This window comes from Nansenia antarctica, assembly GCF_963989245.1.
Source record: "Nansenia antarctica genome assembly, chromosome: 2".
In the NCBI taxonomy this organism is placed as follows: Eukaryota; Metazoa; Chordata; class Actinopteri; order Argentiniformes; family Microstomatidae; genus Nansenia; species Nansenia antarctica.
In genome coordinates this window covers 76,333,228-76,405,316 of record NC_137675.1, presented here as the reverse complement: position 1 = coordinate 76,405,316, position 72,089 = coordinate 76,333,228, and the positions used below count along the sequence as shown (strand labels likewise).

The 72,089-nt window shown below is 44.1% G+C and overlaps 2 protein-coding genes and 1 pseudogene across 3 annotated transcripts in view; all 3 read left to right on the top strand.

Moving 5' to 3' along the window:
* LOC308150636 (choline transporter-like protein 2) overlaps positions 1 to 5,386 on the top strand; it is a gene marked incomplete at its 5' end in the record, with an annotated part of 21,601 nt that extends 16,215 nt beyond the window's left edge. Inside the window, 3 exons of the mRNA XM_080523445.1 lie at positions 749 to 837; positions 1,257 to 1,341; positions 4,327 to 5,386. Of these exons, the coding sequence (XP_080379571.1) occupies positions 749 to 837; positions 1,257 to 1,341; positions 4,327 to 4,433 (281 nt within the window). The 3' untranslated portion in view covers positions 4,434 to 5,386. The remainder of the gene's footprint in view (positions 1 to 748; positions 838 to 1,256; positions 1,342 to 4,326) is intronic.
* Positions 5,387 to 13,477: 8,091 nt separating this feature from the next.
* LOC308151580 (ral guanine nucleotide dissociation stimulator-like 1) lies at positions 13,478 to 31,277 on the top strand (the record flags this gene model as incomplete). Its single annotated transcript, XM_080524474.1, has 17 exons — positions 13,478 to 13,501; positions 17,525 to 17,802; positions 19,040 to 19,084; positions 19,429 to 19,598; positions 19,795 to 19,949; positions 20,300 to 20,548; positions 21,463 to 21,566; positions 21,832 to 21,916; positions 23,211 to 23,282; positions 24,110 to 24,196; positions 24,486 to 24,518; positions 25,188 to 25,309; positions 26,442 to 26,534; positions 27,363 to 27,492; positions 28,691 to 28,978; positions 29,677 to 29,791; positions 31,147 to 31,277. 17 exons carry the CDS (start codon positions 13,478 to 13,480, stop codon positions 31,275 to 31,277), a joined length of 2,181 nt encoding a protein of 726 aa, XP_080380600.1.
* A 9,767-nt stretch (positions 31,278 to 41,044) lies between these two features.
* LOC308150635 (ATPase MORC2-like) lies at positions 41,045 to 61,151 on the top strand (annotated as a pseudogene). The gene is made up of 23 exons: positions 41,045 to 41,112; positions 43,126 to 43,179; positions 43,353 to 43,387; positions 43,526 to 43,594; positions 51,499 to 51,610; positions 51,829 to 51,954; positions 52,055 to 52,134; positions 52,236 to 52,318; positions 52,465 to 52,550; positions 52,914 to 53,054; positions 53,181 to 53,335; positions 53,472 to 53,600; positions 53,678 to 53,783; positions 54,049 to 54,181; positions 54,379 to 54,465; positions 54,557 to 54,826; positions 55,784 to 56,038; positions 57,787 to 57,844; positions 57,999 to 58,137; positions 58,225 to 58,369; positions 59,220 to 59,313; positions 59,755 to 59,928; positions 61,083 to 61,151. The product of its transcript is annotated as an ATPase MORC2-like (transcript).
* The last annotated feature ends 10,938 nt before the right edge of the window (positions 61,152 to 72,089 follow it).

Here is a 72,089-nt window from a genome sequence, read left to right as displayed (position 1 = left end):
ACGATGTTTGGCATATCAGGCAGAATGGCTTTCCATTGCACTCCACAAAGAAATATTCACTCTCCCACTCGGCTAAAAACTTCCTGTGCTCATCTCCATACTTGCGTTTAGCTGTACATTTCTTCCCTGACATTTTTATTTTGTTGTTGTTATCCGTAATTTGTCAATAAATGAACGGTCAAAAAGCCGTGTTACGTGACAGCTTCTCCTCAGAACGGACAATTAGGGAACAGTGTTGCCTGATTTGGCCGATTCCAGCCCAATCGAGCTACTTATGATCACTCTGGGTGGGTTTTTAGACTCTGATTGGGCTGAAAAATCAATCCAATCTGGCAACACTGTTAGTGACTCGAGATGATCCTTGAAAAAAAAAGTATCGGGTTACAGCAGCGTGCAGCAAGACAGAGGCCGCGTTCGTAAATTCGCTCTGAGAACGTTGGTGCCTCCACGTCTCTTGTCCAATCAAATTACTTGGTTCCATTATGACGTTAAACCCAGTGTGCGCTCCGGCGAATTTACGAACGCGGCCTGTCAGAGAGAGCGCTACACCAACACTTTTAATGAATGGATTGAAGAGCCGCACACAGACAGCCAAAGAGCCGCCGCGGGTTGGCCACCCCTGATCTACAGGGAAAGTCTCAAAGATCGACGGGTTGGTGACCACTACTCTAGAATAATGTCATCTGCTGATGTAAAACAATGCACTACATGAGTGTCTGACAGCAGTCTTCTCTCCTCTGTTTCCCAGGAATATTTGCTTTCTTCTTCTTCTCTGGGAGGGTGAAGGCCTTCGAGGACACGGCCCCTAGTCTCAACTACTACTGGGTTCCTATCCTGGTGAGTCTCAGGGTTCTGTTGCTGTACAGGGCTGAGTTCCTGGAAACAGTATTTCAAAACTTTTAATCTGGATCAGAATTAATGATTTTTTTTGGGCTATCCAAGATCAGGTCGAGCTGTCTGATTTCGCCTATATCAAAATCTGCCAGATAGTTGTAGATCTGATCATGTTTCGCCAAAAGTAATCCAGATCATTCTGATCAATATTAAAGTTTTTAAATGCTCGGCCCTGAACCCAGAAATACCTAATCCTAGGCCAAAATGCATCCTCATTTTCTGACATGTTTTTTTACATATTATGTTATCCATGGACTTAATCTGTGTCAGAGAAACCAGCCCCATAAAGCTTTTGTTGACAGCCCGACTATAGATCATGGAGCATGTTGTCATGTTGCGTGTGTATTGTTTCTATCTGTTAGACGGTGGTGGTTGGTTCTTACCTCATCGCTCACGGCTTCTTCAGCGTCTACGCCATGTGTGTGGACACACTCTTCCTCTGCTTCTGTAAGTACCAGTACTAGTACTAGAACACCCTGTCTCTGGCCTTAGGCCTAGACACCCTCATACTGTCGAGATGCGTCACATGAACAAGGAATGAAGAATATCAAGTGCTGTTTTGCTCGTGCAAATCTAATCTATGGTGCAGTCATATGGTGTGTTCAGATGCCTGTCGATGCCTGTATAATGCTGACAACTCAAACTCTTAACTCATGCCATTAACTTAATGGTAAGTTTGGTGAAGTCAAAATGAACACCAGTGTGTGGGCATCATGCCATCGACGCAGTTCGTGTACTGAAACACACCTCTCCTCTCCCTTCAGTCATTCTGTTACTGCTTACGGTGTTGGGCTGCCACTAATTAGGGATTGCATGATAGGTTATTCTTCTTCTTAGCAAATTCATTGTTCTTAACCTGGCTATGTATGGTTAATGTTAACCTGCTGATTGGAGGCATCTGGAAAGTTTGGGTGTTGATCTATTAACTTGCAAGATCTAAAATGCCTGTGGGTGCTTTTGCTTGCTATTTTAACGTTTTCTTTCTTTCTCTCTCTCTCTCTCCATTTCTCTTTCATTCTTTCTTTCTTTCTTTGTTTCTTACTTCCTCCAATTCACTATTCTCATATATTCCTCCATGTCCCTTCCTACTGGCTCTCTGACCTTCATTTGCCTGTTTAAACCAAACCATGTTTTATTTGCCAATCAATAATTGGGTTTATCCATTTATCAACACACACACGTACATATACACACGTACATATACACACACTCACATATACACACACACACACTCCAGGCGAGGACCTGGAGCGAAACGACGGCTCAGCAGAGAGGCCGTACTTCATGTCATTGGCGCTCCATGACATCCTGTTGGAGAACAATGACATGGAGGAGCCAGCACAACCTCCACCTCACCTGCCCCAGGGCGATGAAGACGTCGAGCTGAAACAACAACAACAGCATCAGATGCAGGAGGAGGAAGATTAGAAGTAGACTAGTTAGCAAAGACACTCATGACGAGATCTCTAACTCCCAGTCCCCCTTCAGATCTGTCTTATTCTGTACATATGGGCTTCTTATAATGTTTGATTTAAATCAGAGCCTGATTTTTGAATGGTTCTCTCCTTCTTTAAGTTAACCAAGATCTAACTGAAGCGATGACATTTACAAAGAGAAGCTAACTAACTTAAATGGAGAAGCTAAGAGTTACACTTGAAAAATATCTCAGTGAAGTTAACAACAGTGTCTCTGCTCCTCCCAATAGAAAGCTGTGTATATAGTGTCTTAGACTGTGGAATTGTGCTCTGAATGTTTTAGGTTGGCAAATGGTAGATAGTTTCGGGAAAGACTGAACTCGTATACCCTCACCAAACACGTTATTAGGTACACCTGTCAACTGTCCAAGCTGGTGGAGGTGGTGTAATGGTGTAGGGAATGGTTTCATCATGAACCAGAATCTCAAAGGAATGTTTCCGACATCTTGTGGTGGTCCTCATGTTGGGATCTGATGTAATGATCCGATTTTTTTTTAGAAAAATGCATTCCGCTAGTCAACTAACATAGCTTGTTTTTTGAGCCTGCTAACAATGTAAAGTAGTGTTATAGTTAACTAGGTAGCAGTGGGGATTACTCACCAAATCCATTGCCTTGCAGTATTTTGGCTTGACTAGCGAGTTTGTGTTGTGATTCTCAACAGCGTTGAAACGTAGTTCCGTGTTTCCCCCAAAAAAGTCAGAACATTTTTATTGGTTGCCGACATGCGGACCAAATGATCAGATTGTCACAAATGGAGGCCCTACCCAGTATTAGTATAGTGTTCCTAATAAAGTGTTCGGTGAATGTACATGAAGAAACCCAGACATAATCTAAACTGAAGTTCTTCTGCTGACTTGCTGTTGGTCAAAGGTCAAGCTGACCCCTAGAAGGCGTGTTCTCGTTGCTATTTACACTGTGTTCCTAACACTGCCACTGGCCATAGCAAACTTGAAACCAGTCATGTGCCTAGTTTACAAACTGTCAGTTTTGATCCAATGTTACTTCCTCAACTTTTGAAGTACAGAACCCCTATAGATGTACAGCAAGATATTATTTACAGTTCAAGCACTCCTTATATGGTGCTTATCAATGCTACTATTGTCAGTAGTACTACTACCACCATGTCAGTGCGCTATTTTATTTCCTAATGCCTATTCACTGTTATTACTAAAGCCATACAGTATGTACTTTTTTATGTACCATGTACTTCATAGGGATACTTGTGAAGGAAGCACGCAGCTCCAATGCGTGGGCCTATTTACTGCAGAGAAATGCAATCGGACACCTCTTTGCCTTGAAATGTCTGGCTGTCAGCATGGGCTGTTTGTCCCACAGCTCTGCAGTCTGTTAGATGCTTACGGCTGGTTTCCTGGACCTAGATAAAGCCTAGTCCTGGACTAAAAAGCATCTTCAATAGAGGTTTTCCTAGTTTAGGACTAGGCTTAATCTCTGTCTGCAAAAACCACCCCATATGCTGTATGCAGTGGTGGTCTAACTGTGCGGAGTGCTGCTGTACTGTCAATCTCTTTCTCTTGCCGTCTTCTATAATTCTTCCTGCATGTGGGTAGAGGGTCCTCGGCTATTGATTAAAGCTACCAGTGTTTCTGTTATGTGCCTCTTTCCCCTTGTTGTCTTTTTGCATTCTATTGATGTGGATGATGGTGAGAAGCGAGCCAAGGTAACTTCCTCCTTTCATCCCACTGGTTTTAGCCAATAGAAAACCGTCACCAACTGTGACAAACCTCATGTCGACATGTGACTGACTGACTGTAGTAGTGATGTTAGTCGACTCAAAGCTGCTACTGTACTATGATACACTTTGAAAGCCTTGCTAATAATGCGTTGCAAGTTGCCTCCGGTCTTCTCCCAGTGTAGAGACTTACAGTAGCCTACTGACACTGATGTTGTAATTGTTGAAACTGTGTTTGTCTCATGACGTTTTCCTCTACCTCATAGTGGAAGACCTGGAGATGAACGATGGCAGTGCGGAACGCCCTTACCTGATGTCTGATAAACTCCTCAAAGTCCTGAACAAGAAGAACAAGGCAGAACCTGCCAGCTAGAGCGCCCCCTCGTAGTGTGGAGGAAGGTATGCATGAGGGGGAAGGCTCTGCTGATGTCCATTGCCATGAGTGCTTGTATATAGTGCAGTATGCCTTTAAAGACATGATTGGCCAAGCACCTTGTGGTGCCATATCCAGGTCACTTCCATGATCCAGTGCCCATAATGAGGATCAGTTGTGTCAGAAGTCCAAAACACCAGTCAAGTGCCGTCCCTTCTTGATTCAGTCAGGTGTCAAAATCACCAAATGGGATTTTAATGCTGCAAGCCTCTGCTTAATATGAGCGAGGCAACGTTCATGTTTAATTTCAGGGTTATTTTTAAAATAAAGTCATAGTTAGATTTTTGGTTGTTTTTAAGTTGTATTTTGATAACCACATCTCCTTTTGAAAATTGTAAATTCCGTTCCCATTGAATAGAGTTTTAGGTTGCTTATTGAAGTTCGGCTGCAAGCCAATATTTAAATTATGCGCATGTTGTTTTTTATTTTGAGTATTTTGTTGGAGTGCGTTACATGAATATGAGCATAGAACTAATCTATTTGGTAAAGGCTTTTATATATATTATGTATTTACGAACAGTAGATGTTTTCTAGTTGTCATTTGTTTGAAATGTGTAACCTTATGCAAGCTATGCAATTATTTGAATAAATATCAATACTTGTATTTCCAAACATGTCTGTGAGTATAATGTCGACATGGCAATGTTGAATTTTTGCAATATTTTCTCACTGGTAACTGTTACCAAAGCCATTGATACTATAGTATGTAACCCACTTCAAACACTGTTGATCAAGCCATCAGCCATCTTCATTCTTATATTTTTAAAAAACAATGATTGGTTTTACAACACATCCGAAATCCTCTTTCTCATGGACATGGAGAAATTAGACTTTTTTGCCAGGGAATGAGTGTGGGACGTACAGTCTATCTACATGGATCTGTCTATTTTAAATGCCTGTGGAGTTGGATTCAGCATGTCAGTGTGGTCTCTGAAGCTGGAATAAAACTAGTTTTCTACATACTGTGTGTCCTGTGTGTTCTTAAACGACATGCTCAAAAGTGTATGAAACTAGGTTTGAAGGATCAACTGTGGCCCCTAGACACCAGTCATTCTGACCGCAATCCATATCACTTGTTCAGGGAGGCTGGTGGAAGTACTGTAGAAATTGTAGGACAGGCTCATTGTAATGCATGGAACGAAATGAAGACTTTGATACCAATCCTCATTCTGTTCCATGCATTACAAACCCATCCTCGGATTTATACTTCCACCAGCCTCCCCTGCTCTAGTTAAACATCTCCCACAGAGTTTGTGGGGAATCTGGATGACCATTGCAGAGCCATATCAATAACATTATGCCTGCGTTCTACAATTTTCACCACAAGGTGGAGCTCTCAAGCCAATGCACTGACCACCAATCTCTGGATTTGTATGGAAGCAAGAGTTATACAGTTGTGTGTTGTGACTTGTTGTTTTTAGTCCAGGATGAGAATGCGTTGTTGTACCAGGGCAGGGTCATGAGTCAGCCTGTTACCAGGGTAACCTGGATAAATAATGATGAACGAAAGGGTTGAATAAAGGGTCGTTGTTTACCAGGGTAGTGCCTGTAGTATAGAAGAGAGCAGTAGAGGTTAGTGGAGGTAGAAATTGGAGGACAGAGTTTAACGTAACGCATGGAACGTTCTCCGATTTCTGCTTGTGGTCCCCAGGTCTTTTCCCACATCCAGTAGAGATGGGCAGGCGGTCACCAGACTCCTGACTTGCTCAAGTAGCAGAACTGGTTTGAAATCACACTCTCCTGATAAAGTAGCCCTGCCTGAGACATGTCAACTCAAATGCCACCCTCAGGCCTTGAGGATGTCCTCTTGGCCTAATGGTGGAGGCTTGGGTCTTCCATGTGGGAGACCCAGGTTCAGCCCCCTGGCCGCTACTCCCACATCTGGCCTTCTACTGCGATAGAGCAGCTCAGCCTGGTTCATTCTACTGATGGCTGGGTAAGATAAGGCATCTTCATACCTGGACTGGTCTAAATGCTGGTTCTGCGTCAGCAGCACATACTGGCTCTGTGTCAGCAGCATTTCAATGTGCTGATCTGTGGAATCACAGCACAGGATGACATCTGTGGAATCCAGGGGAGGCTGGTGGAGGCTGTAATCTGAGGACAGGCTCGTTATGCTCACGCGTGTGTGTGTGTGTGTGTGTGTGTGTGTTTGTGCTCATTGTGCTCACAATGTGTTTGATTTTGTTTTGCAATGAACCTCCGATTTCTACTTCCACCAGCATCCTCTGGTGGAATCACAGCCCAGGATCACATCAAGGTGCTCGTTCACCTCTGGCACTCTTCTTTCTAGAAACCAGTCTTATCTGTGACTTAGGGGTGGGCATCGACGATCGATAATTGATCGATAAGGATCTTGGTCGATCACAAAATAAAACATTTGGTCGATCACAAAAAAAAAAAAAAATAATCCTTATCGATCAATTATCGATCGTCGATGCCCACCCCTACGCTGTGTGACTCACAACGTGGGACATCCATCATTGATGACACTTGCATGACTTTGACTTTATCTTGGCTGTGTTCTAGATGTTCCTTGAATGAATGTTACATAAACCATGTACAGTATAACATGGTCTAGAGAGAGAGTCACTTTCAACAGTGAGTTGATCAATAATTTACGTAATTACGTAAGACACGTGTGCTCGCCACCGTAGAAAGTTAAAATGCATCTTTGGACACAGTGTTCAAAATGTCATTCGTGTTTAAACAAGAACATACAAGATGTGTGCTTTATCGAGGTTTTAGCATGGCTGTGCTGCAGTCTAAGGCACGAGGTGCAGCATATCATATTATTTTGATAACACGTACACAGCAATGGCATTAGACCTCTGTGCGGAAAACAATATGGAGTCATTTCTGGTCTGTAGTTACTGTGATGCAGTAGTGTACACTTTGGAGTGTCTCAAGCCCTTGTGATGTCTGGTTTATGTATGTTTCATCCAACAAGGACTCTAGCAGTGGCAGCTGGTGGAGGCAGAAATCAGAGGACGGGCTCTGTCATGCATGGAATGGAATGAGGAATGGTATCAAACACATCCATGTGGTTCATCAATGTTTCATCCATGGAGATGTGTTGAAAATGAGAAGGTCAGAGCATCAATGAGGCACACTCTTACAGTTAACCCAGACGGGCCTCTCAACAGATCAGGCAGGCCTCTCAACAGACCAGGCAGGCCTCTAAACACACCAGGCAGGCCTCTAAACAGACCAGGCAGGCCTCTCAACTCATTCAATTCAGGACCTACCCTGATTGTTGAAATATACATGCATACATGCTCAACAGAATAGGGCTCCAAATGAATTTGGGTGAAAGTTAGAGCTCAAATTAGATTCACGCCTGTAAATGTATTGACTGTATTGTGCAACAGTTGTGTAACTTATCCTGCAGTGCAATATCATCCATTTCAGTCTGTATTTCCAAACGGAGTTATAAACTGAGTTATAACAGTTTCTCTCAAAGAAAAGAGCATTATCTCATCATCACGGGAGCCAACCCTTTTGTTATTTAGAACGTCTCTTGGGGCTAATCATGAGATTGTGTTTTCCTCTGGTGCACTGGTACGTCACCCAGGACAATAACCGGGCCGATCTGTGATGCGTAAGGAGAGGACACCCAAACCTTCCCCAGAAGGTCAGCTCATTAATTTCAGCTTCAAATTTCGTCATTGTAATATGAGAAAATAGGTGTGCTACCGTATTGTCCTCTCCCAGCCCCTGCCTACTGTATACTGGGACGTCATCGTATTGTACTGGTTGTATTAGCATGAGTCTCCTCATGCTATCATGGTGTTTCTTTTTTGTGATGTTACTTCTGTCTGTCTCTTTTGTTTGGAATCAAACTGGGTGATAATAACAAGAGGATTAGAGGAGGAGAGATGCAGGTCATTGAGCGCTCGCTGCTCCTGAGGTTGTGATTGGTCGATGGTGTCATCCATTCGTCCTTGTCTCCCAGTGGGATGATAGAACCATGTGATGTACCGAGTGTAATGAGGGAACATGGTGGTTAGTTGACTCTACCTTTGTTATTAAAGAAGGCTATAAAAACACATCAAAATAGTATTATAGGCATGGGTGGTTAGTGTTATGAGGGGGGAGTACAGTCCTTGAGACTGTCTGTCTGGCATGCAATGAACGTGGATGGTGGTGGAGGGCTCATCGTCTAGATCAGATCCTTGATGCCACTTCTACAAGGATAGGCAATCATTCCATGCAAAATGTAGTTATGTAAAAAGTATTTGCTCTCGTATGCAGATAAGTGATACGTCCATGGAGGAGTATGTCTGGAGTGATAGGCTTCGTTATCAACTGTCAGGCCACGTCGGTGGCGTAGTTGACCAATGACCACACTGACACAGGGTGATCAACAGGGAGGAGAGAGAGAGAAGAGATGGACTCTCTCTGTAGTCAGGAAGAATGCTCAGACCGGTATTCAGCAGACAGACAGCATGACTCCAACAAGCGTGCCACGACAACAAGCGTGCCACGACTTAGACGGAAGGAGGAATGTGTCCAAGACACTTTCAGTTGTCAATGTCACGGTGTAGACGAAGGACAAAACACGTCAATCAGGAGGCTGGCGGAGGCAGGAACCATTCCTCATTCCATTCCATGCATTACAATGAGCCTGTCCTGTGATTTCTACCCCTCGTCCTCTGATGGGGGGGGGCGACGGGGCGACTGAGAACACCTCCAGTAGAGTAACAAACAAATAAATCTGAAGTTGAAAAAGAGTGAATTATGCCTTTAGGACTTAAAATTCCAGTTCTGGCTAATGGTCCCATTTCGGAGAATTCATAATCAAATAACTCCAGCACACAACATGACCTCTGCACGAATGTGTTGGGTTGATGTTTCAGCCAGAGACTTTTTTTAATGACAATGGAAACTTCACAATGATGGTTTGCCTCACAATGATCATTGTGGACTGTTACATAACAGTGAAAGTCAATGGTTCACCATCCAATCATGCTATTCTCCTTCACGAATATCACTATTTGCACTTCTGGTTAGATGCTAAACTGTATTTCATTCTATAGTACTTGTACTCTGCAATGACCAAAAAGTTGAATCCAATCATCTAATCTAATCTAATGAGGGGGATCAACATGTGGGTTGGAGCTCTGCCAAGACTGAGTCCAAGTCCACCAGCAGGATACCAGGGGACGATGGTTGATACCGTTCCTCATTCCATTTAATTCATTACAATGAACCCATACTCCAATGTTAGAATGTTAATGCTGTAGAAACAAAGACCTGAGTCCTGAGTCCTGAGAGCAAGATGCCTGTAGAGTCTGGCACTTAGTCCACATACAACAGGGGAGGCTAGTGTAGCCACCATGTCATCAGCCATACAGGTTGGTGGTGTGCAGGTGTGATTGGACTGTCTTTCTCTCTACCAGCAGGAATGTGTATTTCTTGGGCGCCAACGTAGCTCAGCCGGTAGAGCTGGCGTCTAATGATTGCAAAGGTCGGCAGCTCGCAGTGGTTCAAATCACGGACACGTGTTGAAGTGGCCCTGAGCAAGGCTCTGAACCCCTTATTGCTCCAGGGTCGCCATCTATGGCTGACCCCTTGCCTAGAGCTTAAAATACCAAATGGGACACAGTCTGATGGTCCGCATGTCGGCAACTGCAAATGTTCAGAGTTTTGTGTTCAGAGTTTTCTTTTGAAACACGGAACTACATTTCAACTTTGTTGAGAATCACAACACAAACTGACTCGCTAGTCAAGCCAAAATGCTGCACTGCAATATATTGGTTTGAGTAATCCCCACTGCTACCTAGTTAACTATATCACTACTTTACATTGTTAGCAGGCTCACAAAACAAGCTGTGTTAGTTGTCTACCGAGTGTGTCATTGATTTTCAATGTTCAGATACTTTACTGACATTCTACACAATAGCTGTAGCCTTCATAGTTTGACCTGGTCTTCTAGAATCAATGGTCTACATTCTAAGAGAAGAAGACATTTCAAGATTCCATCACATGGTTGACTGCTATGGGGCTCTGCTGGATGGGTGATGTGGGGGTGATGTTGCCATGGGAGATATCCATCATTCTAGACACGCAAACTGTCTTTTATCTTCTATAACATCTGTCTACTACCATTATCTGATATCAAATGTTCATTGAACATCTGACTGATAGGAGAACAAATTAGGTTAGAGTTGATGACTATGAAGGCGGGGTTAATGTCGTCAGTGTTCCGCCCATGTTTGTGTGCATCATATTTGAGAGTATGATCACTGATTGGAATTTGACCTGCAGAAGGCAAACCTTTCAAGGTCTTTGACCTTTCAAGAGGCTTGAAAACAGGAGTGTAACTAGGGCTGTGCCTTACATAATCAGCTTAGTGAGACACCGTTGTGGAATCTAGGTGTGGAAGACCAACTGAGGAGTTATCATCCTTCAGAGTCAGATACAATGTTGATATATTGAAATATCTGCCATGAACAGATTTCATAAAACGCTCTGGAGTTGTCCTCAAATGACCAAGGCACCAAGCAAGAGACATAACTCCACCCAGAACACTAACTCTGCCCCTCACCTGACCGTATCACACCCAGACTGGGAGATGCCTCTTTAATACCAGGTACAGGTGAGGTTCTGACGTATACAGCCCCTGCTCTTGGCCCTGGGTTAATATATGGAATGAGGAATGGAATGAGCCTGTCCTCCTATTTCACCCCAGTAAACTCACATCCCACACATATTTGTGTGGTAGGTAAAGTCCTGGTTTGTGAACTTGTGTGCTTGCGAACTTCTGTGTCCTGTCTGTGTCTGTTTGGAGGGAGGGGGGCCAGAGGGTGTCTGTTTATGCTTAGGTGTCATGCACAAACAGATGTTGGTGAATTTGGGTCACCCTTTAGGCAAATGACCCATATCGACTTCAAACACCACATAAAAACCAAATATCCAAATTCAAGGAAATGCACCATAGGTAATTCAATCCTCTGATATGGTGGATATTACTAAAGATAGATTCACTTCACTTTTTCCAGAAAAGAAAAAAAGCTGAATGACTGAAAAATGATTTCAAATTTCAAAACAATTGAATCTGTGACAGTTTCCACGACTCTCTCTTTGCAATTGAATCATTGGTAGGAGAAGGTGACCACTAGACCATGACTTCCTTAGTAGCTGGGTTTTGGCTATACAGATGCTCTCAGACTGAGTTGATTGATTTGGATTCCATCTCTCGTAAGGAGTAGCCCTGCCTGATTTTACGCCTGGGTCAGCCCTGGTTCAAATCCCGCCATTGACATCAGCCCTGGATGATGACCTGGATGAGGGCAGGTGTCAGGGGCTGACATTATCCATCCAGTTTTGTTTTTGTCCAAAAACAAACAAATCGATACAGGATTACTATTGGGATAAGCTGTGTGTGTGAGTGTGTGTGTGTGTGTGTGTGTGTGTGTGGGTGAGCGTGTTTGTTTGTTTGTGCGCATCTCTATGTGAGTGTGTGTGTGTGTGTGTGTGTGTGTGCGTGCGCGTGTTCATTTGTTTGTGCGCATCTCTATGTGAGTGTGTGTGTGTGTGTGTATGTGTGTGTGTATGTGTGTGTGTGAGAGGCAGAGCTAGACAAGAGTATCGAGTGCTAACGAACCATTGTGCTCATTCTGTCACATTTGTTTATCATGCACAGTTAGAGAGGAGGTGGTGACACCACACCGCCCAAAATGTTACATCAACCTCGTATTAAGCACTTGACATCATAAACAACTTTGCTGACAGGCTTATTAGACAGTGAGTTTCCTTTGCTGCTTACGTAGATGAAAAAGCTCACTGACAAACCCCATTGACAGCATTGCACAGAAGACAAGCTGTCCCACTTATGATTGTCCCTGGTGACTTGCATCACTCTGATGTCACTAGAACGTCATGCATGTTCTGGTGGAATGTTCAGCTGCCTCACTGACATCTACCAGCCATACCGGTTCCGCGGCCCCTGCACTATTATGTCCCTGGTGACTTGTATCACTCTGATGTCACTAGAGCGTCATGCATGTTCTGGTGGAATGTTCAGCTGACTCACTGACATCTTCGCCCTCAGGTGCAGACATGTTTGTTTATTTGTTTATTCGTTTATTTGACAGGGACAATGCACAATACATATATTTTTCATCTGTAGTCCCTGGGGGAAGGGTAACAAGACAATAGGGAAACAGGATATACTAATACAAATGACTAAGATACAATACAGTTCTAATCAACAATGGAATAATAATAATAATAATTTAAAATAATAATGATGATATAAAAAATGATGTTGATAATAAAAATAAAGAAGTTAAGACACACACATAGGATAGGAATGCAATTACAGAGGTGTGCGATTCTTAATTAAAATAGACTCATAGTCTAGACTTTAAATAGACTTCATTAGTAAATACGTTTTACGCACTTCTGCTGTACATATTGAAAATGTTAAAACTCCCATCTTTATCTGCAAGTTGATGGATTTGCAGGGAGAGCGCAGTGCACACCCCTTTCACAGAGCGCCCTCCTCTCATCCTCCCACAGCAGAGTCGCCACCCACTTCATTGTGAAGTTCAGGTGAGGTTGGCAAGTGGCTAGGATTCTTCTTGAGAAGATGTTTTAACACCGAGACAGGTGCCGTTGCTTGGTTGCGAGTCCTGGAGAACTTTGGCTCGTGGAAATAGTGTGCTAAACTGATTTTTGTTTTTTTTACTGTTCAACTATGCCTGGTAGCTCTTGACTAATAGACTCGCCTACTATCTTTATGCGGACGCAGAATGTGACGAGTAATTCGCCGTTTAAAAAGTTACCTTGTATTTTAATGACTTACATTTATGTAGTTTTAAGAAAACCTTTGTAAAGTATTTATCATATTATATACACCATGCAGCCATAAGCCTCAGCTCCAGCGAAGTGGATGTTTAATTTCAGCTTCATCAATATCACTGAATAACATGGAGATGACCGCACCATAAACTTCCAGACCAGCGGTATTTGACGAGATGGGAAAATGGGAGATAACAATGGTAATGGAATCTAATAATAACTTAACATCATATTATTGTGACAGGAGAGTGTCTAGAGAGAATTGCAACACTGAATGCCATGCTTGAAATGACAGCTTTTGAAAGTAATACATTAATGACGTTAAAAGAGAGTAATCCATTCATTATTCTACATGCATAATAGTTTACATAAAGCATTAAAGCATGAATTGCATATTAAGTTTAGGCTTAAGAGATAAGCATGCCTTTTCTCACACCTGTTGGTCATAAATCAGTAAGAGATATCTTGTCAGAGGGCTATATCTGTGCTGCATGAATATGTTTCCAGCAGCAATATTATGCAACATAGTGTGTAGGCCCAGCATCAAACTGTCGTGCACGTTGCACTGTACTAAACTATGCGTCCTTGTATTAACCTGTGTGCTTGCACTGATTGTTGTGTGTAAGAGAGAGATTGATTGTGTGTGTGTGTGTGTGTGCGTGTGCGTGTGTGTGCGTGCGTGCGCATGCGTGCGTGTGCGTGTTGTGAGAACCAGATGCACGCCTCAAGGTCTATTTATTCATGAAACTGTATAAACAACAGTTATGCCTTGTTTTCAACAATAGCCCACTTATTCTGATGTCTTGATTCTAAGGCTATGGTGGTGTCACATGGTTGTGTTTATGCTGATATGTAGGCCAGCTCTCCCCTGTTTGAATATCTTGTTTAGTGTAGCTGGCCGCTCATAGTATTGTGACACAGACACAGACTATAAAGTCTATAAATTACAATATGTCATATCCATGGATAGAGAATGCCATCCATAAAGGACAATTGTCTGTGATTGGTCAGCATTGTATCTGCCCCCGCCACACCGCCACACGGTAAATAATGGCTGGTCCTCTCGGCCTGTCCTGTTTCAGGGGTCAGGTGTATATAATTAGGCGGTGACGCACAGCCAGTCGGCCCTGCGGCTCAGTCACCCTCCTGTAATTTAGGAGCAGGATAATGGATGTCATGGGGCCTGAGTCCTGACTGCACACTGCCCACAGCGCCCAGCCTATCCACCTGGCACATCTGCATGGCTCACTGACATGGATAGGGAGTATCGGAGAGACACTGGAGAGGTGTTCCAACTTCCAAAGGTCTTAAACCCCTCCATAAAATGAGGAGGAAACACTAGGAGACACAAGGTGTTTCAAATATCCTAACCCCCCCCCATAAAACACTGAGCGAATATGGAAGAGGCACAAGGCATTTAAATGTCTTAACCCCCCCCCCCCCCCCCCTCTCCTCCTGCCTATAAAATGCAGAAGGAACATTGAGAGACACCAGAGCATTTAAAATGCCGAAATGCCGTTTCTTGTTATTTAGGAACTGGATATTTGCTCTCCATATGCGTGATATCTCACCACATGACAATATTCCATATCTGTGATAGTGTGTTTATTTTTTAAGAGGAACTGCTGTCATGGTTACTGCAAGGCAAGCACAAAAAGTGAAATCCACAAAGTTCCTTTGTAGTTGATGTCCGCTGGCTTTAGTTCTCTATCCGATGTAATTAATCCTGTTTCTATGGTTGCCAGCCTTAAGAGTTCTTGCGTTCAACTTTTGAATGTGAAACCTGATGGTTGTGATCTGCCGTGTCTATGATGATACAGGGATGATATCAAATCCCCTGCTAGGAACCAAACCAGCCTGTTCAGTGACGATAATGGACAGGCCAGGGTGGAGAGAGGGAATCCACATAATGATGGAAGTGATAGTAGAGGAAAGAGTTGGGTGGTTTTTGTTGATTAGGTGAGAGGGAGAGGGAGAGATGGATGGAAAGAGAGAGGGAGAGAGGGAGAGAGAGAGAGGGAGAAATGGAAACGTGGGTAAGGGAGAGAGGTGAGTGCAGTGAAGGGGGGGGGGGCACCGAAATGGGCATCGATCAGGGAACAGTGATGTGGTAGATGGTTACTACTAGGCTATTGAGTTCTGGAATGGAAAGGGAGTTGTTTGGGAGGGGGCAGGGGGTGTTGGGTGGAAGAGAGGGACGTTTGTTGGGGTGAGAGAAGGACTGGGTGCAGTGAGGGGGTGTCTCCTATAGAGGGATCGATTGGGGCACAATGATGAGTGGAATTTATAGTGTAAAAGGACATTTAGGAGAGGGTTGGGTGGAAGGCATATGGAGGAGTCATGTATATGACTCATGATAATATCGATGGTCCTCCTGTTGCTAGAAACCAAAACCTGTTTTGCTCTGAGAATGAAAAGGACAGGCCATGGAGAAAGCCCACATTATGTTGGGATGGACAGGGGATAGAGATGGATAGAGAGAGAGATGGGAGATGGGGGGGGAGAGGGATAGGGTGAGAGAGGAAGATATCGATGGGGTCAGATAGGGAGAAATGGATGTGGGGTGAGAGAGGGAGACATGGATTGGGTGAGTGAAGGAGACATGGAAGGGGTGAGAGAGGGAGAGATTTACGTAGATAGAGTCAGATATTGATGAGAGAGAGAGATGTGGGTACAGATGGAGGCGGGGGGGGGGGGTGCATTTGAAACAGAAGGATCAATTTGGCACAGAGATGAGAGGTACATGAAGTGTTACCTGTGTAAATCTGTTATCCGCAATCTGTTTTTCCCAGCTCTGTGGAAAAACTGATTTAAAAATGTATTTATGCTGATTTATTGATGAGCTCGTCCCGGCTTCTCGCCGAATTTCATTGTTCTGCCCTTTTAATTACACAACCCAGGTGCTGCCTCTATTTAGTATCACATTGCTCTCATACTTGATGGACAAGCTGTGCTTCTTTTCATCTGTATCTGTACAAAGGTACTTCAGCCTACATTAACGTCATACACACTCTGTTCCTTATGAATCGGGCCATCCATTATACTGTATGTACAAGGTGGTGATGAATAGGTTTCCTCCTCTGTTGAGATCAGAAGAGCTTATCTGCCCTCCATCCCTGGTTCTTTGTGTTTAGAGTCACCATACAAGGCAACTGCCTCATGCTCCACCCTGCATTGCCAGTGATGTGGTTAGGTCTTATGTGTACAGATGCAAATATACTGTATTGCAATGAGCCTGTCCTCCGATTTCTACCTCCACCGGCCCACCCTGGTGGACAGATGCAAACATATCACGCTACTTTGCATCAGTCAGCTCAGCTGTGAAATGATGATAGGAGAAGATACCCAAATTACTCCCTGTTTAACAAAGACATTAAAGTTGAAGAGTTTACTCTTCTGCTGGCTAGGCAGTGTGAGCAAGCCCTATGGACCATCAGCATCAATGTGGTCTTCTACACCGTGTTATTATGGACTTAAGGGTCTTCGGTCTAGTGTAGTTAAGAAGCTATTGTGTTTATGTGGTCCTTATGTGTTCATCACAGACCTGCAAAAAATGTCTCACACACCACTGTTATTTTCAGTGTAGATAAACTTCAGATAAACATTCTCTAATTCTCAGTGTTCCTGGCATACCTCGAAGGTCTCTGAGACCTAAATGTTGCTGTTAGGAGTATTTTGCTGAAAAATAAATCCTTTATTTCATACTTTACCAACCTCGTTGTGTGTGTGTGTGTGTGTGTGTGTGTACGTGTGTGTACGTGTGTGTATGTCTGTGTATGTCTGTGTATGTCTGTGTATGTCTGTGTATGTGTGTGTATGTGTGTGTATGTGTGTGTATGTGTGTGTATGTGTGTGTGTATGTGTGTGTATGTGTGTGTACGTGTGTGTACGTGTGTGTACGTGTGTGTACGTGTGTGTGTGTGTACGTGTGTGTGTGTGTGTGTGTGTGTGTGTGTACGTGTGTACGTGCTGAGGTTTGACCTAGCTTGTTTGTTGTTGGTCACCTATCGCCATTCTTACTGTGTGTACGTGCTCTAATGACCCACCTTCACACCCAAGTGTTAGTCCAAAAACATAAGAGTGTTGGTTGTGGTCACTGGTCACTGGTCACTGGTCACGTATCTATGCTAGAGCAATGGAGCCTCCTCAATGTCCCCAACTCTCTGTGCGCGTCCCTCTTTGTAACCCTCCACGTCTCTCGTTCTCCATCTTCACCCCCCCAGAACCCAGTGCAGGAGTGGGGCGAGGAGTTCGAGGAGGGGGCTGTGTACGGGGTCACCCTGCGCCGGGAGCCCGTTCAGACTTCCCCCAACCCGACAACCCAAACCTTTGTCCAGTACCGGACCTGCAAGGTCCGTCGCCTGAAGGCCGCCACCCTGGACCGGCTGGTGTCTCACCTCTTGGACCCGTGCAGCCAGGAAGTGGACTACAGCCGCATATTCCTGTCTACCTACCGGACCTTCACCACTACCTCAACCCTCATAGACCTGCTCTTCCAGAGGTGGGTCATGACATTGTGTTACACAACACAACCCGACCCTTCAGGGCTGTTATATGTTTGACCTGTTTAAACCAGCAGCCACAACTGTGTTATATTCTCAACCTGTTATGCAGGAACGATTCATCCGAAAAGTACTCGGCGTTCATAACTCTGCCCTTCTAGAGGTGTACTCATAAATCCGTTTATAGTTTCTCTCAGGGTGACATATACAGTATACCATCTCATTTTATCCATAAAGGCTGTTATGTATACGCACATTCACCAGCCACACGTCTATGACATTGTACACCTGTATGTGTGAAAGGTTCTGAGGGCACAAGGTTAAGGTTGTTTGACCTATTTATGTGTTGTGAAATCACCTTGACATTCTACTTTTGCTATTTATTGTTAAAACCATTTTTCTCTACTGAGTTAATGTTTACTGGAGAGTTTTGTAATGACCCCCTTCTAGTGCAATACATAACTAGAACGGGCACACTTGACATTCTCTTTCTCTCATTTTCTCTCTCTCTCTCTCTCACTCTTTCTTTCTCTCTTTCTTTTTGTGTCTCTGGCTTTTTATCTCTCTCTCTCTCCCTCTCTCTCTCTCTCTCTCTCTCTCTCTCTCTCTCTCTCTCTCTCTCTCTCTCTCTCTCAAGTGTGCTCTTTCTCTCTCTCTCTCTCTCTCTCTCTCTCTCAAGAACAGTGCTTGGTGGCTTTTGTGTGTTCATTTATTTTCTCCTCATCGCCTCCTCCTCTTCTCTACCCGTCTTTTAGCATACACACCTCTGTAGATACATTCCTTATAATCAGTGAACCAAATTAGCTTTAGAATGCTGTGCTGGGCACCGATTAAAGGGTTTCTCCTCTCGCTGTCCATCTAAAGTCCCCATGTTGCGTCAGGGCTTTTTTGTGTGTATTATTTCCATGACAAAGTGGTTATCTCAGCATCTTTGATGTAATGATAATAAGCACCCAGTAGGTACGTAGCTATTACCGGTTTTTCCAACAACAACAATTATACGGAATTATGAGTTGCCCCAGCTCATGGTTGCAGTGAGTTCACTGTCAAGATAACAGAGCTTTGGAACTAAACAAAGGACAGAGCCTTTCTTTGAAAGAAAACAGCTTTTTGAGGTTAAATGACGCGCACACACAACGACTACAAAAATAACTTAATGAATGTGACCACCAACAACACAGTGGTCTTTTCACATGTTTGCCAAATCTGACTCTGCGTCCCTGCTTGCTTCCACAGGGACAATGTTTCGTCAGATGTGGACAATTGTGAATGTCCCCGAAGGTGAGTACAAGATACAAGATGTTTATTTGTCAAATATCGTCAAATAAGTGCAATCGTGTGAGATGCTTCCGCTGGGGAGGGGCTCCATTTAGGGTGCATATTTTGTTATTATATAGAATATAATAACAAAATACGTATAAGAGGCAAAAAAATAAATAATAATAATAATAATAATGCTAAAAATATCGAATTATATACATTTAAAGCAAGAAAATGTATTATTCAAAGGTCAAAGTCAAATATGGTGATATATTGAACACTGATGACATCTTTATCTTGACAATGGGAATTATGTTTTATGATATCTAATTGTGTTGTTGTTGTTATTATTGTTGTCTCCCCAGTCTTCTGTTGGCTCTGATCCAGACCTGGCTGGAGGAGTACAGTGAGGACTTCCGGGACGCCCCCCAGCACCCCTCCCTCAGGCTGTTGTTGGACCACCTGCGTGGCCAGCCCTCCTACTGCCCCCTGGCCCAGCGCGCTGAAGCACTACTCAGCACGTTCCAGACGCAAGGTAGCTACAGTGTACAGTCTTCACTGTCTTCTGTCACCTAACTTACGTATTTTATGGATTGTACTTGGTTTATTATTACTTTGAGTATAACAGATACAAACACATTGATACACATCGATTCCTTCATTTATTCATTGTTGACCCCTCCCTCTCGTCGTCCTTCCCTCCCTCCCTCCCTCTCTCCCTCCCTCCTCAGAAGTGGGGACTAGTGGGTGTTGTGCCCAGGTGGAGCAGGAAGAGGAAGGCTCCGGGGAGGAAGGCCTAGCAGAGTGGGAGAACTCTCTGGATCAGGGAGATATCCTTGACTTCTCCGTCACAGGCATCGCTGAACAGCTCACCCGACTGGACTCTGTGAGTGTCCGTCTAGGGTGTCATTGTAATTGCTTACTATGGAATTAGATTACATTCAAGTTTATTTGATACCCACACAGCATCTTTTACAAACGAAAACAACTGAAATAAACTGAATAATACTGTAGGACCTATCACTACAGGAGCAGATCAGTAATAATACATCTCTCTCTCTCTCTCTCTTTCTCTCTCTCTCTCCCTCTCTTTCTATCTCTATCTCTCCCTCTCTTTCTATCTCTATCTCTATCTCTCCCTCTCTTTCTATCTGTATCTCTATCTCTCCCTCTCTTTCTATCTCTATCTCTATCTCTCCCTCTCTTTCTCTCTCTATCTCTATCTCTGTGTCTCAGGGTCTGTTTGTGAAGGTGGTGCCCTACCAGTGTCTGGGATGTGTCTGGTCCCAGAGAGACAAGAAGGAGAACCCGTCCCCCACTATCCGCGCCACCATCGCCCAGTTCAACGCCGTCACCAACCGGGTCATCACCTCTCTGCTGTGCCGCCCCGGCTCCAACACGTCGAGCCCCACCTCGGGCCGCAGGGCGCCCTCCTCCCCAGCACAGAGGGCCCGGGTCATAGAGAGGTGGATCAGGGTAACACAGGTGAGTCAAGAAGCTGGCATCTATTACATAATAGTTACATTTGAGTGAAGGCATTACACATATCAAATGCTTTCCAGGGCCCCAGGCAAGTCATTTACATGAACATTTTAAACATTCAGCAGAAGCGACTTATAACATGTACATTTGTCTTATGTAAGTGAATCATCTATTCACTACTAATGTTGTAGATTAATAATGAGACTCAAGATAGGAACTTGCTTTAAATCTAGGTATAATATTTATTAAAGAAAATGGTCTTTCACAACTCGAGTTGGACCCAGCCCACTGAAGGTAGACTGAAGTGCCCCCTCATACACAACACATCTCTGATATAGTGTAAACATAGAGATAGGAGATAGGAGTCCGCATTCCATAAATGTTATGGCATGAACATTGGAACAATAACAGGAGCCCCAGACTCCCATCAATGCCATACATGTGAAAAATCCATTACAACATGAACCACCAGACTCCCAACAATGCCACACATGTGAAAAATCCTTTACAATAAACATCAGTCATCATAAGAAAAACAAATCTATGCTAGGACCAGGGGACATTGGCAGTCACAATGCTTTTTATTTTATTTATTTTTTTACAGTAGAGGATCTGTAGTGTAGGGGAATGTCAACGGCCTGGTATAGTTAAATCCTACTGCAGCCTTTCCAAAGCTTCATAACTTCAGTCAGAACCTTTCAGCGGAAGGCCAAAACATTTTTGTGCAGGCATAAAACATATAAAATCTCAGTCAATCAGTGCTTTCCATGGCCTAAAGTGCATTATAACCAGGGAAGTCAACTGGATTGCAAATCCCCATTCATTCATTCTGCAGAGTTTAACCTGAGTTTAACCTGAGTTTAACCTGAGTTTAACCTGAGTTTAACCTGAGTTTGACTGTGTTTTTTCATCTGCAGGAGTGTCGTCTGCTGAAGAACTTCTCCTCTATGAAGGCCATTCTGTCAGCTCTTCAGTCCAATGCAGTCTACAGGCTGAGGAAGACCTGGGCCGCTGTGTGTAGGTACGGACTGGAAGGACAGAGTCGTGTAGTTAAACTGCCAATCATTTAAACTGTACATGACAGTAATTCTTTAACAAGGGTGTTTGACCTCATCTCTAAGAATTCAGTCTATGTAAGCAAATGATTCACTTCTAGATGACCGAGTGTATGCAACTATAACCATAACATTGTCATGTTTCGTATGCTGTAAAAATGTCTTCTGTGTATATGTTTGTTAGTTTTTTTTAACGATTTGTTACGTTATTGATGCTTTGGTGGTTTGTAGGGAGAGCGTGGCGACATTTGACAACCTGTGTGAGATGTTCCCTGATGAGAACTGTGTGTTGGCCAACAGGGAGATCCTTGTGGAGGTGAGAATGCAATTAAAAAGACTTATCAAAGATGGTGAAAATGCTCTGAAAATGCTGTTATGGTTAACCTTCAACCATGCACCCAGCATAATGTATAGGCTACTGTATGGGTTATCTTGGATAAAAATGCTGAAGATATTACACTGTTACAAATCTTATGTTATGTGTCAACTCCTGTTATGTACAGTATATGTCTTTTTAAAAATTGTGATAGAGAGAGTAGAGATATGACAGGAAGGATGGGTGAGAGAGAGAGAATGACATGCATGATATGTCCGCGGCCGGAATCGAACCGGGAACCCTGCGCCTGCGGTTCCATGGTCAACGCTTAGTCTGCTACTCCACCAAGGCGCCCCGCGTATATGTCTTATGAGAGCGGTTTGTTTTGACCTCTGCTTTAGTTTTCAATGCACCTCCTCCTCCACACTCTACTTTGACTACTGATTGAAAACTGTCCGTCCGTCCGTCGAGTAAATGTTTAGTGAAGTGACCTAACAGTGTGTTAACGGTACAACATTGTTCCTAAATACACAGAGAGGATGTTCCATTTCTTAGCCAGCCTCAGGTGTTTGCGTCATGGGTGCTTTAGGTCTGACTCCAGTGAAAGGCCTCTTCAGTTAGTTAGTCACCACTTCTACACTTACGTATGTTGTAGAATATCCAAGCGACCTTGCTAACATTGTCAATACTGCACAAAGTACTTGATTTTCCCATGGGTTTCTATGGAAACGACTTTTTGCATCTCACACCTTTATTTCTGCTCATTGTGTTGGTGTTGGTCCACCCGACAGACTCTATTCAGTCTCCCAGTGAATCAGCCACAGGCGTTCCCTGTATAAAGAAACCCTTTTTATAAAGGTGTAAACTGCTTTTCACGTATTCACACTTTTGATGCCAGTGTGTCCTTATCGCTAGACTCCGTTAGCAACAATAGCGCTATTGTTCCAACCGTACTCAATCGCTCCTTTTTGCTTGGATAATGAATAAATTCAACATTGTAATCTTCTCTTATCTGTACGAAGAACAATCATAGTTGGTACTGTGTTTATTTAATTAGATGATGAATACTGATTTACCAGAGACGGTGCAATGCAGCTTGTATAAAGTATTGCATCTAAAACAACATTTCAGCAGTATCAGTTGTGGTTAACTGACCCGCTCCTGCACACCGAGCAATGAAGAATTATAGGCAATAAAACATGATTGCATAATGCATTGCAGATGGATAGGTCGACAATGGAACATGTGGCCATAAACTGAATATAGCTCCTATCTATTCTGACCCCTTTTGCAGGATGGGAGCCAACCAGCCATGGATGACATTTCTCCCAAGATATCCAAGCGCTGTGCTCTTGCCAGGCAGATGGTAAGCGATGTATATTGGGATCCACTGTTGCTCAATGAGTTTGAGGTCAGCCATCGAGTGTAGCCTTCAAAGTGTGTCCTTCAATACACAAAGGTACTGGAGCGAATGAATGCAGAAGTGTTAGAAAGAGCCCTGTTATTCTGAGAGCAAAAACAAATAGGTTTATTATAATCCTGTATCTTAGGAGGAAAAGGGAAGGAGCAAGCGTTTTATTGTCCACTCAGTATTTCTCACTGGTAGTTTCTCTTTCTTGAGAAGTCCCCTCCACCCACCCCCTCCCCTTCAGCTGCAAAACCACACACGGCTTACAGTGAATCCCCTGATGTGGAAAGAGAGGACAACCCTATCTTTAGCCACAGACGTTTCTGACAAGTTTCAAATGGCCACAGATGACTAGCCTAGCAGAGGGCCGTAATAATAGATCAGGACAGGCTGTTTGTGTATCCTATGCACATGCTCCATCATAGGTTGTAATGCTATATCATAGGTTGTACACCATTCTAAGTTTGCAAACATCCAAGGTTCTCTAGTCTAAGTTTAACCCAAACACATTAATAAATCACATACCATAAATAAAAACATATTGGTACACAAACACCTTGACGTGGCAAATAGAGAAAGGCAGTGGGGAGGGGGAGTTGCTAAGGGCAACGGTATGCAGCTCTAAACAGGTGGGGTATGCAGCTCTAAACAAAGTGCTTTACTGTCACTGACCCCCCCACCCCCCCATCAAGTCCCTTCTAGATTGTACAATATTCTATTATTCTAATTAGAATCCCCTGCTGACATTCTCTTCTTCTCTTCTGTCTCTGTCTCTGTGCTTCCAGAGCATCTCCAGTGGGGTGGTCCCCTACCTGGGCACCTACCTGACTGTCCTCACCATGCTGGACACGGCTCTCATAGACACTGTGGATGTAAGCACTGTCACATACTGACCCTACAGGTCACATGACTGAGAAGACTATAGAATCAGAATTCAGAATGAATAAAGTTAAACTCTTAATTCATTCATTCTATGGACCGGACTGTAGAGCCAATGGCATTCCTGGTGCCACTTTGATGTCCAGCACCAGTATTGAGAGCCACTTTACATAGGAGGAGTTTAATCCACGTTTACATTCAAGTGAATGTCAACTCTGTGTTTGATATTGACAGTATAACACAGACATGAATCAATGGAACGCTGTTCTATTTTCTTGACAGGGGGACCTCATAAACTTTGAAAAGAGGAGAAGGGTAAGTTGTTCCTTTTTTTTTCTTCCTGTTTTCTTTTCTTCCATCTCTCACCCTTCAGTGAACGTGTTCTTACTTAAAATCGTAGAAGGGAGCAAAAAAGCACAGAGGTAGTTCCCAAGAACTATTCTACCTGTGCTATCTCCTCATGCCTCTCCTGGCCTCTTGAGTGGCAGGGTGTGCTAGCTAGTGTTGACTGAGTACACAGAGTTGGCTATACTGTACTATACTGTAGTACGTCATCCAATATGACATCCTTTGTTTTTGCAGACATGCCGAGAGAGAGAGAGAGAGAGAGAGAGAGAGAGAGAGAGAGAGAGAGAGAGAGAGAGAGAGAGAGAGAGAGAGAGAGAGAGAGAGAGAGAGAGAGAGAGAGAGAGAGAGAGAGAGAGAGAGAGAGAGAGAGAGAGAGACAGAGAGAGACACACCTTTGTGCTGTAGGATGTTTGCTCTGCTCTCCAACGACTCTCCCTCTTTAAGGAGGCTTTATGACAATATGACTGGTCGAGCAGTATCGCCAGGTGTTTCTTGTTCAGGATAGCTGAGCCCTGTCGCTACACAGGTGACAGGGCTCATGATAGCCCTCCCTTCCCGTCTCTCTCTCTCTCTCTCCATCCCTCCATCCATCCATCCCTCTCTTATCTGTTTGTCCACCCCTCTCTCTCTTTGCAGGAGTTTGAGATCCTGTCTCAGATCCGGCAGCTCCAGGTGTCCTGCTCCCAGTACAACCTGCCTCATCACCCGAGGATCGCTGCCTGGCTGCAGGGGCAGAAGCTGTTCACTGACCAGGAGAGGTGAGACCCATCTCTTCAGGCTACACCTGTCTCTCCAGAGACATCTACTACCCCCATGCACTGTCTCTTCTGAGACATCGACTACCCCCATGCACTGTGTCTCCAGAGACATCTACTACCCCCATGCACTGTGTCTCCTGAGACATCTACTACCCCCATGCACTGTGTCTCCAGAGACACCTACTACCCCCATGCACTGTCCCTCCTGAGACATCTACTACCCCCATGCACTGTCCCTCCTGAGACATCTACTACCCCCATGCACTCTCCGTCCTGAGACATCTACTACCCCCATGCACTGTGTCTCCAGAGACATCTACTACCCCCATGCACTGTGTCTCCAGAGACACCTACTCCCCCCCCCTATACTGTTTCTCCTGAGACATCTACTCCTTCTTCCAGCACGATGACTGCCAATGGCCCCTGGCCTGAGCATAGAGTACTTTTCCTGCTATGACTAGTGGATAGACGATTCACTTACTTAGTCAAGCATTGATTGTAAGTCACTTTGGAATAAGGCGTCTGCTAAAAGCCAAACATGTAAATGTCAAAATGAGCCTTTCCCCTGAGTGGCTTTATGGGTAAAGCAATGAGGAGAGAGTGTCACTGAGGGGTGCAATCATCATGTCTTAAAATGGTGGCCCTGGTCTGCCAATAAACCCTTGTGTACACACGCAGGGAGCATAACCTGAAGGGCCTCTTTTGCTGTTTGATGTAAAGTGTTCCGTCGTCAATGGTACAAAGAGTTCATTCCAGTAATGAATAAAGGACACTCTGTTGAGAGTTAAAACATTAAGCCTCAGATCTCCTGTGTGTTTAGAAGCGTTCACGTGTCTTCTGGCCTGAAGTACTAACATGCGATCATCTGCTGTTAACAACATTTGTTTAGACTAGTAGACACTGTAGTGGAGGCCTAGGGGATAGTGAGTTTGACTGGTGATCAGAAGGTCATGAAGTTACTTACTTACTAAGTTACTCCAGGGAGACTGAATATTCTCTAATTGTAAGTCGCTTTGGATAAAAAATTAAGTAAAGTACATACAGTACTATAGAAGCTGGTTATAACACTGTAGTAAACTACATAGTACTATAGAACCTGGTTATAACTGTATGTTAATGTGTTATGTCACAGCTATGAACTGTCCCAAGGGCTGGAGCCTCCGGTGGACCTGTGCTCCCTGACGACTCCTTGGTGCCACCGCACGCTCAGCAAGAAACTCTCCTCGTGAGTACTAGTATAGTTTCAGGTTTCAGGTTTATTGTTACATCCCATTAGTCTAAGAGAGTAAAATTCTTAGGCTTCAGTTCCTCAACATTGCAGCGACGAGAAATAAAGTGGCAGTAGTTATAAAAAAACGAAACAAATAATGCAGATAAGGCAAGATAAATAAAGTGGTAATAGTTATACGAGAGTGGGACGAATAAGACAAGTGACCATAGTTGTAAGAGACAAATAGGACAAGAGACAAATAATAGAAATAGCATAAGTATTGCACTCGGTGGCAATGGATGGTAGAGGTAGCATGGATGGTAGAGGTAGCATTGAATAAAGTGACTGTGTGCTTAAGGGTTGGTAGTCTGTGTAGGTGGGGTGTGCTTGGGGATAAATAGTCACTTGGCCTCAGAAGGCTTGTTTATGAGCCTGATCGGCCTGGGGAAGTAGCTGTTGGTTAGCCTCTGGGTTTTGGCCCCGAAGAGCCGAAGAGGCTTGGTCTCTTGGACGACATCAACTCTAACAGACTGTGGTTGGGGTGGCTGGGATCTTTGATGATCCTCCGGGCTTTGCTGTTAGACACACAGATATATTGGCTTTGCTGATATATATATATATACACACACACACACACACACACATACACACAGATACACACTTTTGGTATGTTTTTATGATATATTACTTTAGTCAAATCATAACATATTGAATACATAGTCCACGTTCAAAATCCAGCCTTTTGAAGATTTTGATATTGACGATACAGTATTTGGTCTATGTAGGCACATTTTAACCGTCTGTCCTTCTGTCCGTGTGTGTGTGTGTGGTGTGTGTGTCCAGACTCCTGACCGTGAGCGAGGGAAGCAGAAAGACCCATGCAGACCAGATCAGTGTGTCCTCCTCAGGGTCCAGTGGATCAGAGACAGAAGACCTGTCCATCTCTCACTCCTCCCCCTCACTCAGACTGCAGGTACAGACACACACACACACACACACACACACACACACACCCACACCCACACACACATACTATTTCTTTAAACATGACCTCTCATCTCACACACACTCTCCCTCCCTCTCTCACTCTCTTTTTCTCACTCTCACATACACAATCTCCCTCCCTTTCTCTCGCACACACACAGACAGCCCCCCCTCTAATAAACACACACACTCTGTCTGATTCAGTCAATGATCTGTTGAGGATCACAGATCACAGTGTTCTGAAAAACATCCTGTAGTTACAGTTTACCCTCAGGCCTCAGCACATCCTATTAGCTATTAAAATGAACTCTGCAGCAAGCAAGTATTACCATCCTGATCTATGTTGACGTCCGATCGAAACTCATGTCCTTGAGAAGAGGAATGTCAGTTGACCAAGTGAAGCAGGAGTGGTGCAGGAGTGGTGTTTGTTTAGTGCATGCCTCTCTGGTGATGCATGGCCCAATACAGCAGTTTTACCCAGTGGTGTTGCAGACAGGCAGGCAGGCAGACAGAGAGACAGACAGGCAGACAGGCAGACAGGCAGACAGGCAGACAGGCAGGCAGACAGGCAGGCAGGCAGACAGACAGGCAGACAGACAGACAGGCAGACAGGCAGGCAGACAGGCAGACAGACAGGCAGACAGGCAGACAGGCAGGCAGGCAGGCAGGCAGGCAGGCAGGCAGGCAGGCAGGCAAACAGACAGACAGACAGACAGACAGACAATGAATGAATGAATGAATGAATGAATGAATGGTCTTTATTGTCATTAATACAGTACAGGTACCATACAACGAAATTTAGGAGGGGGGGCTCCCCTGGTGCTTAGAAAAAGACTAAAAACAAGAGGGCCAAGGGTAAAATAAAAAAGGGAAAAGAGCTGGTTTACATTAATAAAGGCTATGTACACTATCTACTATACTATACTACTATACTATACAATAAAACACTGTGCTGTACTCTATGCTATGCTATAAATATCCTAACTTTTCCAAACAGACAGACAGACAGACAGACAGGCAGGCAGGCAAACAGACAGGCAGACAGACAGGCAGACAGGCAGGCTGGCAGGCAAGCAGATAAATGACAAAGTGGGATAGTTTCCAATAGCACTCATCGATATTCTCTCTCTGTCCCTCCCCCTCTCTCTCTCCCTGCCCTCTCTTTCTCTCTCTCCCCCCTACGCCAGACTTTATCCAGCTCCTGCCAGAACGTAGCCGAGGCCTTCCCCTCCTCTTCCTCGGACTCCCCCGCTTCGTCCAGCACTTCCTCCAGCTCTCAGCCAGAACTGTCCGCCTCGGACCTCTCCACCCCGACCCCCTCCGTGGCCACCCGGCCCAAACCCCCCCCGATCCACAAGCGCTCTGTGTCCATGACGTCCCTCCCCCTGTACAACAGACAGGTGGCTGACTCCTGCATCGTCAGGGTCAGCGTGGAGTGTGGCAGCAACAATGGAAACATGTACAAGAGCATTCTGGTGAGCCTAAAGTTACAGGACACTAACATACATGGCCTTGCGGGTGGGTGTAGGGGCACAACGACTGCCAATGGCCACTGGCCTGAGCTAAATTACTTTTCCTGCTATGACTGGTGGATTGATGATTCACTTGCTTAGTCAAATGTATTGATTGTAAGTCGCTTTGGAATAAGGCGTCTGCTAAATGCCAAAAAGGTAAATGTAAATGGGTGGGGCTAGACTTAATCTGAGACCTAGGTATTTCCTCAGCCCATGAAAAATGTATTCTGAAATTTTATTTTTCGGCGTAAGTATTACTAAATCAAGATTTAGTCACTACTAAACTTGAATGGGTTGCACCAACCACACTAGTTATGATGTAGACCTTAGTAACTACTAACTATTTATACATACCCCTAAGGTGGTGTAAGTTATAACTAACTCGTAGCTACCGAAATTAGTAAACAACTAGTTTGAAACTATCTAGTAACAACTAGGGGTTCAGTAACTACTAAATGCCTGCATTTAGTAATGACTTACGCCAAATTGGTGCAACCAAATCCTGATCACCAGTCCAACTCACTCTCTCCTAGGCCACCACTACCACATGCAGTAGTAGTACCATGGTTGGCCTTCAGCCGGCCAAGTCATTCACTTCCTCATAGTTCTCCTGCCTGTTGAATGGCTCCTCTGACTCTGGTGTTGTGTGTCCTCCTCAGCTGACCAGTCAGGACAAAACAGCCAACGTGATCCAGAGAGCCCTGGACAAGCACAACCTGGAGCTGATGAGCAGCCAGGACTTCACCCTCACTCAGGTCATCTCCCAGGAGAGAGGTGAGCACTGCAAGGTTGTTGTTATACAGTCATGGTTGTTGTTATACAGTCAAGCTTGTTTTTATACAGTCATGGTTGTTGTTGTTATACAGTCATGGTTGTTGTTATACAGTCATGGTTGTTGTTGTTATACAGTCATGGTTGTTGTTATACAGTCATGGTTGTTGTTGTTATACAGTCATGGTTGTTGTTGTTATATAGTCATGGTTGTTGTTATACAGTCATGGTTGTTGTTATACAGTCATGGTTGTTGTTATACAGTCATGGTTGTTGTTATACAGTCAAGTTTGTTGTTATACAGTCATGGTTGTTGTTATACAGTAATGGTTGTTATACAGTCATGGTTGTTGTTATACAGTCATGGTTGTTGTTATACAGTCATGGTTGTTGTTGTTATACAGTCACGGTTGTTGTTATACAGTCATGATTGTTGTTATACAGTCATGGTTGTTGTGATACAGTCAAGTTTGTTGTTATACAGTCATGGTTGTTGTTATACAGTCACGGTTGTTGTTATACAGTCATGGTTGTTGTTATACAGTCATGGTTGTTGTTATACAGTCATGCTTGTTGTTATACAGTCATGGTTGTTGTTATACAGTCATGGTTGTTGTTGTTATACAGTCATGGTTGTTGTTATACAGTCATGGTTGTTGTTATACAGTCATGGTTGTTGTTATACAGTCATGGTTGTTGTTATACAGTCATGGTTGTTGTTATACAGTCAATGTTGTTGTTATACAGTCATGGTTGTTGTTATACAGTCATGGTTGTTGTTATACAGTCATGGTTGTTGTTATACAGTCATGGTTGTTGTTGTTATACAGTCATGGTTGTTGTTATACAGTCATGGTTGTTGTTATACAGTCATGGTTGTTGTTATACAGTCATGGTTGTTGTTATACAGTCAATGTTGTTGTTATACAGTCATGGTTGTTGTTATACAGTCATGGTTGTTGTGATACAGTCATGGTTGTTGTTATACAGTCATGATTGTTGTTATACAGTCATGGTTGTTGTTATACAGTCATGGTTGTTGTTGTTATACAGTCATGATTGTTGTTATACAGTCATGGTTGCTGTTATACAGTCATGGTTGTTGTTATACAGGTTTTTAGTATTATCATATGCACAAGATACAGCAGTAAACAGTACATGGAAATGCATGTGGGACAGTGGAAGTAATGGAAAAGGAATACTGTTTTCATAGTGGTTTGACAACAATGTGGTTTGAAGGTAGCAGTATCTTCCTGGTATGATTGCGGTGGCCTGAGCAATGAATATAATATAATAATATAATATAATAATATGATATCCTATTGTCTCATTTCTAACGTATCTTCTTTATTTTCCAGAGTTGGTCATTCCAGACAAGGCAAACGTCTTTTATGCCATGTCCACCTTGGCCAACTATGACTTTGTTCTCCGGCAGTGTCCAAGAGGTCGGAAGAAACCATTGGGCACAACGTCCAGTCTTGGACGTTAGGCTAAACAAAGTAGCGCCCTCTATGGTGTGGAGGAGTGACTGAAATTCAAGCAAGCCAGGACTGGATTTAAGGGATTTTTGGTTCAGTCTTTTTTTCTTTTTTTTCATGATTAAATCCTGTTCCAAGATGGACAAACCTATGTCTGCCGAGTGGTTTGATGGATGATAACATACGGTATGACGATGGCACTTTATAAAGACAGCATCTGAAGACATAAGATCTTTAGAGCTACTGTATATTTTAAAACTCTTTCAACTGAACTGCCTTTATTTATTTGGGGAGTGAACTCTTGCCTTTGGAGGATTTAACACAACATTCCTGGAGGACTTCACACAGCAAACCATCAGCAGAAACATGGCATCAAAAAAAGCATTGGAGTTTAATATTGAGATTGTTGTTAATATACACACACACACACACACACACATACACACAATCAGTCAGTCGTACCGCCACCTCCTCTGCTACCTGAGAAGTGGGTGTGAATGTTCTTACCAGGATCACTATGTTCCCCACGGTGTCAGCCCCGGCGTCATGGCGATACTGATCAAGTGCGGGAGAGGGAGAGGGGAGTGGCTGCCCTGACTAGCTGGATGGCATTCCACGCCCTACTGTATGAAGGAACACTGACAAACCTTTAAAGACTATCTCAGTTTTGATGATGAGGATGATGATGATGATGAGGATGAGGATGATGATGTGTGTGTTGTAGTCGTCTATGGGGAGTTGCATTTCATTGTTAATGCCAAGAGTGGATACTGTGCAAGTGATTCTATTTTTAGCTGTTGTTTTTAACATTGTTTTATATGTATGTCTACAGATGGCTCTTGTTAATAATGCATACTGAAGGTTCTACCTAACTTGGATTAAGATTAATTCATTCTGAATCGCTCCAGTTTTTTTACTGTGTTTTTTTTCTTTCTCAACTATCGGTTTGACATGCAGGTAATGCTTCTGGTAAGATAGAATGGCACCACAGAAAGATAGTTATTTATAGGTATCCTTGGTTGCTTTATTTAGCTTATCCCGGCAAAGAGGCCTATCAAATGAATACTACACTTTTGACATTGTTTCACATCTCAGCACTGAACCAAACTGGTTGAGTAAGATTCTATGACAAAAAGAAAAAAAAGTGATAAGGCAATATCTGAAGACTGTGACTGAATAAGCCCCTGTCTAATTACCATGCTATAAATAGCAAGACTGACTTTCATCTCACACAGCAGAACTCTTTCACCCCGCTGGTAGTGAACTCTGAAGCTCTCAATGGGCGTAGGAGGCTGTGATGTAGGGAGGCTGTGACGTAGGGAGACCGTGACGTAGTCTGCCGGTCTCAGACGCAGGTTGTGTCTGAATAGCCTTTCTTCTATTCCTTGCATCCTCCCTCCTCGCGTCCTTCTTGAATAACATTGGAAGGGATTGTCTCTAAAGCAAGGTTTTCCTAAACCTTTTTGTCTTGTGACTCCAAATTAACATCAATAATTTCCTGTGACCCCAACAACTTGATTGCAGGATGCAACACATAATAATGCAATTATGTAACACATAATAATTCTAATCACCTAAAAATGCACTCATTGGTTGGATACAAACCCCAAAACACTGCAATATAGAGTACAGCAATACAAAGACCATGTTTGTCTTGATACAAAATAAAAATGTTTGGGAACTACTGATCTAAGGGGATTAACCTTGGATTTTCTACTATTGCACCCTAACATTCACTAACTATGGGGGGTAATGGGGAGCTTTCCAGTGGAGGTTGGTGGATCTTACAATCCTTCACGTAAACACTTTCTGAGTCCATTCTGTGTGGAATTTGCTTGACCTATCTGATTCAATTGATGTGCTTTTTAAACGAGATGTTATGTCACTTTGTGATCCTGTCATCGTCATTTGTTGCCATCTCATCTCTGACTGAATCTACTCTGCACAGCTACAAGATTAGCACTCATTGGGTGACCCATTGGGTTTGTAAATTAACACTTTTATCAGATAATCAGTTTTATGTTTTCTATTATATTAATCAGAAATGTAAAGTTATCTCCGTCACTTTTTGTAAAATAATTTATGAGCTGTTTGACTATGTTGTAGATATCATGGTGAGTACTTCAAACATCTAACTCAATAAAAAAGATAGGGTGATGATATACCAATATCTTATTTGTAAAAATAAATAAACAACAACAATTATTAATATAATTTGCATATTGTTTGTGGTTTCTTGATTCCCATTTATCATATTTAAAAGCTAAATAAAGTTTAACTTTGGCGGTCTTATTTTGGCGGTCCTCATTTACAAAGATACATTTACTTGAGAAACGGGCGACAACGTGTTCATCGCGTCTTGTTTTGATTCAAGCGCATAGTTACTGTTGTACATGTGTACGTAGCTTGTTGGAATTAGCTTTTGTTTCTGGAGTGATCAGACGTCCTACAACCCCGGTATCGCTGAACATCTCTAAATGTGAGTCAAATGTTTCCTGGTGACCCTGATTAGACACGACTGCATAACTACCCCAACTACGGTGGGAATAGTTAGGACGCAGCCGGGCGTGGGACATCGTGGATGTTGACCAGGGGCCGTATCGTATTACAGCTTCCTAACTTCACACAATCTGAAATAAAGTCACCTTACTTTAGGATAACCTTTAGGCTGTCCTCAGGGCTGGACTTAGGGGGGTGGGGGCCCCTGGGCTTGAGTCATTGTTCGGGCCCCTACCTACACTAAATATTATAAGCTACAACTACACCAACCAGAACCTATGACCAGAAACACACGTATCCCAATGGAGTATGTTATTGGCATAAAGCACATGAAGAAAAAGCAAGTGTTAGGCCTGAACCAAGCGGTCAAATGTGGCAGAACCCCAGAACAGACGGACACAGAGACAAGGGTGACAATATTAAAAAATGTATTTAATAAAGACAGACAAAATAACAAACCTACACTAACAGGGCCTACGTGGGGGGAGTGTGTGGGTGCCTGAGACGAAATGTAAGTGAGGTGTGTATTGGACAGCTACAGTATGTGTCTGGGCGCGAGTGTCTAGCGTGCAAAAACTAATGTGGTGTAGATATGTAAATGCGGAGGCTGTTGTTCAATGTGCGTGTACTGACCAGTCCAGAACTACGAGGGTGTAATCCAGGGAGAGGGGTCCGGGAGGACTAGCAAGGGGATGCTTTTTGTCTTTGAGAAAACAGGTGGGATATTATCTGGGATATATAACCTTATTCCTTTTATGAATGAGCCCACATACAGTATGAGTGATTAACAATACGTGACGTTAGAATTATAAGGTTCTATCTCCATTTTTGTCAAAATTGAGTTTTTTTACATAATCTGATCCATTAGGTGTTTATTAATGCCTGTGTGGTGTTATTTTTAAAATGTTGACATTTTTGAGTTAGTAATTAATCAAAAACAAAGGTTCCATCTCACAAAACATAATGGAATGTAAAAACTTTGATGCTCAACATCTCTGAACTACCCTAAACGGAGATAGAACCTTATCATTCTAAGCTCACGATTTGTCCCACCAGGAGAAAGGCTCATTTGAAGATAAGGTGTAATGACTAGTGTTGTTCCGATACCGATACTAGTATCGGCATGGCCACCGATACGCACAAAAATGCTGGTATCGGTATCGGCGAGTACTAACAAATAATAACACCCGATACCAAACTTTCACTATCGCGGAAAAACAAACACGCATGCTGTAGAGGTGTAGTGAGGAGAACATGTCGGCGGTTTGGAGATATTTCAAGGTGGATAGTCCGGTGTGTACAACGGCTAAATGCACAATTTGCGGTCTCAATGTGTCGAGGGGTGGCACTAAAGCTGCCAGTTTCAATACTAGCAACTTAATTAAGAATTTAAAGGCAAAACATATTAAAGAGCACGAAGAGTTTCTGTCATCTACTGCAGCTGCGACAGCGAGCAAGAGAACGGATGGACCAAAACAACAAACGCTGAGTAGCTCATTCCATAAAAAGGACCAGTGGGACGCGACGAGTGAAATGGCAAGAAAGATGACTGAGAAAATGTCTGAAATGATTGTGCTCTGTGACCTGCCCCTCTCCTTTGTTGACAATGTGGGATTCCGCCTTTTTATGGCTCACGCTGTACCTAAATACAAAATACCAGGTCGCAAATACATCACGGAGACGGCCGTCCCTGCCCTCAATAAGAAGGTGACTGAGCATGTTTCAGATAAGCTAGGAAAGGTGCAGGCCATCAGCTTCACTACGGATATTTGGACCAGCGACGTCTCCCCACTGTCCCTGCTTAGTTTAACTGCTCACTGGGTGGACTCCGAATCATACAACCGGGAAAGCGTTGTGCTGCATGCAAACGAGTTCAAGGGGTCCCACACTGGTGAAGCAATTGCAGAAGCAATTGAGAGTATGCTGCTTAACTGGAACATCCCAAAGTCCAAGGTAACATTAGCCTACTTCTTTGTTCTTGTCTTACTCTAAAATGTTGTATTTTCTCTTGTGTTTTTATTTTCACTTGTCGTTTATATTTACTTAATAATGTATTATTACTTATTATTGAAGGTCCACGCCATTCTCTGTGATAACGCCAGCAACATGAAGAAGGCGATGAGGGACTTGGGTGTTTCGAGAATGGGATGCTTTGCCCACTTGATCCAGCTAGTGGTGCAGGAAGACCTACTGTCACAGCGGAGTGTGTGCGACGCGCTGGCCAATGGGAGAAAGATCATCGGCCACTTCAAGCATTCCCCACTGGCCACTTCACGTCTGCAAACTGTACAGACTGAACTTGGAATGCCAATCAAACGGCTGAAACAAGATGTGCCCACCCGGTGGAATAGCACCTTCTACATGACAGAGAGTCTGCTGGAGCAGAAGAGATCTCTCTCAGCCTACACGGCTGACTACGACCTCCCAGCCACCCTGAGTACCAACCAGTGGGCTTTACTTGAAAAAGTAAACATCGTCCTGGCTCCATTCGAGGAGATTACAAAACAAATCAGCTTTAGCACCTCCATCGCGTCTGAAGTCGTCCCCACGGTGGTGGTACTGAAGCGACTGTTGACCCGAGAGACCGAGGAGGACAGCGGGATAAAAACAATGAAAGCAACCCTACTAGCGGCTGTCGACAAAAGGTTCCAGACCGTCGAGGAGGAGCCCCAGTATGCTGTTGCAACCCTCTTGGACCCGCGTTACAAAGACAGGTGTGTATAATAGTGTGCTGATTAAGTATAAACGTTAAGTAATATAAATGTAAATATTTACTTTATTCAACACGTGTATTTTGTTTACTATGTTACTGCAGATACTTCACAAGTGTGGAAAGCAGCAAGCTTGCAAAGAGTGCACTGATCCAAGAGGTGGAGAAGACTGAGGAGTCTCGATCACTGGCAGCAGAGCCAGCCAACAAGGCCTCACGGATGGAAGCAGAGCCCCACACAAGCAGCAGGACCAGCAAGAGCTGCTTTAAGGGGCTGTATGAGGAAATCCTGCAAGAGCATGATGAGGAACAAGGCGGGGCCAGCAGCACAGCTACACAGGTACAGATAGAGACATATCTGGCTGAGAAAACCATCCACCGCTTAGAGAGCCCATTTGAGTACTGGGGAAAGAATAAGGAACGGTTCCCCACCCTGGCTGCTACTGCTGCAGTGTTTCTCTGTGCTCCCTCTACTAGTGTAGATAGTGAGAGACTGTTCAGCACAGCTTCCAACATACTGGATGAAAAGAGGAACAGGCTGCTAGGAGAGAGAGTAGAAATGCTCATCTTCTTAAAGAAGAACCTGCCTATGTATTTGAACTTGAAGCCTAAGGATTTTAATTTGGAGGACTGAGTGCTGCTATGTGACATGTCTGCACTAATGTGCAGTGCACTTTATTTTGCTCCAGCTCTTTTGTTTTTGTTTTTTAAAGTGGAGTTTGTTTACATTTGTGATAACATTTCCTAACATTTAAAATATCCTTTTATTTATTTTACCAAATTCAGGCTGCACTTCTAAAATATTATTATTCCCTCAGGTAGGCCTACATCTTATGTTAGTCTCAAATGGGCCTTATTTTGTTTGTAAATGTTTACTTGCTGTTGCACTACTACTACAACTGTTTTATATCTTAAAGTTATTTTGTTTGTAAATGTTCACTTGCTGTTGCACTACTACTACGACTGTTTTATATCTTAAAGTTATTTTGTTTGTAATTGTTTACTTGCTGTTGCACTACTACTACGACTGTTTTATATCTTAAAGTTATTTTGTTTGTAAATGTTCACTTGCTGTTGCACTACTACTACGACTGTTTTATATCTTAAATGGATATTGCACTGATTGGCATCTGTGAGAGCCACATTTCAGGTTTTATAAGGGGTTGATTTTCTTGTCACCATACCAGGTAGACAATAAAAAAAAGTTCTATAGCATTCACTCTCTGTTGGTATTTTTTCCTGTTTTACAAAGGTTTTGAGCAGTGCCAGACTAAGTGTTAGCAATAATTTTACATCGAGGTGAGTATGCGGCTCAAAAAACATGTTTTTTTGTTTTGTTTTTTCAAACGCCGTTGTATCGGATCGGTACTCGGTATCGGCAAGTACTGCACGGTCAGGTATCGGTATCGGTATCGGGATCAAAAAATGGTATCGGAACAACACTACTCTCAACCCAGACAAATGTGAGTTCACATCCCACAGAGTCACATTCCTCGGTCATGTGATTTCATCAGATGGAGTGAAACCAGATCCGGAGAAGACCAGAGCAGTGCAGGGGATGGATGAGCCAACAAATGTCAGTGAGTTACGTAGCTTTCTGGGCATGGTCAATCAGCTAGGACGATTCATACCAAACCTAGCAGAGAAGGACAAGGTCTTGCGGGACTTGCTGTCCAAGAAGACACACTGGTACTGGGGGACAGAGCAGCAGAGAGCCTTTGATCGTTTGAAGAAAGAGCTTTCCTCCACACCAGTGCTCACACTGTATACTACTGCAGAAGAGCGACACTGTGTGGTCACCTGTAGCATATGCGTCGAGGTCAATGACACCAACGGAACAGCGATATGCACAAGTGGAGAAAGAGGCGCTGGCATCTACATGGGCGTGTGAGAGGTTCAGCAGCTTCATCCTCTGTAGATTCTTTGAGCTGGAAACAGACCACAAGCCGTTGGTGAGTCTACTGGGAGGGAAAGCCTTAGATGAGCTACCGCCGAGGATCCAAAGATTCCGAATGAGGCTCATGAGGTATGACTACACAGTCACACATGTTCCGGGCAAAAGTTTAATGACAGCCGATACCCTATCACGTGCTCCACTGTCTAATGCACAGGGACAAGCGGATGCGAGTCTCCTAGAGGACACAAACATATATGTGGACGCGATCATCAGTAACTTACCTGTCAGTGGAGAGTATCTGAACAACCTTCGTGAGCAGTTGAAGGCTGATAGCACATGCTCTGCGCTGATGGAGTACTGCAAAGAAGGCTGGCCAGACAAAAGCAGACTACAGGGAGTGTTAAGACACTACTGGGCTGAGCGTGCGGTGCTGAGCATACATGATGGACTGCTGTTGAGGGGATCTAGGCTGGTCATTCCAGCGGCCATGAGAGATGACGTGCTGGCGAGACTACATGAGGGGCACCTGGGAGTGACAAAGTGTAGAGACCGGGCCAAGCAGACGGTATGGTGGCCAGGACTCAGCAGCCAGCTGAATGAACTGGTGCTGAAATGTAGAACATGCATCCAGGAGCGGACAAACGTCAGAGAGCCACTTATGCCAACCAAGCTGCCGGACAGGCCGTGGCAGAGACTGGGAGCGGACCTGTTCACACTGGAAAGTATACATGAAATACACAAAAGGGCATATCCAGGATCCTGTTCGTGGACTTCAGCTCGGCCTTCAACACGATCCTCCCACACATCCTGGAGCACCAGCTATCCCTGCTGCAGGGCTGCGTCCTGTCTCCAGCACTATTCTCCCTCTACACCAACAGCTGTGTCTCCCGCCACCCCTCGGTCAAGCTCCTGAAGTTTGCAGACGACACCACCCTGGTGGGCCTCATCTCCGGGGGGGACGAATCTGCCTACAGGGGTGAGATCGAGGGGCTGCAGAGCTGGTGCAGTTTAAACAATCTGGAGCTAAATGCTCTAAAAACAGTGGAGATGGTGGTGGACTTCCGAAGGAAAGCAGCCCTGCCCCCTCCCATCAGGCTGCCGAGGTCCATGATGGTCCAGTTCTACACGGCCATCATAGAGTCCATCCACACCCACTCCATCATCACCTGGTTCCCTGCTGCAACGTCCAAGGACAAGGCCAAGTTGCAGCGGGTGCTACGTTCAGCAGAGAGGGTGATCGGCTGTCCCTTGCCCTCCCTCAACTCCCTGCATGACACCAGGGCTCTGAGGAGGGCAAGGAAGATCATGGCAGACCCCTTCCACCCCGGCCACGGCCTCCTCACCCTGCTTCCCTCTGGAAGAAGGTTGCGGCTGCCTAAGGCACTGAAGGCCCGCCACAGGCTCAGCTTCTACCCCTCAGCCGCCAGGCTGTTAAATGACTCTGGCTTCCCCCCCCCCCACCCCCAAGTCTGCCCAGGACTGAACTGGACTCACTGTAAAAAACTCTGCACTGCACTTTACTTTATACCGCACTATCCAATGCACTGTTGTCTGTCCTGTGTTGTTGTTGTGTTGTCCTGTTTTTTGATATGTGAAAAAAAAGTATAAACGCACTTGCTGTGGTGACGAAGCAAATTCCTATATGTGTAATGCATAGTGGCAATAAACGTTATCTCAATCTCAATCTCAATATCAATTCAGCACATTTATTTATACATTACTTGACACCATGATGTCAACGGGGAAATGCTACCAGCGATCATTTCAAAACAGAGAAAACCGAGGCTGCGTTCGTAAATACGCTCTGAAAATCTGATCACCACTCATGGAATGCCTCTTGTCCAATCAAATGACTTGGGTCACTTTATGACGTTGCACCTAGTGTGCGTTCCGGCGCTCTCACGAGCTGGGATCGGCGCATTTGACCGTAACTCTATCTGAACTCGCTGGCGTTTTAAACGGTTTGCTAAAGTAGATAAATACTTCCTAACCGGGCCTTTACAGGTGTTTACTACGACTAGGTAAGCTACATGAGGATGTAGCTATGTAATCAGAATGTTAGGTGGGTTTTGGGATATTACTGCTAGTTAGCTAGTTATTAGCTTTGTAATCAGTGTACCAACCGTTTTATCGAAGACTTGACTGGACGTTACTGCCTGCCAACGTTGACAGAACATAGTATGACAGAACAGTCTCTTCTTCTTCTACTTCCTCATCCATACTTAAGTCATAAAACGACGTCAAGATGAACCCTTTGGAATGATACAGAACCGTTTCAGAGGATTGTCTTTTGGGAGTCTTGCTTTGAAAGTGAAGCGGTTCACCTGGCGCGTGGTGCTGTGGCTGAGGACGTTTGAGAGTAGACCTAAGCAGTCTTAAGAAAAAGCCTATAATATAATGCCCGATGTAGACACGGCTGCAGCGAGTAGGCTATGTCAACCATTAGGGGTTAATCAATGATTGAGTTGTTTCCTCTCTATGTGTTATGCTCTGCATGATCACACCTTATTTCAGGTCATTGTTTTTTCCCCCATCCAGATACGTTTATTTTTTGTTCATTTTTAAACCAGTGTACTGTTGTGATTGTGTAGGTTCTCATGAATAGATCCACTCCACTGGACTGAAAGGAAGTCAGAAAGAAGACCAGGAAGTAGTAGTTTTAGTGAGTGGTAATGGCCTACTCTAACTACAGCAGCCTGAATAGGGCTCAGCTCACCTTTGAGTATCTACACACCAACTCGTAAGTACCATCTTGGGGAAAATACACCCAATACATACCACACATGCATCACACCCAGACCAATTCTCACGCCACCAATGTTCACTTTGCCCAACATGCCGACTTATGTTTTGAAGGTTTTCTAGGCCTATGGAATAACTGTTTACTAATGACTGCAGTCAGGTTTTTTTATTTTATTTTTTATTTAACCTTTATTTAACCAGGCAAACATGTAAGAACAAATTCTTATTTACAAATGCAGCCTGACCAAAAAGCAATGGCTCTTTGGGGTGTGGTGGTACTGTATCCAGAGCTCTGTATCAGAGCTCTGAACATGTTACATGAACCATTTGTATGCTGGTGGATTTTGAGATGAAGCCACTCACTAGTGGTCTCCTGAGCCCAGGGCTTCACTGTCTTATCAGTGTAATCCAGAATCGTAGGGGCTCCAACACAGTTTAAAAGCTAAGTTAGAATAGACACTATGGATGACTATATGAAACCTGCTTTCTGGGCACCACTGAGTCTGAAGACAATGGAAGGATGGGGGGGGGGGGGGGTCAGGAGGAATGACGTTGACTGCTACGGAACATTGATTGAGTACATAAAACTGAGCAACACCTGTTTAAAACCCCTGTGAACCGCTGGGATGTTATATGATTTGGTGCTGATGTTCCAAGGTCACTGCTATGTGACAGCCAGACATGAGATTCTCTTTCTATAGCTGCTGTGGCTTACAAAACAAGATTAGGATTCAGATTCACCATAGAGGCCAGGTAGAGAAAATACTAGAGTATGTTAAATGTAATGGGAGGAAGAGGTCTGACGGGCCAGATGAGACTTTTTGGGGAGGACAGGGGAACCCAGAGGAATGTCAATGAAGCCCCAGTATGCACAGGAGAGGAAGCCCCTCGCAAAGTTGAAACAACTCCACGTTCGCAGGAGAGGGAAGCAGTGCTCCTGGGAATCAGTTGAGACTTGCTGCTGATATTCAAGGTGTCAATGCTGAGAGAGACAGCTAAATGTTTGTCTTCAAATCAGTCAGATGTTATGAGAGCATAATTAGAATTATGAGAATTATAATTATCAAACTGCACAAGAGAAAGTTGTTTTAATCACAAGCAGATGAATTAAACTCTGAGCTTTGTAGATACCTCGATTGAGAGAGCACACAGAGAACCCAAATGCTTCTTATTTGTGCTGGGAATCTCAGCCAGCCGCTGTGTAGCAGACGTGTATCAGCTAGACAGTGTTGGCTTCTCTGGTGCTTTGTCAACCCAAATACGCTCGGCAACAAGTAGGCCTACTACTGCGAGCAGAAGATGGAGGGTCAATACCCACCGGTCTCTGCGGAGGAGGTCAAAGGGTGATGATTGCAGCAGTGTTGGCTTTACTATTGTGCTGGAACGTCACTCCCTGGAGACATGTAAGTCCAAATGAGGATGACTAAGTAGTAAATTAAGGAAGATGCTGTGTGATGACTTTCCACAGTAAATTACAATGTACACTGAAGCCTGTTGATGGATGGATGGCGTGATGTTACTACTTTATGAGGAAGATTTTGGAGTAAGAAAAGGTTGTAGGCTTAGCACATCTTAAAAATATATTGTCAACTTCTTAAAATAATGGCTTATGTCACTTTTGAGGAGAATGATGTTTTTGTCTAAATATCATATATTCTATATTTGGTTCAGTTTTTCTCAACTTGAAAATATGACGTACGCCATTATTTTAAGAAGGTGATGATATACAGGCTTAAGAAAAAGTGCAGATGTGATTTATCATATGACGCCATTTTCCGCAACAATTTTTGTAACAGTCATTCAGGAGTGTTGATCTTCATTTTCTTACTACTGGACCCCTGGGTCCTACCCACTGATTTAGAGCCAACCATCACAGTACACAATCAGTCGCTCCCGCTATCCCTTACCACCACCCATAATCATTTCATACTACTTGCCCGCCTCTACCCAGACTTTCTTTGCCACTTAAATAAATGTTCAATTGAATTGACTGGTTGTTGTATGTTTCCAGGACAACCCACGAGTTTCTATTTGGAGCTCTGGCTGAGCTGGTGGACAACTCCAGGTACTAATAATGTCAATTGCTAAGGCCTTGAGTTTAATGACTCTTTTATTAACGATACACAACACTGTTCTCACTATGTATATGTGCTGCTAAATCACTTAAAATAAAACTTAGCAGAGTCAGGTTATGTTTACCCTGATCGGTCATACACCTGTCGATCATCTATCCTACAGGGATGCAAATGCAACCCGGATCGACATTTACACAGGTACGCCATGCACACACATATATATATATATACACACACACACACACACACACACACACACACACACACACACTCTCCGACTCCAACACACATCTACCATCATGTTCTAACCTGTATTGCACCTCCCCTGGCTGACAGAGAAGAGACAAGACCTCGGTGGAGGCTACATGCTCAGTTTCCTAGACGATGGGACAGGAATGGATCCCAGTGAGTGCTACACTGATGTCACTCATATACAATGACTTACAATAACAGGGCTCTAACTAACAGAGACTGAGGTCCAAGTTATACTAGTGTGACGGCCCTGGCCCCATATTGTGTCCTGGCCTGTAATAAACATCTGTTTCCCTGTCTGCAGAGAGTACTCCTGCTGGACAGGGTTACTAATCAGCAGAATGCAGGTCAGCTGGTGGACAGCTGATTGTGCCCCACCTGGTTCCAGGATCCAGGGCATAAAAGATCTATGCAGGCCTCAGTATTGAGGCCCCCTTCTAGGCACCATTATTCTTTATTATATTTAGTTTGTTCCTTGTTTCACACCATGCAACACTCACCTCACCACTTTCCACTACACTCACATTACACCACTGATTTACTGACTACCACACCTCATCTTATTATTGTTATATAGGCCTCATTTAGTTTACAATAAACATTTTCTTATCATTACTTACTAAGATCGTGTGTGTGTCTCCCGTTTTTGTCATGGTCATGAGCCTGGCCGTGACAAATTGGGGGCTCCGTCCGTTTTCGTTTTTCTAGCATTATTTTGATCACCTTTTGGTAAGTAAAATATTGTTTTTTTTCTATTGAATTCTACCCGGTCGTTTGACTTTTTTGCTTAATTGATGGTTAAAACATTGTGGTTCATTACTTGTGGTGCGACTCCCATGGCTTGTTGCCTTGATTGACAGGGGGTGCCTTGTTAAGTTAATAAGCGCGTGTCTCTGTTAGTAGCCTAGGCAGAGATTTTGGTGAATGAACTGCAAACTGGTGTCGTAGTCAATTCCCCACCAGTTCAAAATTATCGCCTGCGGGTGTTTTTTTTGAAAGCCTTGAGTGGCATATTAAGCATTTTGGAGACACACTTATCGCATTTTTGTATATAATAGCCTATTGTTAATTGATCTGCGCGATCGTTTTGTTTGTAATGGTGCTTAGATAGTTTTTTTTTCTATTGGGGCAAGAGGGTGTATACAATTGGCTGTCAGTTGCGCACATGTAGGCTACGGGGCTGCCCTGGTAGGCTTACGGTCTCTCTCCTTTGAGTCTGGCTGAGCGTTTTTCTGTAGTGTTGCGGTACGGCGGCTAGAGCAATTGTCTCGGGGACACATTCTTAGCTGTCAGGTGGGCGACCAGCTTGCTGGGGGTCTAACCGGGCTGACGAGTTAGTGTTTAAAGATCCTCCCGCTAACGCATGAAGACTAGGGTTGAGCTTACTCAGTCAGGTCCTGGGGTAGGCAGTCAGATAGGGGCATGCTCCGTTGCGAGGTTGTCAATTTCCTCTGATGCGCGCTGAGTTGTCAGTGTATACGTCATCTTGGGTCCATAGGCCTACATTGTCCTGTACTTAATATTGTGATTTAATTAAATAAAAATGTCTGGAGTAGAGGGGTTTATAGCAGCTCCATCCTATGACTTATTGTACCGTTTTACTAAAGCTCAATTGTTATTGGTTGCAAAACATTATGATGTAGCGGTGGTAGAACAAAAGAAACATGAGCTTAGGGCATGTTTAGAGTCGAAACTGGTCGAGATGGCAATTTTGCCACAGCCTGTCAAGGGTTCATCTTCGCCTGTTGCTAAGCACCCTTTTACATTTGACCAGGAAAAAGAATTGCTCAAACTGAGATTAGACCAGGAATTTGCACTTGAGAAAATGAAATGTGAAATCCAAATGCAAACTGTGGAGTTAGAGAGACATAGGTTGAATTTGATTGAAGGCGGTAAAATCAGTAGTGAAGTCTTAAGTAGTGGGGGTTCTTTTGCTTCCAGGGGAGCAAATAGAGGCTTATTTGATATAGCAGGAAACTTGAAACTTTTACCTAAATTTAATGAAAGGGATCCTGACTTGTTTTTTTCGTTGTTTGAGCGTGTCGCTGACACTCGTGGTTGGCCAGATGCTGAACGCACCCTCATGTTACAATGTGTTTTTACAGGTCGAGCACAGTTGGCATATTCGTCCCTGAGCCGTGAGGATTCTCTGATTTATGAGAAAGTGAAGTCTGCAGTGCTTAAATCTTATGAACAGGTTCCGGAGGCCTACAGACAGAAATTTAGGAATTGGAGGAGAAACAAGAGTCAGACACATCTTGAGTTTACAAGAGAATTAGTTTTGCATTTCAATCGCTGGTGCAAGGCGTCTGATGTAGATGATTTTGATGATTTGTGTGATCTGATTGTACTGGAGCAATTTAAAAATGCTATTCCCCAGAATATAGCCACCTATATTAGTGAAAAGCAGGTGACTACTCCTGCTGAAGCTGCTGCGTTGGCAGATGATTTTACATTGACTCATAGCAGGGGTAAGTTTGGAGAGCCGCGCATGTTTGGTGAGTCTCGCGCTTATGTGCCAGAGTCTGGGTTTCAGAGGAGTACCTTTGGTTTTGATATGCCACCTGCTGGTCAGTCAGTTGCAACTGATTTTGGTCGTAGAGGTCAGAATAGTTCAAGGAGTTATGAGAATCAGAATAGTTCAAGGAGTTATGAGAATCAGAATAGTTCAAGGAGTTATGAGAAAGTGTGCAGTCACTGCCATAAAAAGGGGCATGTTAAATCTGAATGCTATGCTTTAAAGTCTAGAGGTAAGCCTTGGGCTCCAGTGTCTCATGGGGATGGGGCTAAAGGGGCTGGTTGCGCGGCGCCGGTGGTGCAGCGGGTTAAGTCTGCTGCCCAAGCCTGTGATTCGCTGTCCCAGGTGCGCTCTACACATGTTGAGTCTCCACAATCCTCTGACCTTGAATCTTACTTGCCATTCCTTACAGATGGTTTGGTGTCCCTCGTCGGTGGGGATGAGAAGGTCCCAGTAAACATTTTACGGGATACTGGGGCATTTGATTCGTTTATTTTAGCTTCTGCTTTGCCATTTTCTGATGCCTCTGACACAGGTGACTCCATTCCCATTCGTGGTATGGGTTTGGCTGTATTGCATGTTCCTCTGCACAGAATAATTCTTTCATCTGATTTGTTTCAGGGTGAGATGACTGTGGGTGTGCGCCCAGCGTTGCCCTGTGAGGGGGTGACCATGATCATGGGTAATGGCTTGGTTGGTGCACGAGTGTGGGCAGATGTGGCGCCACCTGTGGTGGTTACGTCTGTGCCAGTATTTAAAAGCAAGCCTGATGAAAGTGAACGGGAGTTTCCTGAGGTGTTCACTGCGTGTGCCGTAACTCGTGCCATGAGCCGTGCCACGCCTGACCCTGACAAAATGGTGGATGATGTGGAGCATGTGATATCACTGTCTGATTTTCCCCTGTCTGTCCCTCACAGTGAACTGGTGAGAGAGCAGCGGGCAGATCCAAGTCTGAAAGAGCTGTTTGAGGGAGCTCTCCCTGCTGGGGGGGTGAGGAACAGCGCCCATGCCTATTTCATTCACAATGAGGTATTGGTGAGGAAGTGGGTTCCCCATGGCGTTGAGTTTGTGGGAGACCCCATTTACCAAATTGTTGTGCCCTCCAAGTATCGCAGCTTGGTTCTGCAGGTGTCACATGATGAGGGTGGACACCTAGGAGTTTCTAAGACCTATGATCGCATCCTCCGTTACTTCGTTTGGCCTCGCCTTAAGAGGGATGTGGCAGCCTATGTAAAAACATGTCATACATGTCAGTTGACAGGAAAGCCGAATCAGAGCATTACACCGGCTCCATTGAGTCCGATTCAGGCAACCAGTCAACCGTTTGACCATCTCATTATTGATTGTGTAGGTCCCCTCCCTCCGTCTCGTACTGGGGCTAAGTATTTGCTGACAGTTATGTGCCAGGCTACCAGGTATCCTGCAGCTTATCCCTTACGCAATATCACCACCAAGTCTGTAGTCCGTGCCTTGACTCAGTTCATTTCAATCTTTGGCATACCAAAAATCATCCAGTCTGACCAGGGTTCTAATTTCTCTTCCCATCTGTTCGCTCAGGTCCTGAAACAGCTGCGCGTTAAGCACAACAGGGCGTCAGCCTATCATGCGCAGAGCCAGGGCGCATTGGAGCGATTCCATGCAACTTTGAAATCTTTGTTGCGCGCCTACTGTACTGAGCTGGACGGAGATTGGGAGGAGGGGCTTCCTTGGATGATGTTAGCCGCCAGGGAGGTGAGCCAGGAAAGTACGGGTTTTAGTCCCAATGATCTGGTGTTCGGACACACAGTACGTGGCCCCTTGGCCGTTATCCAAGATGATTGGAAAGAGTCCGAACCACCAAAAAACTTGCTTAGTTACGTACTCGGCTTTAAGCATAGGCTTTATGAAGCCGGTGAGCTGGCAAAAGAAAAACTAGCTAGTGCACAAAAGAAAATGAAACGCCTTTATGACCGCCGAACTGAGCCACGGAAGTTTAGCCCGGGTGATCAGGTTCTGGCACTCTTGCCCATGGTTGATTCCCCCTTTTGTGCTAAATTTACTGGTCCACATACTGTAGTAAAGCAAGTGTCTGATCTTAATTACCTGATTGCTACACCTTTGCGTAGGAAGCCTAATCAGCTCTGCCACATTAATTTATTGAAACCGTATTATGACCGTGTGTCTGATTCTGTGGAGCAGGCGTCAGTTCCTGTTCGTCCGGCGTGTGTAGCCAGTACAGTAGGGGATTCCCCTCAGGTGGTGGCAGAGCCTGAGGAGGATGGCCTATCCAGTCCCGGCCAGGAGTTGTTGACTGGAAGATTGAAAAATTCAGAGTCCCTTCGTGATCTTGGGAGCTCGTTGGGGCATTTAACAGAGGTTGAACGTACCCAACTGCTGCATCTTGTTAAGGATTATCCATCCATTTTTGGTGACACTCCCACGCAGACTCCCTTAATCGAACACGATATAGATGTAGGGGATGCTTCACCTATCAGACAGCGTTTTTATAGAGTTAGTCCTGACAAACGTAAACACGTGGACTCCGAGATCAGGTATATGCTTGAGACTGGTATTGCAGTGCCTACCTCGTCCAGCTGGGCGTCCCCGTGTCTCACAGTTCCAAAGCCTGATCACACACTGCGGTTTTGTACAGACTTCCGCAAAGTGAATAGTGTGACAAAGCCAGATTCGTATCCTCTTCCCAGGATGGAAGATTGTATTGACCAAGTAGCCTCCGCTAAGTTTATTAGCAAATTTGACTTGCTCAAAGGATTTTGGCAGGTGCCTTTATCCAAGAGGGCTCGTGAAATATCGGCGTTTATAACCCCCTCTGGTCTTTATGAGTATACTGTCATGCCCTTCGGTCTTAGAAATGCTCCAGCCACATTCCAACGGCTGATGAACATGGTTGTAGGTGGTTTGGAGGGGTGCGCTGTATATCTAGACGACGTCGTCATCTATTCTGACTCGTGGTCCACCCATCTTCAGCGTGTGCGTGCCTTGTTCGACCGCTTGGCTGGTGCGTGCCTCACCGTCAACCTGGCAAAGTGTGAGTTTGCCAGGGCATCGGTGAGGTACCTCGGTCGAGTGGTTGGTCATGGTAAAGTCTCTCTGGTCCAGGCTAAGGTGCAGGCTATAGAGCAGTACCCCAGACCTACCACTAAGAAAGAGCTGCAGCGTTTCTTAGGGCTAGTAGGCTATTATCGCAGCTTCTGTCGCAATTTTTCAACGGTAGTCACTCCACTTACTAACCTCCTGAGAGGTGACGCAATGTATGTTTGGAGTACAGAATGTCAACAGGCCTTTGTTAATGTTAGAGCTCTTTGTGCTGCTCCAGTGTTGGCTGCTCCTCTTATGGATGAACCCTTCAAGTTACAGGTCGATGCCAGTCACGTGGGAGCAGGGGCGGTGCTTCTACAGACCGATGAATTTGGCATTGACAGACCTGTTAGTTTTTTTTCAAAAAAGTTCAACTCTTGTCAGCTCAATTACTCAGTGATTGAAAAGGAAGCCCTTGCCTTGGTCTGGGCTCTCCATCATTTTGATGTGTACATTATGTCCGGTCTCGCTCCATTGGTAGTCTTCACGGATCACAATCCGTTGATCTTTCTCAATTCTTTAAAGTGCCCTAACCAGAGACTGATTCGCTGGTCATTATTTTTACAATCGTATACTCTGGACATACGTCACATAAAAGGGAAGGACAATGTAGTGGCAGATGCATTGTCCAGGGCCCCTTGTTAAAATTGTTTTTGTGTTAACTAATTTCCTGTTTTTACCCTTCTACTGTTCCTGCTCCTCTTAATTATGGCTTCATAGGTACCTGTTGCCGAGGTTGGAGTAATGGTGGTTGGTCCTGAATACAGGTGATCTGGGTTTGTTCGTTTATATATTATTTTACTGTGGTGTGTTTCCCTGTTGTTCAGTGTTCCCTTGGGGACCCTGTTTCTATGGGAGGGGGTGTGACGGCCCTGGCCCCATATTGTGTCCTGGCCTGTAATAAACATCTGTTTCCCTGTCTGCAGAGAGTACTCCTGCTGGACAGGGTTACTAATCAGCAGAATGCAGGTCAGCTGGTGGACAGCTGATTGTGCCCCACCTGGTTCCAGGATCCAGGGCATAAAAGATCTATGCAGGCCTCAGTATTGAGGCCCCCTTCTAGGCACCATTATTCTTTATTATATTTAGTTTGTTCCTTGTTTCACACCATGCAACACTCACCTCACCACTTTCCACTACACTCACATTACACCACTGATTTACTGACTACCACACCTCATCTTATTATTGTTATATAGGCCTCATTTAGTTTACAATAAACATTTTCTTATCATTACTTACTAAGATCGTGTGTGTGTCTCCCGTTTTTGTCATGGTCATGAGCCTGGCCGTGACACTAGCATGTCTCATGGTAGGGTTAGTCTAACAAGTCAATGCAGCATTGAACCATGCTAATCGCTGGCTCTTTCTCTACATGGGCTCCATGCGTATTGGGAAGGACTTCATCTTGTTCACTAAGAAGGAGAACACACTCACCTGCCTGTTCCTGTCTAGAACATTCCATGAAGAGGAGGGGCTGGATGAGGTCAGGGGTCAGCTGTAGTGGTTTAATCTGGCAATAAAGTGTAGGATGTCTTTTGTTGAATCCCAAATGGACTCCTAGCATCCAGGCACTTTATGTAGATCTGAAAGGACTGGAGAGGTGTATCCAATAGGGCCATGATTTCACTAGTTTCTGTTGTTTATACCTATTCCATTCAGTGTGTATGGCCTATACAATAATGCTGGTTATCTTCCCTCACACCGGCAAAGAACCGTTTCGGTTTGCATTTGCAAACCAAGTCTGGAACCGGCCGCCGCGTTCAGACCGAAACTGAAAAGTTGGTTCGCAGCGGGAATCTGAAAATAGTGGTTCTCAAGCGGGAACCAAAACGTAGGACAGTCACGTCGTCAGTAGGTGTGTCATATTCTAGGCTGCAAAGACCAGCAAGAAGGAAGGAGACAAAATGGAATCTAATCTAAATCTAATCATTAGTGATCAAAACAATTATCAAAAGTTTCATCATTCTCTCTATCTTCCTCACATGCTCAGCAAACACACACACTCACACAAGCGAACGCAAATTTCGTAAGCCATTTCTATTCCAGTAATGGAGCAGCTGATTAGTAAGAGAACGCGTGTAGAAAGTGTCTTTTGTTTCGTTTCATAGAAAATAGTGTTTATTTCAGATACTGTAGTGGAAGATATTATCCTAATTTCCAGTGAAGTAGCCGCCATCTAGTTGTGACATTTTTGTTTATCCTGCCCCTTCATCACCCATCGTTGATGACGCGGATGGTTCTGGTTACACTGGTATGAACGCGGGCTGGTTCGCCAGACAGCATCAAGGTTCGGAGGTTCCCGAACACGAACGTGAACCGGAACAGTTCTTTGTCGATGTGAAAGCCCTATGAGTGACTCCTCTGTCAGGCGATGAGGTTAGGACTCAGTAAGATGGAGATTGTCCTTTAAGCATTTGGGGGGCAGCTGTGTGTTTTAACAGCAGTCATTTGTGTGTAGGTACTCTGGTGATCATCTATAATCTGAAGCTGATGGATACTAGAGAACCAGAGTTGGATGTAGAGACAGACTACCAGGATCTTCTGATGGCTGGGACTCCAGCAGAGGGAGTGTGAGTATTAGTGTGTGTGTGTGTGTGTGTGTGTGTGTGTGTGTGTTTTCATGCGTGCATGATAGCATGAGGGGGGGGGGGGGGGGACATAAACATGAGGGGGGAAAATATATATTTTGGATAAACATTTGTACTGTAAATGTGCATGACTAACCTGTACTTAAGGTAGTGATCAAGACTATGTGTGTGTAGTGATAGCATCACTTCCATCCCCACAGTAAGCCAGAGCGGCGATCATTCCGAGCATACGCAGCTGTTCTGTACATTGACCCACGCATGAGGATCTTCATTCAAGGACACAAAGTCAGGACCAAGAGAATGTCCTGCTGCCTTTATAAACCTAGGTAACACACACACACTTCACAAAGAGGTCTTCGTGCACCTCATAGAAATCCAGGTGCACTCTATACAGTCTATACAACAACTGTGTCTGTGTGTCATCAGGGTGTATAAGTACACGTCAACTCGCTTCAAAACCCGTGCTGAGCAGGAAGTGAAGAAGGCTGACCACCTTGCTAAGATCGGTGAGTCTCCATTCTAAATAACTATTTTAACTCTCAGAACCCTTTTCTACACACTTAAACCACCTGTGCTGTTTGGCTGAATGCGTGTATGTGTCTTTCAGCTGACGAGAAGGCTCGCGAGGCGGTGAGTAAGAGTTTAGCTCTGGAGGCCAAACATGGCGATGACCTGTCCAGAGATGCACGGGTAAGAACACACACACACACACACACACACACATACAAAACGAACCATCACATTGTTGCATGGAAGTTATTGTTCTTTCTTAATTCTATAAACATGGCAATATCTTGCAACCCACTTGCAATATCATGCCCGGTCCTCTTCCCCAGGCCATGCTGAGGAAAGCCCAGGAGTTGGCCTTGATGCTTCGTGGAGATGCCGAGATGAAGAGGAAGATCCAGGAGACCAAACAGAAGTCAGTCGAGACGATCATTTACATTTACATTTTTGGCATTTAGCAGACACCTTATTCCAAAGGGACTTATAATCGATACATTTGACTAAGCAAGTGAATCATAAATTCACCTGTCGTAGCAGGAAGAGTAATCTAGCTCAGGCCAGGGGCCATTGGCAGTCGTGAAGACAATAAAAGCAATTGTTTAAATGCAAGGGTTTATTTATTTACAGAAGTCAGTCTACCTTATAAATAAACAAATAAAATTAAGCTAGTTACAACTATAAAACGTACACATCCCTACTTCTCTCTCTCTCTCTCTCTTTCTCTCTCTCTCTCTCTCCACCCCTCTTCCCAACGCTTCTCTTTCTCAACCCCCCTCAGAGCATTAAAGGAGCCTAAGGAGCTGAGTTTTATCTTTGGGGTGAACATCGGGCAGAGGGACCTGGATGGGATGTTTGTGTATAACTGCTCTCGCCTCATCAAACTATACGAAAAAACAGGGCCTCAACTGGAGGGAGGAATGTGAGTCACACACACACACACACACACGTACAGTATGTAACTGAAGAGGAAGTATGCTAACTGTGGACTCTTAATGCTTAACTCTACTATCAACTATAAATGCGTATTTCTCTGTATGTATGTCAGGGCGTGTGGAGGTGTGGTGGGGGTTGTGGATGTTCCCTACCTGGTTCTGGAGCCCACTCACAACAAGCAGGACTTTGCAGATGCTAAAGAGTACCGACATCTTCTGAAAGCCATGGGAGAACACTTAGCCCAGTACTGGAAGGATAGCAACATCGGTGAGACTCACGCAACAGCAGAGTTACACTGACACAACCCCTTAACCACTATAGAATGGTTCAAATTGTTTCTGTGTTTTGTTGTGTGTGTGTGTGTGTGTGTGTGTGTGTGTGTGTGTGTGTGTGTGTGTTGTAGCTCAGAAGGGCATTGTTAAGTTTTGGGATGAGTTTGGGTACCTGTCTGCCAGCTGGTCCTCGACCCCCTCCTCAGAGCAGAGGTACAAGAGACGCCGTGCCATGGAGATACCACTCACTATACAGTGTGGTAAGTTGCACTCACGCACACAGTAACTTTCAGCACATATACAAAGACACTGATCTCCTTCTCTCCATCCCCTACAGATAAGTGTTTAAAGTGGAGGACTCTGCCATTCCAAATGGATGCAGTGGATAAACGATATCCAGACAGATGGGTGTGTCTGATGAACCCTGACAGCACCCAGGATAGGTACACAGAGAGACACCCACTATTACATATAGTCACCTTCTTAAAATAATGGCTTAAGTCACTTTTGAGGAAAATTATGTTTTTGCCTAAATATCATATATTCTAGATTTGGTTCAGTTTATTCAGACTTTTGCAACACTTTAGAAATATGATGTAAGCCATTATTTTAAGAAGGTGACACTATGTGTATGCGCTACTGATATGATGGAACTATTGGCATCATTGTGTGTGTGTGTGTGTGTGTGTGTGCGTTCTGGTGTTTTAGGTGTGATGCGGCTGAGCAAAAGCAGAATGTACCGTATGGAGTTCTAAAGAAGGACAAGCAGACAACTGAGGACAAACAAAAAGAGCTCACAGATAAGATCAAACAACAGCAGGAGAAACTACAGGCACTTCAGGTAGACACACAGTTACATAAACATGCACACTCCTTTTTCAGAGGGGAACTTTCTCATGTTTGTTGATTACGTAAATAGACTTGAGCCCAAACTGTTTTTGATGAATGGCGTAAATCTGCACCCCCTAATTGGTGTGTGTGTCTGTGTCTGTGTGTGTCTGTGTGTGTCTGTGTGTCCGTCCGTCCTCGTGTCCTCAGAAAACTAGTACTATCAGGTCTTCAGCATATGTGCGGAAGTTACCTTTGGATGTCAGCTTGAGACCTAACACAGAGAACTCTTCTCAGGTACCTCACACTGGTACATACTCTCTCTCTTGCTTTCTAAATATAATATAATATATACATATATCAATCTCCTGTTCTCTGGGTCTCCTAGGCAACCAGGTCGTCAGAGCGAGTGACACGCCCCCGCTCTCCCCCCTTACCCGCCGTCCTCAAAAAAAAAAAAAACTTCCCTCCATCCTTCAGCCGCAAACCCACTAATGTCCGGACTGCTGCTGCAGCTCCCTCTCCACCCCCTGCTCCCAAAGCTGACCTATCTAAAGCCAGAGCTGCAACAAAGCTCCCACCCCCAGCTGCAAAACCCACCCCCAAAGCACCTGCCAAGACCCCTGCCAAGCCCCCTCCACCCAGCCGCAGCTCACGGGTAAGTGTGTGGTGGAATTCATCAGCTTGCTGGGTCAGGGTTTGTTTTTGTGACTATTTGGTTTATACTTCAACCAAAAGTGTTGGCTAGGTGAACAGTAAGATCCATGAAATTGAAAAATTCACAAAACATAACAACATATATGTAGATAGTTAAATGTCCACCCATAGGTTGTGAGAGTGATAGCAGATGCCATGGATAAGTCATGGTCAACTGTAGTTTGTGCTTGTTTATAAAGGGCTGGTATGATTTGCTGGCTGAAATGCGGACGAGCGGGAACTACGTAACAAGACTTGATTTTCACTTTCAACATGTGTTTAAAACCTGTGTTCTGACAACAGAGTATTGTCTGCTGCTATAAAAACACCTATGGCCTTTGTTGTGGCCTGGTCTAAATAGGTAGCGTAAATGCCACAGCTGGTTTCCACTTCACTCAGTTTTTTCTTGTACCTGTGATGTTCACATTCGGGTGATGCCGACTCAAATGAGTGAACAAGTTCGACGTACAGCCAGCTACATACCCGATCACAGTTGAACAATGCCGGCATATAGCTTTGGTCCGATCCACCTGTCTTTGTCCATCGTCATTGTAGGTAACCGAGAAACCGTAGTTTTCCCAAAAAGGAGATTTAAGGGAAGCTAGAGGAACTTCAAGCTCTAGTTTATCTGTGTTCACCATAACGACTGCTAAATTACTAACGATCTCTCTGTGGCGTGTGTGCACATGCGTACTGGCTGAGATTACTTTTCTGTGCGTGATTAATATATATTTTAAAAATAAAATAGTGCTTCAGAACCAACATTAGTTCTGTCCGTTTAATTTGCGTTTATTTGGGAAAATGTAAAAAATCGACTGACCATCAGGAACAAATAATCGGTTATTCTGTCCCATCCCCAGAAAGCAGTTATGGTAGTAAGGTCTCTCTGTATGTATGGTATGGTATGGTCTCTCTGCAGACTCCAGCCAAATCCTCTCCTGCCAAACCAACCACACCTGCTAGCAGCCAACGCAAGAGAGTGATAGAGCAGGAAGAGAGTGAGGAAGAAGAGGAGGAGGAGGAGGAAGAGGAGGAGGAGGAAGAAGAGGAAGAAGAAGAAGATAGTGAGGAAGAGGAACCACAGCTCAAGAAATCCAAGATAGCATCGGCAGTTGGGAATCGTGGTAAAGCTGTTGAGAAGGCATCTCCAGCCAAACGGGGCAAGGTGACAGAGGTATGTATGCACGCACATACATATACACACACTAAACTACTTCTCAGACTTCCAAGTGTGTTGAGAGCATACATCTTTCTCTGTTAAGACCCTGGTCAAGTCAACTGTCCAGCAGATTCAGTCTCAGTTTTGTGTTGTTTCACAGTGTCAATTCATCACATTTTCAGTTGAGTTATAGTGATGGCAAGAAGAACCTTGCTTAGCACGTATAGACAGACAGATAGACAGACCAAAAGATGGAAAGACCTATCGTTAAGGAGGAAGTAAATGAATGAGGGCACATGAAAAGGAAAAAGGATGGAGTAGTGTTAGAAGAAGAGAGAGAAGAAAAAGAAGGCTGCCTTGGCTGAGAAGAAGTGGAGGTCCTTCAAAGACAAGGAGATATAAAAGCACGTCAGTCCATGACAAGTGAGCAGGCCTCTATTAAAGCAGAGTGACTTGGAGGGTAGTCTCTATTATGAATGTGGACTCCACTATGTATGCTAGCTGGTGCTTTCTCAAGTCCTCAAACAGTGATAGCAAATGAAGAGACGGCTAGAGTTCCACAGCTGCCCCATGGTGCAGGTCTTCATGCAACGTTGAAGTGGAACAGCAAGACTGCAGCTGCAATCAGGCCCACTCTGCTGTTGACCTTGTAGGTGGTCATGCCCCCTGCCAGCACTAAGTTCCCCCAGCCTGAGAAGAAGAGTGTAACCATGGCAACATCCCGGCCGACCCCTGCGACACCGCCCCTGACTGGCAGAACATTGCCCTCCTCCACCCCTAAACTCACCCCCACCCCACAGCCTGGGGCTAAAGCCAAGGTACACACACACATACACACACACACACACACACACACACACCTTACAGCCTCCATGACCAAACCCCCCACCCTTCAGCTGAGGACCAAGGTACTCACTACTGTCTGTAACCCTCACCTTCAGCCAAGACCAAGGGCTCTTCTCCTTCTCAACTAACTCAACTACTAAGTAGAATGGGTCCTGTCTTCTACTAACTCTGCTATATATGGAATGGGTTCTCTCCAGCTCTCCTTATTGACTTGAAATGACAAGTCGGTGATGGGTCCTGTCCTTCTCCCCTAACTCTACTCTAAATGGAATGGGTCCTGCCCTACTCCTATCTACTCTTTTTTTTTTTTTTTCAGATTTTATCCCTTTTTCACCCAATTTGGTATCCAATTGAACCCAACCTAGCATCCAATTATCCCCTGCCTATTGCGTAGGATCCGCCGCACGACCCCGTGGCCGGCAGCCCCAGAGGAGATCGCCAGGCAGACTAGCTGACTGGCTCCTCGAGCCCAGCACCGTTATTCCGGCACCCCGGGGGCGCTATTGCGCGACGGATCCTTGTCCGGAAATAGTCCTATACCGCCCTCTGGAGCGGCCGCTCAATATGCCGCTCCCTGTGTGCCTCGGCCATATCCGGGTCTGGCTTCGATCCCAGTCCCCGGTGGGCAGCTTGCACTAGTGGCTAGTGCTTAGACCGCTACGCCACCGCGGGGCTTCCTATCTACTCTTTATGGAATTGTCTCAACTCTAAATGGAATGGGTCCTCTCCTTCTCACTTTGGATTTTGGTGTCTCTTTTCTATTTCCATCCCTGTGTTTTCTACACAGACATGGTCAGGACCAGCTCCTGACAAGACACGCTGAGTGACTGTCCAGTGGATAGGTTCTGGTATAATTCTGGGTTGTGAGCGTTTTTAAATGTACTGTGTTTTCATGTATTGTGTTGTGCATCTTTCAGGTGTCTGATAGTGATGAGGGGGAGGACCCAGCAAAGGATCTGAAGAATGCTCAGAAAGGTGAGAGATGCCAGGTGGTCTACAGAGTTCCACAGTTGAACACACAGTGGGACAACAGGACTTGGGATGTACACAAATGCTTATGCTCTGAAATGCATCCATAGTCCCTGTAATGAAATTGTGTATGTGTGTACATGTGTATTATCTCCTGTAGATAAGGGTTTGCTGGTGGAGGTGCGTGTGAGTAAGGAGTGGTACACCGGCAGAGTGGTTGCCATAGAGACCAGTAAGCAGAGTGTTCATTGGAAGGTGAAGTTTGACTACGTGCCCAGATCCACCCCCAAGGATCGCTGGTACGGTCACTCTTAGAGAGAGAGGCATAAATACATAAATATGTATGCATTCTCTCTGTTCTCTTACACATCTGTGTGTGTCTGTAGGGTGTTCAAGGGCAGTGAGGAGGTGAGGTTGATGCGCCCCCCCTCCCCCATCACTCAGACCCCTGACACACAGCAGGATGGAACCTGACACCAACCAACCAGGAACCAGTCGAGAGGTGACCGACAGCCTGGTCACCATGATGAGGTAAGCTAACAATGTCATCACTGGTATTGCTGTATTGTTTGGATATGATGTAACTAGCACAACAGCGGCTATACACCCTGAGATGCCTCAGGAAACAACACAACAAGCAGGAGATACTGGTGGCCTTCTACCACGGCGCAGTGGAGAGCATCCTCACCTTCGGCATCTCCAACTGGTTCCACAGCTGCACAACAGCGGAGAGAAACGAGCTACAGAGAGTCGTGAGAACAGCACAGAAGATCACCGGCGCCCCCCTCCCCTCTCTGGAGGAGCTGTACAAAACACGCTGTCTCAGGAGGGCCTCCAAGATCTCCAAGGACCCGACCCACCCTGGGCACGAACACTTTGTCAAGCTGCCCTCGAACAGGAGGTACAGGACCCCGGCCGCTAAGACAAACAGACTGAAGAACAGCTTCTACCGCAGGGCCGTCAAGGCCCTGAACACAGAAAAGGCCTAAGTTCTGGGCCCAGGACAGTCCGGACGGATTGTATGGCAGCTAGTGCTGAGGCACAAACATGTACATTTTCAAGCCTGCAAACTGTGACACTTTAAAATAATGTGAAAAAATACTTATTTGTGCAATATGACAACCCTAGTTGACTATCTGTGCAGTATAGTACAGTGGATTGTGTACATAGCCTTTATTGATGTAAACCAGCTCCTTACCTTCTTGTGATTTTATGCATCTATGCTCTTTCTAAAATGTGTTTTCTTTTTCCTTTCCTAAACACCAGGGGAGCCACCCCTCCTAAATTTCGTTGTTTGGTACCTGTACTGTAGCAATGACAAATAAAGTCCATTCCATTCCAACTGCTGCTGTATGATGGTGTGTGCGTGGTGTGTCTCCAGGACACTGCTTTGTTATTTCTTTCCTACTGATTTCCGGATCCCAAAAGATGACGTCAACAGTATGACAGCAGAGGAGCTGGTGGCCTTCCCCATGGTAAGACTGACCGCTGATTTGTACACACAACCCTTACCGTGATCCTCAGTTATAGAGATCTAATCTGGTCTCTCCGGGCTTTGATCTGCAAGGTTCTTAAAGCAGACAAAATCTGACAAATCATGGTGTCATGGAGGTGAGGTTCCAAATGGAAAAAGGGTTGAAAAAATCCCTCGGATGTTTTCATAATTCGACTAGGTCAGTTTTAAGTTTCATTTGGTTTCTTCAAATTTCTTCACACAATCATTGCCCATCGCTCGCGAGGTAGATGACAGCAAGCATACTGAAGAAGTGGAAGTTAGAGGGAACGCATGTGGAGAAGCTAAACAAAGCTGATTTGGCAAAGTGAATGCAAACAGAAGAGATGGATTATCACGAATGGAAGAGATGCATGCGTGCAATAATGTATCTGTATCTAATCCTGTCTGTGTGTCCCTGTAGAAGGAGTATTTTCAACAGTACGAGTTGGGTCTTCAGTCATTGCTAACTCGTACCAGAGCAGAGCTGATGCCAGTGCCAAAGCTGTGGAGTACTGAGACTAAGTTGAGGGAGGCCGATGAGAAACTACAGAAACTACGAACCAACATTGTAGCTCTGCTACAGAAAGTACAGGGGGTAGTTATACACACACTGTCTCTCAGACTTACTTACATACACACACACACACACACACACACACACACACACACATATACAGTCATACGCTGAACACTAATGGAATGGAATGGAATGGACTTTATTTGTCATTGCTACAGTACAGGTACCAAACAACGAAATTTAGGAGGGGTGGCTCCCCTGGTGTTAGGAAAGGGGATTTTTTTTTTTTTTTTTTTAGAAAAAGCATAAAAGCATAAAATCACAAGAAGGTAAGGAGCTGGTTTACATCAATAAAGGCTATGTACACAATCCACTGTACTATACTGCACAGATAGTCAACTAGGGTTGTCATATTGCACAAAAGTATTTTTTCACGTTATTTTAAAGTGTCACAGTTTGCAGGCTTGAAAATGTACATGTTTGTGCCTCAGCACTAGCTGCCATACAATCCGTCCGGACTGTCCTGGGCCCAGAACTTAGGCCTTTTCTGTGTTCAGGGCCTTGACGGCCCTGTGGTAGAAGCAGTCCTTCAGTCTGTTTGTCTTAGCGGCCGGGGTCCTGTACCTCCTGTTCGAGGGCAGCCTGACAAAGTGTACGTGCCCAGGGTGGGTCGGGTCCCTGGAGATCTTGGAGGCCCTCCTGAGACAGCGTGTGTTGTACAGCTCCTCCAGAGAGGGGAGGGGGGCGCCGGTGATCTTCTGTGCTGTTCTCACGACTCTCTGTAGCGCGTTTCTCTCCGCTGTTGTGCAGCTGTGGAACCAGTTGCAGATGCCGTAGGTGAGGATGCTCTCCACTGCGCCGTGGTAGAAGGCCACCAGTATCTCCTGCTTGTTGTGTTCTTTCCTGAGGCATCTCAGGGTGTATAGCCGCTGTTGTGCCCTCTTGATGGTGCCTTTTGTGTTGTCCTTCCAGGCCAGGTCATCCCGCATGTGATGTCCCAGGAATCGGAGGGTTGAGACTCTCTCCACGCTCTCTCCGTCGATGAGCAGGGGCTGGATCTCGGACTTTTTCCTCCTGAAGTCTACGATGAATTCCTGGGTCTTTGACTTGTTTAGTAGCAGGTTGTTAACCTTGCACAGCTTGCTCAGTTGCTCTACCTCATCCCTGTACGCCGCCTCGCCCCCCCCCGAGATACATCCCACCACACTAATGTCTCTCCTTCCCTCCTGTAGGACATTGACATAAACACAGATGATGAACTGGACGCTTACATAGAAGACTTGCTCACCGAGGGAGATTAGAAAAGAGAAGAGGAGAGAAGAATGAACAGAGACAAACACAGACAAAGAGTCTCCACTCAGTTCCTTACTCGCAAGACAACTCTCCACTCTATTTTATTCTAGACTCTGAGGGTGTCCATGTTTGTGGGGCAAAAGGTGTGGCCGATACATGCACAGTTCCCTGAGCATCTGAGGATGACCTCTGTTTGTTTTGTTTTTATAAAACTGCAGTATCTTTATCTTTCTGTTTCTGTTAAGTTAGCATCTCCATCCTCTCTGGGTTTGTACAGGTTTTATGGTGGTCCGACTGAGACTAGCCCATTAGCGTGTAGCGCATGTCTCATTTTAGTCCTTTTATATATTTCAACTGTTTTGAGTTTAAAATGATTTGTTCATAGTATCAAAGAGTCAGTGGCCAAGTTTCTTCTAACGGACATTTTTAACATGTCATGGAAAGTTTTATTAAAAGATGGACATGTTGGCTGAACAAAAGATGCTGTATTTTTGACTAATCTCTATATGAAGCAACAATAAAAACAGGTTCCCAGACAACTTTACTACATGCTTATTATGTTATGTCATTACGTTGTCACTACATATAAACATCTTGAATATCATATGCATTATTACTGTGAAGTGAAGGACTGAAGTGAGTGTCGAAGCCCAAGTCTTCGAATGTCAGAGGTAATGTAGAATAGTTAGTGTACGTATTAAGTTTTGAATCTTGTAAAACAATGGTTCAGGGGCTCCCTACGTTACCAGCTTTGCCGAATGGCAAGGCAAGTTTATTTGTATAGCACATTTCATACAACAGGGGCAATTCAAAGTGCTTTACATACATTATTTAAAAATACAGCAAGAGGAGCATAAGAAAATAAAAATTACAATGAATAAAAGCAAATATAAGAAGTAAATAGATAAAACATTTAAAAAGACAATAGTTAATGGAAAAAAGACATTGATAGAAGTGTTTGTGTTTAATCATAACTGGTGCAAAACATGAAGGTTTTTAGCTTAGATTTAAATATTTTAAGGGTTTGGGCCTGTTTGATTTCTTCAGGGAGATTGTTCCAGGAGCATGCAGCTGTGTGACTGAAAGCTGCTGCACCGTGTTTTGTTTTTACTCTTGGAATTATTAGCTGATTAGTCTCAGCTGACCTTATATTAGGGACCTTGCGGGAATATAGGGTGGGAGGAGATCTGATATGTATTTTGGTCCAAGACCATTTTGTGATTTGTATGTAATTAGGAGGATTTTGAATTCAATTCTCTGAGAGACTGGTAGCCAGTGCAGAGATCTCAGGATTGGTGTAATGTGTTTTTGTTAGGACCCTAGCAGCAGCGTTTTGGATGAGCTGCAATTTACGAACAGCTCCTTTAGATAGGCCTGTTAGTAGACCATTACAATAATCGAGACTACTCAAAACAAATGCATGGATGAGTTTTTCAAGGTCTTGCTTGGACATGAAACCTCTCATTCTTGTTATGTTTTTCAGGTGATAGTAGGCTGATTTAGTTATCGAATTTATGTGGCTGTTGATGTGTAGATCGGAGTCTAGAATTACACCAAGATTTCTGACCTGTTTTTTAGTTTGAAGAGAGAGAGAATCAAGTTTTGCACTGACTTTCGATGGTATTTTTTCCTGTTTTACAAAGGTTTTGAGCAGTGCCAGACTAAGTGTTAGCAATAATTTTACATCGAGGTGAGTATGCGGCTCAAAAAACATGTTTTTTTGTTTTGTTTTTTCGGTACTCGGTATCGGCAAGTACTGCACGGTCAGGTATCGGGTATCGGTATCGGGATCGGGATCAAAAAATGGTATCGGAACAACACTAGTGAGAAACCAGAGAGATGTAGGGGGACAACAGCAAATCAGACAAGGAGGCCTAACACTTAAAACGACCATCACATTTACAGGACATTGGTTTTACACTACAATATGTGGCGAGAAGAGGTCTCCCACACTATGGTGTCGACCGAAACCAAATGCGGACACAGTACTGCATGCAGTGGAGCCCCTAGACTTTTGGGGGCCCTAAGCAAACAACATTATGGAGGCCCCTGGTAAGGTCTTAGGCGGGTGACGATGTGGACATTTTTAAATGTATTTATTTCCCTGACACTAAAATATAATACGGTTTTACGAAGTTCGCGCATATGCGCGCGCTCGTGTGTGTGTAAGTAAAAAAAACAGTCTGAAAGACTAGCGTCTCTTTTACAAAGGAGCCCTGGCCAAGACAGCCACAATACAACAATTACATTTGACATAATAAAAGCACATAAAAACATGCAAAGCACATTACATAAAAACAGTAAAAACAGTACATGACCACAGGTACAGTAGCACACCTAGTACACATTGCGACATACTGGACCACAAGTAGCATACAAATTACATGCAACATGGAGCATGTAAATGATGCATGTAAATGCATGTAAATGATGGATCTTATCATGAATCATTTTTAAAGGCTTTAATATAGGCTACATGATGTATTAACTATTTATATTTTGTACCCAGATGTCAAATAAATACGTAACAAATGAATAGTTAACTTAAAAAAAAAAAACTGCCCCGCTGAACCAATGAGAAGGACGGGGGGGCGGTGCTTCCCATCGGTCCGGCCTATCAGTGTCCTAGATTTGCCGCTCGCTCTGGGCGGCACATAGAATCCGTTCTATGGATAAAGGTCTCCAGACGTTTGGAGCGAGAGCAAAGCGGAAGTGGAAACGGCTGGCACCGCGAGACTAGCCAGCTATCAATAAACTACAATTCATCAGAGCAATTGCGCGTCATCTCCCTGTCATCAGAATGATCACGCCCCTTTTTGGGTGATCCGCTTGTTAAGTCTGACGTCAAAAGTGACGTTTAGCCATTTCCGGGGTCAAACCAGAAATTCCCCGCACCAGAGTACCTGTGAACTACAGCGGTAGAATGACAGTTTAATCGTTTTTTAGACTCTGATCTATTCATACAACAAGGGACACGGCACTTTCCCGTTTTCTCCATATTGTCAGGGTATTTGAGCCTCGGAAAAGCGCTATATAAATATAATTTATTGTTATTATTATTTCTCCATTTCGAAGACAGCGCCTCAGCCAACTTTGGCCCCGGAAACACGTCACGACTTAACAAGCGGTATCCGGAAGGGGAGAAGTTTGACTGGCGGTCAATGGGAATTTCTGGTCTTCGCTACTTTAATCCGATAAAATAAGAAAACCGTAGTGCTTTTTAGATATTAGGAGCCCAAATCCGATGGCCAGTTAGGCAAACTATATTATAGTGTCGTTGCCGATCAATGATCGACGTCGCTATATAGAGAAAATAATGAAATAGGGGTTGATTCATCAGAGCAGTCATACGTCATCTCCCTGTCATCAGGGATTTGTAGTTCTTCATTTGATTTGCCGTGTAAATCCCCAGACTGCCCAAATCCGATTGCCAGTCAGGCAAACAATTATATAGTGTCGTTGCCGATCAATGATCGACGTCGTTATATGGAGAACATTTATGAAATAGGCAATGAATGTGTGTCCTTTCAGTCTGCCTCCATGAACCACCCGACCCAAAGGCCTGAGGTGTTGTAGGAGGTATGAATATGATTTAGGGGGTATTTAGTATAACAGGCTAATGGGTTTATTGTGAGTTTACTTTGATTGTTTGTTTATTGCCTAGATCACCGTATTGAGAAGTCATATGGTTATGGGGGGTGATATTGCAAGGTAATTTAAGCACCTGCGCACCTTGCATGGTGGTAGTGGAGAGAGAGGGGAGCGATGTATTTTTGTTGACCGCATTATACGCATATTCTATACGCATTGTTTGTTATTTTTCTGGTTTTGATCGCTTATGGATTATTTTTGTACGTCGCCAAGTTTGACTGTTCTATTCAATAAATGTCCAATGTGACAATTGCCCTCCTCCACCGGCCCTAGTTTTGGATCTAGCTTGCTGTTCATTATTTTCATGATAAAACGTCATAACATCTTCATATACACCATACAGTAGACACTGAACAGTAGACATAAGACATGTTCATAAATGTTTATCTTATATGTGTATATGTTTGTGAATATGTGAATATGTTTTCTGTTTTTTTGCACCTTCGGAAGAGCCACTACAATTTCATTGTATAGGCAACTGTACAACGACAATAAAGTCTATTCTATTCTATTCTATACAGGATAAATACTGATTAACAGTAGGCTACTTTGGCAAATGCCCATTGAACAGATGTATTTATTATCCCATCGTAAGAAAACTAATGTAACACTCCCATCTGGAGAAAAAAAAAATGTGGAAAAAAAAATGTGAAAAAAAAAATTTTGGGGAAAAAAATTTGGAGGCCCTTTTTGTTTGGTGGCCCCAAGCAATTGCCTTGGTTGCCTCTATGGACGGGGCGCCTCTGACTGCATGGTAAAGGGTCAGACTGCTGTCTTGTCACATATATATATATATATATAGCTTCTCAACATCAGGCCAGTTCAGCTTTACTTTAGAGAGCCAAGCAACGCTAGAATGACAATGAAATAGAATGAACACCTCTACACTATGAATGTTAAAATGCCCAAAATCAACCTATGGGCAGCGGCCCTCTTGTGGTCCATGAGAGTACTGCAAGTGGGCCGCCAAATCTTTTTTTCTAATAGTTTCTTTTACAAAAACGTTTTAATTAAAAAAAGACATGCATGATACTGTATGTTTTTCTTTCAAACCTTTTTTTAAAAATGCATCATCAGTGTGATACTACTAGGCCTACTGCACTGTATGTATGATGATTGTATGATGATGAAATATCCAATAAGAATAAGAGAATAATGATGACACCCCAAAAAATGTACGCGTGCGTAAAATGCCTATGTGGGCCGCGAATACTTTTGAGATTTTTAAGTGGGCCTTAGGTGTCTAAAAAGGTTGGGGACCACTGGTCTAGTGAAATCTGACTTTCGTTGCCGTGTGTCTGATTTTCATTTTCGGCGCGAAGACAAATGAACACGCCGAGGTTAGAGGGTTTTGATTGATTGATTGAAAACTTTATTAGAAGATTTGCAGAAGTAGGTACATGAAAGTACATATTACATACAAGGTCAACTAACAGGATAAAAACCCAAGAAAGCCACTGGCTTATTTCAATTGGGGTCCTTGAGGTCAGCGTATTTATGACACGACGTCGCTTTGGATAACAAGGCCCTCATTAGACGTGGCTGAATCATTTGAGTTTGTCTTCTTTTCGTCTTTCGTCTTTAGTCTTTTCGACTATCTCGGTATCTCGACAAATCTTTAAAAGATTTTAAAAAGGAGAATGGACGACGTGCATTGGACCGCTTGCATGGAATGCTTAATCGGAGAACGGATCAAGATAACGCTGACAACAGCAAGTTTCCTTGTAGTTGTTCAGCGGATAATCGGAAAACGGTTAACTCTGAGAAGACTGAGAACAACAACTTTCCTCGGAGTTGTTCAGCGTTGTTCAAACAACACGGTGACTTTAGAGGATGGTAAGACAAATAACTGTCTTTCCCCCCCACATTTTGTCCCGATGTTCCACTGACTTTGCTTTGAAGAAACACGTGTTCCACTCAGCTAACGTTAGCCAGGTAGCTAGGCTAGCAGGAGGTGCAACGCATGTGGAGAGGCCGGGTGTCCAAAAACGGCTATTTTTAAATGTGTGTATTTATTTATTTGCAGTGATGAGTGAACCAGCTAGTAATTTATTGCTGTGGATTTATCTCTTTCAGTCGTTAATGTGGAGAATGGATGGAAATGTGATGGGGCGATGCAGTTTTTTGGACATGAGATACTGAAAGGTAAGTCAAGGTGATGCGGTTATACCCTGTCATACCCTGTCCCTGTCCATCATACCCTGGTCATACCCTGTCATACCCTGTCCCTGTCCATCATACCCTGGTCATACCCTGTCATAACCCTGTCATAACCCTGTCATACCTTGTCCATCATACCCTGGTCATACCCTGTCCATCATACCCTGTTATAACCCTGTCATACCTTATCCATCATACCCTGTCATAACCCTGTCATACCTTATCCATCATACCCTGGTCATACCCTGTCCATCATACCCTGTCATAACCCTGTCATACACTGTCCATCATACCCTGTCATAACCCTGTCATACCTTATCCATCATACCCTGTCATAACCCTGTCATACCTTATCCATCATACCCTGTCATAACCCTGTCATACCTTATCCATCATACCCTGGTCATACCCTGTCCATCATACCCTGTCATAACCCTGTCATACACTGTCCATCATACCCTGTCATAACCCTGTCATACCTTATCCATCATACCCTGTCATAACCCTGTCATACCTTATCCATCATACCCTGTCATACCTTATCCATCATACCCTGGTCATACCCTGCCCATCATACCCTGGTCATACCCTGTCCATCTTCTCAAATAATATTAAATAATATAACTAAACATCTGCTTTGCTGATATAACTTTGTCCAACTGTCTTTCAGTGGAATTTCACAATGAAGAGAGCGGGTAAATACCTCTTGATATTTGTATGGCATAGGCCTATTTCTTACTATAGTCTTCCCATGGAATCAATGCATTATGTAGTAATTCCTTCAATTGCCTACAAAGCCTCCTCTGCAGTGCTGGGGGGTATTCCATCAATGTCACTAAAGGAAAATCTAGGCTTATTTTGATTTCTCGTGAAGTCTCGTCACACATATCCAAAAAATCGGGGTCTCTTGAAAACGTATCAAAAATAAGCCTGGATTTTCCTTTAGTGACATTGATGGAATACCCCCCAGGTTTGTATTTATTTCCCCTTGTAAACCTTTGTCTAATGTGTCACACAGAGACAACACTGAGGCCCTGCTACCCCCTCCATACCAGGCCCCAGAGGGCCCAGACCCAGCCCTGCTACCCCCTCCATACCCCCCCCAGGCCCCAGACCCAGCCCTGTAGGGGGAGCTCTGGTCCAGCCCCCTCCCTCTCCAGCCACGCCTGAGAACCTCCCTGCCACGGGGAGACACCTCGCCTCTCCTCTCAGTCTCTCCTTCAGTTCTTTCAGAAAGCCTTAAAAGAGCCATGTGTGATGTTTATGGTACAGACCAGCAGGTGGCAGTCAAGGGTCAATTTTGTTACTTCAACATACAGTGCCCTCCACAATTATTCCAGGCATTATTCTTGGTAAAGATGAGAAAAATGGGTTCCTTTTTCTCCTTGTTCCTTGTTCCTTTTGGTGAATCAGCTTAATGTCACGCTGGAAAAGAAATTGAATCATCCAACCTATAATTAATGTATATATATTTACCTATATTAATAAATGTATTCTAAGAAGAAAAAACATCTGTTATCAAGACATTATTATTTCTAACACAACCACGTGTGCCACAATTATTGGCACCCCTAGACATTCTTCTGAACAAAATGTACGTTTTGTAAGTTGATCAGAGTGTTTAGGAGCTTTCAAGCATGTTTATTTTTACCTTGCTGTTCGGTACTTGTATCTTAACATTTAATTTAAAAAATATATAATTCTCCCTCATTTTTTTTGTACTGATTTGTCTGAGTAGTGGTGGTGAGCACTCTTGAATCTGTACTAAGTGCAGCCATTTCGCTTGGTAATGAGATTCCTAGCGTAGCGTGGATGTACTCTGACAGATTACAGCCTGATGATCAAATCCATCCCTTTTATAAGAGAGAACATACAGTACATCTATCAATGCATAGCCTACCACCCATTTATAATGGATTAGGATATAATGTGTCCTGCTCTGGAGAGATTTCAGTTATATATGGATACAAAAAATATATATATTTCCACATAATTTTCTCCTCCATAGTTACTGGCTGTGTTCGGAATAGCGTACTAGCATACTACTCATACTAGATATGACGTAGATTTTGAGTATGTAGTACGTTCGAACTGTACAGTATGCAAGATTTGAGTATGCGAGAAATTTAGTAGGCGAGCAGTTATTTCCGGTAAAATTTAAGTCGGTTTTGATGGACACTAGCTCGACTCCTATTTCCCAAAATGCATTTCGCGTCCTGAGTTGCAGAGTTGCGTCCAGGGTTGCCAAATGGGGCGGGTTACCGCCGAATGGGCTACTTGATTTTGAGGTTATAGAAAGTTTAGGCTGTAAATTGTCAATCCCATCTGGCAACCCTGTGCGCTTTCAGCCTCGTCAAACTGCGTCATACAAACTTGTCATACAGCTTTTGTTTACATTGTCCGATAGCCTGGGGACCGAAAGCTTGCAATAAACATCGTTTTTTGCACAGATTTTAGTGTGCAGATGCTGCTTTTTTGCACTCTATTTGATACTCTTCAGCTGCAGCACCCCAGCTAAGTCTGATCACGGATGAGCGGTGGTATTTTCACTATACTGGGAATTAACATGTATTAACAATAATTAACATTAACATGGTGAAATGCATTCTTAGACATGACTACATCGTCATGATTACAAATATGCCACTTGAAATCCATGTTTATTTGTGTCTTACATACATGTTCACCTAGTATTTGACTGTTTGTAGCCCAATCACGAATGATCCCAGTATTGTAGCTTCAGACGGACAAGTTGGTTGTAGTGCTTGCCCACGATATGTTATTGCTCATATCAGTGGCGGCTGGTGATAAACATTTTGGGTGGGGCACAGGTTATGGGGGCATGCTCCACGGGGAAGAATATCAACTTTAAAATCTGGATTTACAGTCGATTTTAGCATGAGAATATATATAACTTAATTATTTTTATATATAACTTATTAAAGGGCAAACTGCAAACACAACAAAAGTATAATGCACAACAACTGACAAATCAACTGGAATAGTCTTTGTTAGCAGAGTAGACCTAATGTTAACAGAATGGACTTATACCCTTTGTCTATCTGTGCAGCGGTAAGGTGAATAATTCTAGCAGTACTGTCCAGACAGTTGTCTTGTTTAGCCATTCAACTAGGCATTATTTATTCAATGGAGAAAGACATGGAACACAATGCAATTGTGATAATAAATGTGTTCTTTGTTACTTCTTTAATTAAATTAAAGTGTACCTTTCTATTATCATACAATATTTCCTTGAACATGTAAACTCTATAATCATACAGTTGTCTTTCTATTAGTTGTCTCTGTCATACTGAACTGTTTGTTATCATCCTGAACTATCTCTGTTGCTCACCTCAGTTCTGTCTCTATTGCTCTCCTCTCCTGTTGTCTGTCTCTCTGTTGCTCTCCTCTCCTGTTGTCTGTCCGAATATCGGTTGTTAAGTCGCGACGTGTTTCCGGGTCCAAAGTTGGCTGAGGCGCTGTCTTCGAAATGCCGCAATAATAATAATAATCAATTATATTTATATAGCGCTTTTCCGAGGCTCAAATACCCTGACAATATGGGGAAAACGGGAAAGTGCTGTGTCCCTTGTTGTATGAATAGATCCGAGTCTAAAAAACGATTAAACTGTCATTCTACCGCTGTAGTACACTGGTATTCTGGTGCGGGGAATTTCTGGTTTGGACCCGGAAATTGCAAAACGTCACGTTTGACGTCAGACTACGGGGGGTAGTGGTGGTCTAGTGGATAGTGAGTTGGACTTGTGATCGGAAGGTTGTGAGTTCAAATCCCGCCTGAAGCCACACCACTACTAGTGTGCCCTTGGGTAAGGCACTTAGCCCTCAGTTACTCCAGGGGGAATGTCCCTGTAATTCGTAATTGTAAGTCGCTTTGGATAAAAGCGTCTGCTAAATGGCCAAATTAAATTAAAAAATTAACTTAACAACCGGATATTCAGGGCTCTCAAGTCTCACGCATTTCTTTATTTTTACTACCCCTAGTGGTAGTGGCCCTAGGCTGCAGCCTAGGTAAGCCTATAATCTGCGCATGCTCGGGGCGCATTTTTTGCGCCCCGACCGAGAAATAGGAGACAGCCAATTGGAGCGCTGCTACAGCTCACGTGTAAGCCAAAAGTATTTGGACTGCCATAGACTGCCATTCGGCCGGCGTCCCGGACTCCTCCCCTATGTATTTTCACAGTGAATTTTACACACACACAGATAAAATGTTTATTGTATTGGAGGATTTTTAATGAATGCTGATAGGCGCCGACAGAATATCAGCCTCATTTTATGAATAAACAATGTTTATTTTTACAAATCTTTTACAAGTAGCAACTAGGAAGTGGGGCTGCGTTGGAAGGTGGGGGCGGCGCCCTAGCGCCCTCTATTGGCCAGCCGCCACTGGTTTGACGTTGGCCCATGTTGACCCCACAGGTGAGGATGCCTGTAAACTGGTTTCAGGGGATTACATGAGACCCTTTATCTTTCCTCACGTACAAAACCAACTATATTCATATATACAGTATATAGCCTATAGCAACATAAACATAATTCACTCTAGGCCCAACAGTGATAAAGCCAGAAGAGGCTTAGTAGAGGTAGAAATCGGAGGACGGGTTGATTGTAATGGATGGAACAGGATGAGGAACGGTATCAAACACTATTCTATTCTGTTCTGTTCAATGCATTACAATGAGCCCGTCCTCCAATTTCCACCTCCACCTGCCTCCACTGAATCAAGCCTGTGAACATGATTAGGTCTGTACTTATTTCCCTTTGCTTTCATGACTAAATCATTTCTAGAATGAGGCCAGTAGATAGCACTAGACACCTTATGCTTCACACACCACGCTCTCCTATAGCTCATTGTGGACTACAGGAAAGCTGGGGGCTGCAGACACCCCCCCCCATCTACATCAATGGGATGGAGGTGCAGCGTGTCTCCAGCTCCCCAGGTCCTGGGTGTCCACATCTCTGAGGACCTCTCTTGGACTCTTAACTCCCTGGTCAAAAAGGCGCAGTAGCGTCTATTCTTCCTGAGGAGACTGAAGAAAGCCCATCTGTCTCCTCGGATCCTGGTCAACTTCTATCGGTGCACCATCGAGAGCATTCTGACAAACTGCATCACAGTG